Below are 72089 nucleotides of genomic sequence, written 5' to 3' on the forward strand. Positions count from 1 at the left end.
GTGCAGAAGATCTAGGTGCTGCTGTAGGCCCTCCTTGGTTGGTGACAGAAGCACCAGATCATCAGCAAACAGTAGACAATTGACTTCAGATTCTAGTAGGGTGAGGCCGGGTGCTGCAGAATTTTCTAGTGCCCTCGCCAATTTGTTGATATATATGTTGAAGAGGGTGGGGCTTAAGCTGCATCCCTGTCTCACCCCACGGCCCTGTGGGAAGAAATGTGTGTGTGTGTGTGTTTTTTGCCTATTTTAACCGCACACTTGTTGTTTGTGTACATGGATTTTATAATGTCGTTAGTTTTTTCCCCAACACCACTTTGTATCAATTTGTATAGCAGACCCTCATGCCAAATTGAGTCTAAGGCTTTTTTGAAATTTTTTGGCTTGTTTGTTTGTCAATTAGGGTGTGCAGGGTGAATACGTGGTCTGTCGTATGGTAATATTGGTAAAAAGCCAATTTGACATTTGCTCAGTACATTGTTTTTACTGAGGAAATGTACGAGTCTGGGGTTAATGATAATGCAGATGATTTTCCCAAGGTTGCTGTTGACTTATATCCCACGGTAGTTATTGGGGTTAAATTTGTCTTCACTTTTGTGGATTGGTGTGATCAGTCCTTGGTTCCAAATATTGGGGAAGATGCCAGAGCTAAGGATGATGTTAGAGTTTTAGTATAGCCAATTGGATTGTGTTGTCTGTATATTTGATCATTTCATTGAGGGTACCATCATCACCACAGGCCTTTTTGGGTTGGAGGGTTTTTATTTTATCCTGTAGTTCATTCAAGGTAATTGGAGAATCCAGTGGGTTCTGGTAGTCTTTTAATAGTTGATTTTGAGATTTGTATTTGATCATGTATATGTTTTTGCTGTTTGTTCTTTGTTATAGAGACAAAAAGATTGGAAAAGTGGTTCACCCATAAATCTCAATTTTTGGATAGATAAGTGGTTAGAGTCTATGGATTCTTCAATTACATTGAGCTGATTTCTGACATGCTGTTCCTTCTTTTTCCGTAGTGTATTTCTGTATTGTTTTAGTGATTCACCATAGTGAAGGCGTAGACTCAGGTTTTCCGGGTCTCTCTGTTTTTGGTTGGACAGGTTTCTCAATTTCTTTCTAAGATTTTTGCATTCTTCATCAAAACATTTGTCATTGTTGTTCATTTTCTTCGGTTTTCTATTTGAGATTTTTAGATTTCATAGGGAAGCTGAGAGGTCAAATATACTGTTAAGATGTTCTACTGCCAAGTTTACATCTTCACTATTACTGTGGAACGTTTTATCCAGGAAGTTGTCTAAAAGGTATTGAATTTGTTGTTGCCTAATTTTTTTTTGGTAGGTTTCCAAACTACATTCCTTCCATCTATAGAATTTCTTAATTTTACTCAGTTCCTTTGTCTTTGATGCCTCATGATTGAGTATTGCTTTGTTCAAGTAGACTGTGATTTTGCTGTGGTCTGTTAGGGGTGTCAGTGGGCTGACTGTGAATGCTCTGAGAGACTCTTGGTTGAGGTCAGTGATAAAGTAGTCTACAGTGCTACTGCCAAGAGATGAGCTATAGGTGTACCTACCATAGGAGTCCCCTCGAAGCCTACCATTGACTATGTACATACCCAGCGTGTGACAGAGCTGCAGGAGTTGTGACCCGTTTTTGTTGGTTATGTTGTCATAGTTGTGCCTAGGGTGGCATATGGGGGAGGGAATGCTGTCACCTCCAGGCAGGTGTTTGTCCCCCTGTGTGCTGAGGGTGTCAGGTTATTGTCCGGTTCTGGCATTTAGGTCGCCACAGACTAGTACATGTCCCTGGGCCTGGAAATGATTGGTTTCCCCCTCTAGGATGGAGAAGCTGTCTTCATTAAAGTATGGGGATTCTAGTGGGGGGATATAGGTAGAACACAGGAGGATATTTTTCTATGTTAAGATAATTTCCTTTTAAATTTCTAGCCAAATGTAAAAGGTTCCTGTTTTGATTAATTTCATGGAGTGAGTGAGGTCTGCTCTATACCAAATTAGCATACCCCCTGTTTCACACCTGGTAGTTTGGTGGATGGGACTACCAGCTCTCTGTAACCTAGGGGGCAACCAGTGGGTCCGTCTCCTCTGTACCAGGTTTCTTGTAGGATGACTATGTCTGTATTTCCAATTTCTTTGATGAAATTCAGGTTCCTGCTCTTTATGCCATATGCAGATTACCTCAGACCTTGGAAAGTCCAGGATGAGATAGTAAAGGCTTTGTGTTCCATAAAGGGTCCAATGTTGTTTGTCATGTGGTTTGACCTCAGGCCAGTAAGTGTGAGCAGATGAGCATCTGGTACATGCCATTGGCTTGGGCTAGTGTAAGAGTAGGGGTTGGGACTGTTTGCCCGCTCACACCCTGGGCATATGTGTGACTTCCATATTGAGGCCCTCTTTGCAGGGGTCGGGTGCATGGGGTGGGCAAGAGGGGCATAGGTCTGATCTGAGGGGGCCTAAATGGGGTGTGGGCATGGTTGACTTGGGGGGGTGTTGATTGGTTGGGGTGGTGGTGTGTATGTGGCTGGTGGTGTTGTGGTCTGGATGTAGGTCCTCTCGGCGTGGGTCCTCTATGAGTAGGTCCGGGGGGGTCCCGAAGGTCTGGGAGAGTGTCTCGCTGGTCTGGGCGGGGTGTCTATTGATCTGTTGCTCCTGTGTGAAGTGTTGGGGCTGCGTTTGAGAGCGATGTCCTTTAGAGTCCGGGCGAAGGTGGGCACTGCTGCCTTGTATAGGTGGACCTGGTTATAGAGGCTGTTCAAGTCCAGGGTGGAGTGGTGGGCCAGGAAAAACATTTGGTTTTGAGGCACAGTCACGGGAAATACTTGCGTTTACCCACTGTATGGTAGCTGGGTGGAATTATTTTTGTGGTAGCAGGGTGGAGATAACCACTTGTGCATTGGGGAAAGTAGAAGCTTTTTCAATCACTCCCTTCAGTGCTGTGGCCACCCATTCCTGCTGTGTTCTCAGGTTGTTTGTGCCTGTGTGTTATTTTGTGGCTAGGTGAACCTAGTTGGTCCTCAGACAGAAGGTCTAGGGCGTGCTGGGTGTTTGGACACCAGAGTTTAGACACACTGTGTTTGGCAAAGTTTTTTGTCTTGTATATATTTCCCATTTGAGTCCATAAGGAGTACAATCTGTGTCTTGTAAATGTCCTTAGTGGGTGTGTGGGGGTTGCCAGGAGGGCTTTCAGGGTGGCTGACGGGGGGGGGGGGGGGGTGTTCAGAGGGGGTGAGATCCCCTGGGCTTGGGGTTCTTCATTTCTGTTCTGCTGTGATCTCGGTGCTATGGTCAGGTTCTGGTGTGGACTGTTCTGCTGTGGTGTCGAGACCTTTGTCAGGAGCTGAGGTGGACTGTTCTGCTGGCTTCTCTGCCGGGGTGGCCACCTCTCTAGTGGGTTGTTCTCTGTCACATGCCATCCCCCTCACCCTCTCCTCCAGCACTCTGATCCTCTCCTCTAGGGCTCTGTTCTTCTCCTGGTCTTGTTTTTTTATATTGTTGAAGTTGTCTCACCACAGTCCAGAGTGCAGATATGTCTCTCTCCACCTCCAGCTCTCCTGGTCTGGTTAAAGGGGTGTTGTTGTGCTGGACCGTTGTAGCCAGGATTAGCTATTTCAAATCAAATCAAACTTTGTCACATGTGCCGAATACAACAAGTGTCGACCTTACTGTGAAATGCTTACTTACAAGCCCTTAACCAACAGTGCAGTTCAAGAAGAGTTTAAGAAAGTATTTACCAAATAAACTAAAGTTAAAAAAAATTATAATAATAATAATAAAAAGTAACACAATAAAATAACAATACGAGGCCATATACAGGGGGTACTGGTAACGAGTCAGTGTGCGGGGGTACAGGTTAGTTTGTACATGTAGGTAGGGGTGAAGTGACTCTACATAGATAATAAACAGCATTGTACAAAACAAATGTAGCAGCAGCGCATCTCGTCTCCTAATAATTGCATAACGGTGCAAGTTAGACACGTCGTCTTTTGTTTGCATGTTTTTTATATATTTTTTTTATTGAACCTTTATTTAACTAGGCAAGTCAGTTAAGAACAAATTCTTATTTACAATGACGACAAACCCTGACCAGGACGACGCTGGGTCAATTGTGCGCTGCCCTATGGGACTCCCAATCACGGCCGGTTGTGATACAGCCTGGAAACGAACCAGGGTCTGTCGTGATGCCTTGAGCACTGAGATGCAGTGCCTTAGTCCGCTGCGCCACTCAGGAGACCCAAGCATGTCTTTTTTGTTGGTCCTGTCAAATCAAATATTATTTTTCACATACACATGGTTAGCAGATGTTAATGCGAGTGTATCGAAATGCTTGTGCTTCTAGTTCCGACTATGCAGTAATATCTAACAAGTATTCTAACAAATTCACAACTACCTTATACACACAAATGTAAAGGGATGAATAAGAATATGTACATATAAATATATGGATGAGCGATGGCTGTCACGACTCTGTACGAGAGATGGGTGTAGGAGTCAGGCGCAGGAGAGGAGTAAATTTGTAAAAAGGGTTTTTAATAAAGTCCATCCAAAACAAATAGGCACAGGACCATAACACAGTCCAAAAAACACCACTAGAACAAAGTCTAGGGAAAACCCCCGAATGACACAATGAACAAAAATAACGTCACCCAAACATAAAAACAGGGAAAACGAAACAAACCCGCAGGAAACAAAGCGGGTAGGGCGAAAATAAATACCCAAACGAAACAACCTAAACAAGGCACAGGTGCACAATCAAAACAGACAAGACCAAATGAAAAAGAAAAAGGATCAGTGGCAGCTAGTAGACCGGCGATGACGACCGCCGAGCACCACCCGAACAGGGAGAGGAGCCACCGTCGGTGGAAGTCGTGACAATGGCTGTGCGGCATAGGCAAGATGCAGTAGATGGTATAGAATACAGTGTATACATATGAGATGAGTAGTGTAGGATATGTAAACATTATTAAAGTGCCGTTATTTAAAGTGACTAGTGATACCTTTATTAAGTCCATTTATTTAGGTGTCCAGAGATTTGAGTCTGTATGTTGGTGTAGCGTGGTTCGTTCTGCGTTGTGTACTTTTTAATTAGGACACTGCCACAACTGGAGGTCTGCTGGATGAATTATTTTTATTTGCCCTGCACACGAAGAAACAACACACAATATTTTAGCCCTTGGCGCAGTCACAGCTCTCAGGCACCTGCGCAAGCACATGGACACTCACTCAAACACTGTCCCAAGTACTCACAAGTTACAATAGGTACCCTAGTTAGCGAGCTCGGTAAAACTTGTTACCATAAATCTTTATATTGTCCACATTGTAACAAACTTATGGTTGCATAACAGCACATTGTGTAACATTACCACGGTTTTATATTGAACAATTTTGGAGCCAAGGACAACATACCTTGCTAGCCGAAGGTCAGGCAAAAGAGAAGAATAAGGGGGTACGGAAATACAGATAACCCGCGATGGGCCAAACCAAAATATACAAAACTTTTACAATCACGTGTATGTACAATATTGATATGAAAAAGTGTTTGTACACCAAAAAATAACATTAGCTATGCAGCTGTAATTAAATAAAAAAACACACTGAATTATTATTATTATTATCAAATTATTAACATCCCCTCTTGACCTGGCCTATTTTAATTGGTCCTTGTGTGCAACTTGGTGTATAATCTAGGGGAACAACATCACACTGCTACATTGGCAGCAGCCTTTCTATGTTAGTGATGGCTATTTAACAGTTTGATGGCCTTGGGATAGAAGCTGTTTTTCAGTGTCTCGGTCCCAGCTTTGATGCACCTGTTCTGACCTCGCCTTCTGAATGGTAGCGGTGTGAACAGGCAGTGACTCAGGTGGTTGTTGTCTTTGATCTTTTTGGCCTTCCTTTGACATCGAGTGCTGTAGGTGTCCTGGAGGGCAGGTAGTTTGCCTTCAGTTTGTCCATGATGTGTACGCCGAGGAACTTAAAACTTTCCACCTTCTCCACTACTGTCCCGTCGATGTGGATGGGGGCTGCTCCCTCTGCTGTTTCCTGAAGTCCACAATCATCTCCTTTGTTTTGTTGACGTTGAGTGAGAGGTTATTTTCCTGACACCACACTCCGAGGGCCCTCACCTCCTCCCTGTAGGCCGTCTCGTCGTTGTTGGTCATCAGGCCAATGTTGAGTGATCACACATGCCTCATAGGTTACTTTGCCTGCTTGCAAATGTGTACTAAAAAGTGGGAATGTTTCATAGTATTTCTGATTAACTCACCAACACCATTTTTTTTTCTTCACAGATATCCACAGAACCACGACTGGACTATAGGCCTACACTCAGATAAAAATGTGCTATCTACAACCTAATAGGATTCTAAAAAGTTCTCTCCTTTGGTGACAGCCAAAGAACCCTGTTGGAACCCCTTTCTCAAAGAGTGTACTCAACAAGCTTCGCCTATTAAGTTTATACCCTTTCATTCTGCACTCAAATATCTGCCTGCTATTCAAGATAACACGCAACATAACACCACCACCTTTGAAGGTTTTCATCAACCTCTGCTCAGACTTAAATCGCAGTGTTCCAAGAACCTCCACCAGGGGTGACTGTAGTATCCTCAAACGGACAAAAAGGAGACACGAAAGGCACCCCACACTCATTTTAGATGCCAATGGGTCTTTATTTTCATACTGTATGCTCTCACTCTCATCACCATCTCCTTTGCCATCTTATCAAGTCTTTACTTGGAACTCCACACACACACACAATAACATCTTGCTTACATTTCTCACATTTTAGGCATCCAGCTGAGGCCTTGGATGGATCATGTTACACTGAGATGGCACAGGGGCATATGTACAGTCATTTTTAGTGTGGTGGCAAAGTAGTTGAACAGGAGAAGAGGATGTGGCTACTTATGGAGGGAGAACAGTGAGGGGGGGTCGGTTGAGCACCTGCAGTGAAGTTGATTGGTTGCTCTGGCTCATCACGTCTGAATAAAAGAGATTTAGAATGAGTTCAACATTGCCATAGTTCAACAGCTGAAAAGCCGTCATTAACATGCACCCAGAGATAGCAATATATTCAGTATTCACTGAATGAAGTAGCCTACCCATCCCCATTTACAATAGTTTTCATCAATGTAATAAATGATACTATAGCACATTCAATTACATTATTATTGTAGACTATAGACTACTCCTGTAGTAGCAGGACCTTGTACAATAATTGTACAAGGTACATTATTGTACCTTGTACAATAATGTAATCATTGAATGAAATGGCGTACCGATCCACATTTACAATTTAATTGATCAATTCGATAAATAATACTAGCACATACAGTTGCATTGTTGTAGAAAAGACTACTACTGTATCCACACTATATTAGGATACTGTTGTGATATTGTCAGGCGTGATTTTAGGTCTTCCATCGAAGTTGCTTGTTGTACCTCGTTTCCCTTCAGTGAAAAGTAGTTATTTCATTTACAATTGAATTAATCCATTAAATAAATAATACTAGCACATCAAATTACGTTATTGTACACTAGCCTACTCCGCTATCGACACAGTAAATTATATTGCCTACGTGCTTTCGACAATACGTTAACAACAAAGTATTATTTTCAAATAAACCAAATTTGCCTTAACACAGTAGACCTAAATATTTCCTAACTTAAATATAGCCTGCTTACTCCTCAATTGGATCAAGGACATCTTGGTAATTATTTTCTCGAATAAGGAAACTATCTGGGGCACTCACTCGCTACTGCCGCTTGTAAAAAACAAATGAATGTCGTGTCGCCGCCGAGCTTTCAAATACCGTGCCAGTCTCTCACTCTATGAACGGTCACTGCATTCCGGATTCCTTGGGGCGTCCTTACCCTAAACTAACACTAAACCTAACCAATTTACGTTTATACTTGATAGAGGTATGGACATCCTAAAGATCCCGTATAGCACGGACCCTCTGGGAAAGTCTATGAACTGTTATATTCGACTGAAGGGACATCCCAAGGAGTCTGAATAGCAACTATTAACTCCTCGGAAAGCCATGGACACAACTCTTATTGGTTGTCTGATGTGGAACTGGTAACAACACAGTCTGTGATTGGCTAACAACATTTAGATCTGTATACAGCGAGATAAGATAACATACCATGCCATGAGGTGTTGAGGGAAAGACAGATTATCTATAGATCGGGCATAATCTTTTCTTGGCCATTAGCGATAACAGGAAATACACAAGCCGTAGCCTACACTATAGTTCAAGGTGGCTTTGTACTGGAATAAATTGTATGCTTCTAACATTTATGTTTGAGATTTAATTAATATAAATATAAACTACGCACGTTATGACTTTCATTAACACGCGATGCAGGCATCATGCAGAAGTTAGTAAGGCGTTGGTATCATGTCATGTCAGGTGGTACGGTTGCCTAGGCTTATATATGTCCCTTATCACCCCCCATACAGCTGCGCTGTCCAGCCATAGCACCTCTGTGCAGCTTCACCTTTTGCTACTCTCATGCACTAGCGGTTCTGGGGGGCAGTGCCCCTGTGACAACAATTTTGGACCCCCTTGTGGCCCCACTAAATGTTGAGTATGAAATAATTTTTACATATCTCATTTTTGCTATCGTTATTTTTTTACATCCGTTATTAGACAGTGGCAACGATGATGATTATGAACATGGTCTTTTGCCCTGCTAATGCCTGCAATGCAGTGAAGAAAACGATATGACACCAATAACGTCTAATGTAACTGGCCCCTCTAACAGTACAACTGGCCCCTGCTTGCCCCCCCCCCAGTTGAAATGGTCTAGAACCGCCACTGCTCTCATGGCTGATTGGATGCCTGTACAAATAGCGCCAAATTGGATCAGTGAGTGTTGCTCCTAGGAACTCAGTGCAATCATGTTGATATTGGTAACAGCGTAGGACCATCTAGTGTTAATTTCATTACATTGAAAGAATGCCTAGTACAGTAATGTGTAGTGTGTAGCCTATTGGAAATAGGCAGCAATATATTTTATATAATTTTTCTCCCCCAAAAAAGCCTTTTTCATAATTAGAAACTTCAATATTGTTCAGTTGTGTGTTGACTGTGTTTGTTTCTTTCAATGTGTAGTTTCTATTTTAGACCTTCACAGCAATAGGTAGGCCTGGGTATCTATTTAATTTCGGAATGTGGAATTTACATGAAAGGATTTGCTCTCTTGTGTCATCTGGTGGTTGCTGGGGATTGGCTCTCTAGGATGCAGCCCTAATACATGTAGTGAAATATATAATGTGAATAGTAAACCATACAATAACTACAATACAATTCACAAGCGAACAGTCTACATGTTTTCAAATAGCTAGTCCTGTTATAGAAGAGATTCGAATTAAGATTAAAGTTGTTTGATTATACTACAGTGTTTGGGTAGCTATCAAGAAATGTGCATCGATGAAGAAGAATCTAAAAGTAGATTTTAAAAGCAAATTGAACGCGGATGTTATTTTTAGGAAACTTAAATTCCCAATAAGGGATAGCCTACCAGACTAAGAGTTTTAGGACAAAGTCTAACTATTTTGGTTGGAACGGACCTTTTTGATCATCCTCACAGATATATTGTTCATACAGAACATTTACATCTCAATTTAAATCAGACAAACTTAATTTCATTCATCTGAATCACAGAATCTGACAATAAAAACAACAACAATGTATTTAAATGTTTGCCCAAAATGATGTGTAACATCTAAGAATGTTACACGTTTGAACAGCAATTTTTATTAAACACATTTAAAAAAAGTAAATGCACAAATTAACTGCAAATATTTCTTGAAGACTAAATTCATGAAATTCTGCAGAAAAAATTTACATTTCTATGTGAAAATGTTGTAAGTGCCAAAGGTGTAAAAGAGAGAAAGTACAAGAACAAGTTCTGGTGCCGTTTTGGTTATCAACAATTATATATACTGCTCAAAAAAATAAAGGGAACACTTAAACAACACATCCTAGATCTGAATGAAAGAAATAATCTTATTAAATACTTTTTCTTTACATTGTTGAATGTGCTGACAACAAAATCACACAAAAATAATCAATGGAAATTCAATTTATCAACCCATGGAGGTCTGGATTTGGAGTCACACTCAAAATTAAAGTGGAAAACCACACTACAGGCTGATCCAACTTTGACGTAATGTCCTTAAAACAAGTCAAAATGAGGCTCAGCAGTGTGTGTGGCCTCCACGTGCCTGTATGACCTCCCTACAACGCCTGGGCATGCTCCTGATGAGGTGGCGGATGGTCTCCTGAGGGATCTCCTCCCAGACCTGGACTAAAGCATCCGCCAACTCCTGGACAGTCTGTGGTGCAACGTGGCGTTGGTGGATGGAGCGAGACATGATGTCCCAGATGTGCTCAATTGGATTCAGGTCTGGGGAATGGGCGGGCCAGTCCATAGCATCAATGCCTTCCTCTTGCAGGAACTGCTGACACACTCCAGCCACATGAGGTCTAGCATTGTCTTGCATTAGGAGGAACCCAGGGCCAACCGCACCAGCATATGGTCTCACAAGGGGTCTGAGGATCTCATCTCGGTACCTAATGGCAGTCAGGCTACCTCTGGTGAGCACATGGAGGGCTGTGCGGCCCCCCAAAGAAATGCCACCCCACACCATGACTGACCCACCGCCAAACTGGTCATGCTGGAGGATGTTGCAGGCAGCAGAATGTTCTCCACGGCATCTCCAGACTCTGTCACGTCTGTCACATGTTCTCAGTGTGAACCTGCTTTCATCTGTGAAGAGCACAGGGCGCCAGTGGCGAATTTGCCAATCTTGGTGTTCTCTGGCAAATGCCAAAAGTCCTGCACGGTGTTGGGCTGTAAGCACAACCCCCACCTGTGGACGTCGGGCCCTCATACCACCCTCATGGAGTCTGTTTCTGACCGTTTGAGCAGACACATGCCCATTTGTGGCCTGCTGGAGGTCATTTTGCAGGGCTCTGGATGTGCTTCTCCTGCTCCTCCTTGCACAAAGACTGAGGTAGCGGTCCTGCTGCTGGGTTGTTGCCCTCCTACGGCCTCCTCCACGTCTCCTGATGTACTGGCCTGTCTCCTGGTAGCGCCTCCATGCTCTGGACACTACGCTGACAGACACAGCAAACCTTCTTGCCACAGCTCGCATTGATGTGCCATCCTGGATGAGCTGCACTACCTGAGCCACTTGTGTGGGTTGTAGACTCCGTCTCATGCTACCACTAGAGTGAAAGCACCGCCAGCATTCAAAAGTGACCAAAACATCAGCCAGGAAGCATAGGAACTGAGAAGTGGTCTGTGGTCCCCACCTGCAGAACCACTCCTTTATTGGGGGTGTCTTGCTAATTGCCTATAATTTTCACCTGTTGTCTATTCCATTTGCACAACAGCATGTGAAATGTATTGTCAATCAGTGTTGCTTCCTAAGTGGACAGTTTGATTTCACAGAAGTGTGATTGACTTGGAGTTACATTGTTGTTTAAGTGTTCCCTTTATTTTTTTGAGCAGTGTATTAACAAAATATTCTTATTTCAGAGTTTCTAGAAGGAATTTAATTCAACTCCTGGACATAGAATGGAAACATATTTTCTCTCTTTCAGAAACAGTGCTCATTTTGATAAGCCTGAAATAAATATACAATTTCTAATCTTTCCTGTATTAATTCATTACTTAATTGTTTACTTGGTCCTGTTAGTTTTTATGATTTTGTTATTGTTATTTTCTAATAAAATGTTTCCAGTGATGGGAATTGAACAACAGGTTGTTATCAATACACAAATGAATTCAGGGCGGATTATTACTAATTAATAATATCTGACATTTTAGCTCAAAATGTATTACTTTAATTAAAATAAATAGTAACAGAGTGAATTTAATGTTGTAATCCAAATGTTAATTTTCATAATTTATTGTAATGTTTTGGTATCATCTACCTGGTTAATCTTTGGATTTATTATACTACTCATAATGTCTTTCTCTTGGTGCATTTTTTTTTGTTATCACAAAGGTAAATATAAAATGTAATAATGATGAATAAATCTTTCAATTAATCAATGTTTTTTTCTGCTGTTTCCCACACTTTACTTGTCATATAATTTACAAAGAGACATTTCTGGCCTCAGTCCTTATGCTTACACATTTGAAAAAAGCATGCAAATCAGAATTTAATGCAAACAAAGTGTGACGGTATGAGATGCATGACATTTTTAGATGTTTTCACTGATGAGGTGGTTGGGCTACACATGACTGGCACCATAGCTTGGAAGCTCTTTATTGAGAGTCACTGGAGGGTGAAGCATGGTCGCCAACAACGACGAGACGGCCTACAGGGAGGAGGTGAGGGCACTCGGAGTGTGGTGTCAGGAAAACAACCTCTCACTCAACGTCAACAAAACAAAGGAGATGATCGTGGACTTCAGGAAACAGCAGAGGGAGCACCTCCCCATCCACATCGAAGGGACACCAGTGGAGAAGGTGGAAAGTTTTAAGTTCCTGAAATGGTCTGAAATGGTCCACCCACACAGACAGTGTAGTGAAGAAGGTACAACAGCTCCTCTTCAACCTCAGGAGGCTGAAGAAATTTGGCCTGTCACCCAAAACCCTGACTAACTTTTACAGATGCACAATCGAGAGCATCCTGTCGGGCTGTATCACAGCCTGGTACGGCAACTGCACCGCCCTCAACCAAAAGGCTCTCCAGAGGGTGGTGCGGTCTGCACAACACATCACCGTTGGCAAACTACCTGCCCTTCATGACACCCGAGCCACTGCCTGTTCACACCGCTATCATCCTGAAGGCGAGGTCAGTACAGGTGCATCAAAGCTGGGACCGAGAGACTGAAAAACAGCTTCTATCTCAAGGCCATCAGACTGTTAAATAGCCATCACTAACTCAGAGAGGCTGCTGCCTACACTGAGACCCAGTCACTGGACACTTTAATAAATGGATCACTAGTCACTTTAAACAATGCCACTTTAATAATGTTTACGAAACTTACATTACTCATATCACATGTATATACTGCATTTTATATCATCTACTGCATCTTACCTATGCCGCTCGGCCATCGCTCATCCGTATATTTATATGTACATATTTTCATTCACCCCTTTAGATTTGTGTGTATTAGGTAGTTGTTGGGAATTGTTAGATATTACTTGTTAGATATTACTGCACTGTTGGAACTAGATGCACAAGCATTTCACTACACTCGCATTAACGTCTGCTAACCATGTTTATGTGACCAATAAAAATTGATTTGATGATGACTGAATAAATCAATGAATCGTCATAAAATACTATGAACTACACATATTTGACACTGAAAACTACAGTACCCAGACCGCATTGCCATCAGACGTAATGAAAACAGGAAGAATGGGACTTGACACAAGAAATGTTGCTGAATGAATCAGAGGGTAGAGAAAGAAAAAGGGGCAGCCTAATGTACATTTCTCGGCGGCTCGATGGATGACATCGAAGCCAGAAGCACCCTTTTAGCGGAAAAATAATCTTGCTCGAGGCTTTGTATCCTCGGTTTTGTTCCCGATTGTTGGTACACATATGATGGAACGGGCGATGGAGCAACTAAACGTACAGCTGAACAGGCTGACCCGCTCTCTGCGTCGCGCCAGGACTGTCGAGCTCCCGGAAGGTATAGCCTATCGACCAAAGGACATAAATAATCGACAGGGCATAATAGGAGGCTTTAGCTATATGTATATCTATAGCATACTGTATATTCATGCTAATACATATAGTCATTAAATGTTTGAATTACAGTATCATCTTACAGTTTGTCAATAACAAGGCGGAAGCCAGCAACCCTTGAGGCCATTAGACATTTCCCTGTCTACAGACTGTATGCTGGATAGGGTATTATTCTAGCCATTTCATAGTAATAATATGATATGAATCTAGTGAGACCAACTGATACATACTTTGTTTCATGATACAAAAACGAAGGAGTGACTGAAAGATGTCATGGTAATATAAACCTAGTGGTGACATAAAGTAATGGGTTGCATAGGCTGCAGATACAGACAGACCTGTCAGTAAATAGACTATTCAGACTGACTGACTTCACAGACTGAGTTCAGTAGGAAGCATAGCTGTTATGGAAGAGGATCCCCTTCTCCCTCGTTGATTACTGTATTCTGTTACCTTTCTTCTATTGATCCAGAAGGGCATGTTAGTGCATGTCTATTGTCTAACTAGCAACACCATTATATTACCGCTGTACTCGTGTCCATGTCTGACAACAGCAACAACATTACCATTGAGTTGAACTCGAGATCTAATGGAGTAGGAAACAGAAACGTGTTTTGTCTTGTACAGGAAGTGCGTTCTTGAGTCTGATGCGCTACATTGTGCAATCCTTTTTGACAGCCCAGCTGATAGTGTCTGGTTGGAAGGAAGTGCAGTTACTGATAGTGGTTGTACATCAGTAGTTATGACGGCCCTAAGTATGAGTCAGTAGCTTCTACATAGAGAGCTCTAAGAATACTGCGCTCTCGAGAACTAAGAACACTGATTTTAGCAGAGGAAGGTTGTTCTTTAATTTCACAATTATCATTGACGCACCCTCTCCCTGTTGCTCCCCTCACAGACAATGAAACTGCAGTCTACACACTCATGCCAATGGTTATGGCTGACCAGCACAGGTATCTCTCTCTCTCTCTCTCTCTCTCTCTCTCTCTCTCTCTGTCTCTCTGTGTATGTGTGTGCCTTGTGTGTGTGTGTGTGTGTGTGTGTGTGTGTGTGTGTGTGAGAGAGAGAGACAGTGGAAGTTGTCAACATTGGTTCCCGGTTCCCTGTTCCCATTTCCCAAGACATGTCTGTCTTGTACTTGAAGGTCGGTTTCTGAATTACTCCTCAACTCCAAGTTTGATGTGAACTACGCTTTCGGACGAGTCAAGAGAAGTCTACTTCACATTGCTGCCAAGTAAGGAATGTTTTCATTTGTTTCACTGATTGTTCTAATTGTTGCATTGTTTTGTTAGAAACCAACCAGACAGCCTAATCTCTCCAGCATCTGTTTTTATCACAGTGGTGTCTCTGGTGAAACTCGCTATCTGGTGTGATGTGTCTCTGTATGTCTCTGTGGGTCTCTGTGTGTCTCTGTGGGTCTCTGTGTGTCTCTGTGTGTCTCTGTATGTCTCTGTGGGTCTCTGTGTGTCTCTGTGGGTCTCTGTGTGTCTCTGTGTGTCTCTGTGGGTCTCTGTGGGTCTCTGTGGGTCTCTGTGGGTCTCTGTGTGTCTCTGTCTTTCTGTGTCTGTGTCTGTGTGTACGCTACGTCTATTTGTGTATTGCGGTGCTTGTGAACGTGTTGGTTATTGTGTTGTAGCTGTGGATCAGTGGAGTGCCTGGTCCTACTGCTAAAGAGAGGAGCGAACCCTAACTACCAGGACATCTCAGGCTGCACCCCTCTGCACCTGGCTGCCAGAAATGGGTAGGATACTGTACATAGACATTACTGCACACTCACTGTAGTACTCTGCTGCCTCCCTTTGGTAGGGAGGAAGAATACACCTTTTACATGGCAATCACAGATCCCTACCAGCCCAGTGAACATGGTTTAGTGATGTTGATGATAGTGATCATGTTTACAGTATTATATCTGATACTTAATGAATCCCCCTCCTCATCTTTCCTCCCTATAGACAGAAAAAGTGTATGGGAAGACTACTAGAATACAATGCAGACGTGAACATCTGCAACAATGAGGGACTGACAGCTGTGAGTATCACTGTGAAGTCATGTGTATAGACAGACCAGTAGTGCTGTTATATTCTTGTCATATCTCAGGGATGTAGTGCTATTAAAAATGGTGAACGCAGGTCAAGGCTGAGTACAGTAAATGCCATTAAAACAATAAAAAGGTGTGTATACAGGGTTTACTTATGTTAATGAATTACTACAGCTCTCATCCTCTTCCTCCCCTCCTCCTCCTCCTCTAGATCCACTGGTTGGCTGTGAACGGGCGGACTGAGCTGCTTCATGACCTGGTGCAGCATGTGACTAACGTGGATGTGGAGGATGCCATGGGACAGACCGCCCTTCATGTAGCCTGCCAGAACGGACACAAGACTGTGAGTAGATAACACACATATCAACCAAGACCTGTATGGAAATACCAACATTTCCATAAAATGTTCAGTGTTTGTCATAGACACAAGGCTGTGAGTGTACAGAACGGGTGTCATTTTTGATATCTCAGTAGTCGTAAATGGATTGTGTTTATTTGGAACCTTTGCCAGTGTTGTTATATAATCAAGTTTCAAAGTTTATTAATCATAACTTCATGATAAGTTCCATGATGAATACCAGAAGGTATTGTGGATGATGGGTTTGTTTCTCTTCTCACTTTCCCTCTTCCTCATTTGCCTGTGTGTGGTCGATGACGTCATCAGACGGTGCAGTGCCTGCTGGACAGTGGAGCGGACATCAACAGACCTAACTGCTCTGGGGCCACACCCCTCTACTTCGCCTGCAGGTCACTACGTACACTAGTACAGGAATGATGATGCAATACTTCCTCTCATCCTTCTTCCTATTGTCCACTTAGAGTTGTAGATGGAGTATGAACTATTCTGTGTAACACATTGGTTCGGGAATTGAAATGTAAAGGTGTTGTTTTGATTCAGTGTGGCTGTAAACATATATTTCACGGCATTGTACAAGGCTATTAATGGGAGGAGGAGGAAGCTGGGGGATGGAATATGAAGAGACTAAAGAACAGTGATCACAGCCAGACAGCTGTTCAGAGTTATGTCCCAAACTTCAGTAGCACACTCCTATCCCAGTCAGTCCTCTGATGGTCTCTATGCAGCCTGTCTCATTCAGATGATAAGAATAGGCACGAGGAAACTCATCCCTCAGCTTCAGAGAGACGGAGAATAATGAGGTTCCTATTAATTCAGAACATGACAGTGACACCCCAGCCTTCCTTTGAGTGCTGTGTATTAAGCTCTACACACACACACACACACACACACACACACACACACACACACACACACACACACACACGTGCAGAGACACGCGCAGACACACACACACACAGAGGATGAGCAGGGCTGGAGACTGCCGTGATCGTATAATCCTCTGATCTTTTGTTTTGATTATGTTTCACTTGTACATTAGTCAGTTCCCATTAAGGAGTCTCTATCTGAAAAGCACTGTGATTTAGAGCAATTAGTCTGTGAAGAACTGTGGATAAATGCAGTGTTGTTTTACTGTGAACTGACTGCATCACAGAGTATATCAGTATAAATTGGGTGGCTGGCCCACCAGCCAATGTACCTGTCTAGTGAATGAAATAATACACTGGACATCTTCATTTGATACAAGTCCTTCTCAGATCTCCAACTCTGACTCCAGCCTTCTATTGACCACCACTTAACGTTAACCCTTATCTTCTGAATTGTCATTATTTATTGTTATATAGAGTTTAAACCTTAACCAACACTAACTTTTATATTTGTATTTTGTCAGAACTCTGTGTGAGTAAGCTTTAGTCATAGTGGCTAGAGTGTTACAGTTAAGTTTCTAATCATTTGTAAGTACGATGATATACATTGACATTTCTTTAGGATAAGACACAAGCTCAGAAGTAAAAAGGAGTAGAGAGCAATGTTAAAGTCATACAAGAATACATTCAATACATTAAAGCCCTGCTTATATCCTACAGCCACGGTCAAAGGGACACTGCACAGATCCTTCTCTCTCGAGGGGCTAAGTACCTACCTGACAAGAATGGAGTCACCCCTCTGGATCTGTGTGTACAGGTGAGCATTGCCATGACAACACATGGCTAATATAACAAACAAGCACCTGTCACGTTGGTATAAAGGGTCGGGAGACAGTCGCAGGAATGCGTAATACCTTTTTTAATTTTTTTACCCAAATTACAGCGTGCCGTGTACAGGCACGGGGACGAAGACCAAACAAACACGTATACCAAACACAGGGTTGAGACCCAAACAAAAGAGAGAGGAGTACCTCGCATAAATACACAATCGCACAATGATTATCACACAGGACAAGACCCGTTATCATCTGCACAATATACGTGGCACGAAAGCCAAAACAACACAGCACAGGTACTCACAAGACCAACGGACATTGGAACAAAAATTGACTGGACAATGATGAACAAAGGGCACACTTATACAATTACTAATCAAATGGGAATAGGGACCAGGTGTGCGTAATGACAATTCCGGAGGGATCCATGACAGTAACCCCCCCCCCCCCTCACAACAGCAGCGCAACGATACCGGCCTCGAGGGCGATCACAGGAACGTGGGTCGATCAGTGCTGGTCGATCAGGACCCGATGCAGCTGCCGAAGTTGCGTCGGACGGGCCGGTTGGGTCGGACGGGCCAGTTGCAGCTGCTGAAGTTGCGTCGTCGGATGGATCCGTTGTGGCCACGTCGGACGGCCCAAAGTTGCAGCGGCGCCAGACACACCAGTCGCAGCGTCGTCGGACGGGCCATTCCCGTCGTCTCCCTTAATGGTCGATTATTCAAGAAAACAGCATTTGTCGGTCTCTTTTCCACTTTCTGATCCCACTGTGTTGGTGTGTGTGTTGTTCAGGGTGGTTATGGGGAGACTTGTGAGATCCTCATCCAGCACCATGGCAGACTGTTTCAGACACTCATCCAGATGACACAGAATGATGACATCAAAGAGAATATGGTACATAGGTTCATGTACACACACCTCTTTTTCTTTTAGAAAGTGCTTGTAGGCATATTTTAACTGTATGTGTGTGTGTGTAGCTCAGGCAGGTTCTAGAGCATGTTTCCCAGCAGAGTGACAGTCACTACCAGAAGATCCTGACCAGTCTAGCAGAGGTGGCCACTACTAATGGACACAAACTCCTCAGGTAATACACCCTCTGCTAGACTAGGCTCCCAGCCACACCCGAGGCAAATGCATATGGAAGTGCACTTTTATTTAGTTTCTAATTAATTTCTCTGAAGGAAGTTTATTCAGGCATTACAATGCAATAAGTATGTAACAGCAACGCCACTACCTTAAAGCTAGTCATTTAGGGGTAAATATTTATTATCTTCCGTACTCACTGTCAGTCTCCTCTCCAGTCTCTCCAGTAGCTACGAGGCTCAGATGAAGAGTCTGCTGAGAATCATCCGGATCTTCTGCCATGTCTTCCGCCTGGGCCCTTCCTCTCCCAACAACGGGAATGACATGGGATACAATGGGAACAAGACACAGCGTAGCCAGGTCTTTAAGGTCAGTATGGGGTTAGTACTGAGCCTGAATTCAGATACACACAGATGTAGTACATGGTGTGAATCAGAAGAGGGCATTGAGAGATTGTTCACCATCTTCAGATCCCTGATCCATGACTTGTCCTGGTGCATGACTTTGAGTGTGTTTGTGTGTGTGTGTGTTTTTGTGTGTTTTTGTTTGTCAGCATCTACCCCTCTCTTTCTTTCTCTTCCTCTCTCTCTTTCTCTTTCTCTCCCTATTTCCCTCTCTTTCTCTTTCAATATCTGTCTGTCTGTCTCTCTCTCTCGCTCTCTCCATCCCTCTTTCTCTCCCCTCTCCTCTCTCCCCTTCACTCGCTCCCTCTCCTTCACTCACTCAGTCTCTTTCCTTGCCTCCCCCTTTCCTCTCTCTCTCTGATTTCCTCCAGCCGTTGGAGTTGCTGTGGCACTCTCTAGATGAGTGGTTGGTGTTGATCTCTACAGAGCTGGAGAAGAGCCACCAGGACCCTTCCTCCTCCTCAGGGAGCGAGATCGCCTCCCTCCTCCTCAAACAACGTGGCGAGGTCGACGCCGCCTCCACCCCTGCCGTCTTCACGGTGGCACCATCGCTGCCATCCTCCATGCCCCTACCCCCTTTGCCGGACCCAGAGGTTGGCAAGAGGACCCCGGAGGTTGTTATGGAAACGCCGGACGTATATGCGGACGGAGAGGATGTCATCTCTATGACGGCCAATCGGCTCAGCGCGGTGATCCAGGCCTTCTACATGTGCTGTTCCTGTCAGATGCCACAGGGGTGAGAATGACCCCTGACCTCTGACCTCTATCCCAGGGATGAGAAACTCCAGTTCTTGGGAGTCCTGAGTATCTGCTGGTTTTCTCTTTGGCCAGGCTCTGGATTGCACTCAAGTGCACACACCTGATTTTACAGATCTATATTGGCCACTAAATGACAGAGTCAGTGTTCCTCTCATAATCTCCTAGTTTCACATAGATACTTTATGTAACTCTTCCTCCTTCAGATCCCCTTTGTGTGAGTAGGCCTGGGAAATAATGGAGCTTTAATGTCTCCTCTCCACACACACACTCACACACACACACACACACACACAAACACCTTTCCTGGCCCCCTGGCTAGATAATTACATTTTAATTAGATCATTAAACTCTAATTGAACGTTGAATAGGAGCCACTGTTATTGGCCCTATGCTGCTGTAGTAGAAGAAAATGGCTGTGTTTGTCTTTGTGTTTCTCTTTCCCAAGCCTGCTCTTCATTAGCTGATAGCCTGGCTTTTCCCGTCAGTGAAACACTTTCAATAATGCAGATTATTGTGTTTTGGAGAGGGATCAGTTCCACTCATTATAATAGACAGATGCTGCACAAATCAAATCAAATGTATTTATAAAGCCCTTATTACATCAGCTGATATCTCAAAGTGCTGTACAGAAACCCAGCCTAAAACCCCAAACAGCAAGGAATGCAGGTGTAGAAGCACGGTGGCTAGGAAAAACTCCCTAGAAAGGCCAGAACCTAGGAAGAAATCTAGAGAGGAACCAGGCTATGAGGGGTGGCCAGTCCTCTTCTGGCTGTGCCGGGTGGAAATTATAACAGGACATGGCCAAGATGTTCAAATGTTCATAGATGACCAGCAGGGTCAAATAATAATATTCACAGTGGTTGTCAAGGGTGCAACAGGTCAGCACCTCAGGAGTAAATGTCAGTTGGCTTTTCATAGCCGATCATTCAGAGTTTCTCTGCCGTTCCTGCTGTCTCTAGAGAGTTGAAAACAGCAGGTCTGGGACAGGTAGCATGTCCGGTGAACAGGTCAGGGTTCCATAGCCGCAGGCAGAACAGTTGAAACTGGAGCAGCAGCATGGCCAGGTGGACTGGGGACAGCAAGGAGTCATCATGCCAGGTAGTCCTGAGGCATGGTGCTAGGGCTCAGGTCCTCCGAGAGAGAGAGAGAAAGAAAGAAAGAAAGAAAGAAAGAGAGAGAATTAGAGAGAGCATACTTAAATTCACACAGGACACCGGATAAGACAGGAGAAATACTCCAGATATAACAGACTGACCCTGCCCCCCCGACACATATAAACTATTGCAGCATAAATACTGGAGGCTGAGACAGGAGGGGTCGGGAGACATTGTGGCCCCATCCGACGATACCCCTGGACGGGGCCAAACAGGCAGGATATAACTCCACCCACTTTGCCAAACCACAGCACCCACACCACTAGAGGGATATCTTCAACCACCAACTTACCATCTTGAGACAAGGCCGAGTATAGCCCACAAATATCTCCGCCACGGCACAACCCAAGGGGGGCGCCAACCCGGACAGGAAGATCACGTCAGTGACTCAACCCACTCAAGTGACGCACCCCTCCTAGGGACGGCATGGAAGAGCACCAGTAAGCCAGTGACTCAGCCCCTGTAATAGGGTTAGAGGCAGAGAATCCCAGTTGAGAGAGGGGAACAGGCCAGGCAGAGACAGCAAGGGCGGTTCGTTTCTCCAGTGCCTTCCCGTTCACTGTCACAGTCCTGGGCCAGACTACACTCAATCATTGGACCTACTGAAGAGATGAGTCTTCAATAAAGACTTAAAGGTTGAGACCAAGTCTGCGTCTCTCACATGGGTAGGCAGACCATTCCATAAAAATGGAGCTCTATAGTAGAAAGCCCTGCCTCCAGCTGTTTGCTTAGAAATTCTAGGGACTGTTAGGAGGCCTGCGTCTTGTGACCGTAGCGTATGTGTAGGTATGTACGGCAGGACCAAATCTGAAAGATGGGTAGGAGCAAGCCCATGTAATGCTTTGTAGGTTAGCAGTAAAACCTTGAAATCAGCCCTTGCCTTAACAGGAAGCCAGTGTAGAGAGGCTAGCACTGGAGTAATGTGATCACATTTTGGGGTTGTAGTCAAGATTCTAGCAGCTGTGTTTAGCACTAACTGAAGTTTATTTAGTGCTTTATCCGGGTAGCCAGAAAGTAGAGCATTGCAGTAGTCTAACCTAGAAGTGGCAAAAGCATGGATTAGATTTTCTGCATCATTTTTGGACAGAAAGTTTCAGATTTTTGCAGTGTTACGTAGATGGAAAAAAGCTGTCCTTGAAACAGTCTGGATATGTTCGTCAAAAGAGAGATCAGGGTCCAGAGTAACGCCGAGGTCCTTCACAGTTTCATTTGAGACGACTGTGCAACCATCAAGATTAATTGTCAGATTCAACAGAAGATCTCTTTGTTTCTTGGGACCTAGAGCATGCATTTCTGTTTTGTCCGAGTTTAAAAGTAGAACATTTGCAGCCATCCACGTCCTTATGTCTGAAACACAGGCTTCCAGCGAGGGCAATTTTGGGGTTTCACCATTGTTTCATCGAAATGTACAGCTGTGTGTCATCTCCATAGCAGTGAAAGTTAACGTTATGTTTCCGAATGACATCACCAAGAGGTCAAATATATAGTAAAAACAATAGTGGTCCTAAAACAGAACCTTGAGGAACACCAAAATGTACAGTTGATTTGTCAGAGGACAAACCATCCACAGAGACAAACTGATATCTTTCTGACAGATAAGATCTAAACTAGGCCAGAACTTGTCTGTGTAGACCAATTTGGGTTTCCAATCTCTCCAAAAGAATGTGGTGATCGATGGTAACAAAAGCAGCACTAAGGTCTAGGAGCATGAGGACAGATGCAGAGCCTCGGTCTGACGCCATTAAAAGGTCATTTACCACCTTCATAAGTGCAGTCTCAGTGCTATGATGGGGTCTAAAACCAGACTGAAGCGTTTCGTATACATTGTTTGTCTTCAGGAAGGCAGTGAGTTGCTGCGCAACACCTTTTACATTTTTTTTGAGAGGAATGGGAGATTCTATATAGGCCGATAGTTTAAAAAAATATTTTCTGGGTCAAGGTTTGGCTTTTTCAAGAGAGGCTTTATTACTGCCACTTTTAGTGAGTTTGGTACACATCCGGTGGATAGAGAGCCGTTTATTATGTTCAACATAGGAAGGCCAAGCACAGAAAGCAGCTCTTTCAGTAGTTAGTTGGAATAGGGTGCAGTATGCAGCTTGAAGATTTAGAGGCCATGATTATTTTCATCATTGTGTCAAGAGATATAGTATTAAAACACTTGAGTGTCTCCCTTGATCCTAGGTCCTGGCAGAGTTGTGCAGACTCAGGACAACTAAGCTTTGGAGGAATACGCAGATTTAAAGAGGAGTCCGTAATTTCCTTTCTAATGATCATGATCTTTTCCTTAAAGAAGTTCATGAATTTATCACTGCTGAAGTGAAAGCCATCCTCTCTTGTGGGGAATGCTGCTTTTTAGTTAGCTTTGCGACAGTATCACAAATACATTTTGGATTGTTCTTATTTTCCTCAATTAAGTTAAGTAAAATAGGATGATCGAGCAGCAGTGAGGGCTCTTCGGTACTGTCTTTCCAAGCTAGTCGGAAGACTTCCAGTTTGGTGTGGCGCCATTTCTGTTCCAATTTTCTGGAAGCTTGCTTCAGAGCTCGGGTATTTTCTGTATACCTGGGAGCTAGTTTCTTTGTTTTTAGGGGTGCGACTGCATCTAGGGTTTTGCGCAAGGTTAAATTGAGTTCCTCAGTTAGGTGGACTACAGTACTTTTCTCTGTGTTGTGTTTTTCTGAAACATTCTCTTATTCTCTTGCTTTATCTTCTCTTTTTGTCTCCCTCATCCCTCTTTCCTCCTCCATCTTTATCTTGCTCCCTCTGTGTTTCCTTGTCTTTCCTCATCCAGAATGACGTCTCCTCGCTTCATAGAGTTTGTCTGCAAGCATGACGAGGTGCTCAAATGTTTCGTAACCAGGTGAGTCCTTTGATAGGATCTTATGAGGGTTTCTTACCCAGAGACTTCTTATCAATCTCTCCTAACTTAACCTGTCGTTTTTATCTCTCTCTCTCTCCATCTCTCTCGCTCCCTTTCTCCATCTCTCTCGCTCTCTCCATCTCTCTTTCTCCATCCCTCTCTCTCTCGCTCTCAGGAATCCAAAGATCATCTTTAACCATTTCCACTTCCTGTTGGAATGTCCGGAGCTAATGTCCCGCTTCATGCACATAATCAAAGGCCAGGTGAGACCTGTGATTGGCTGGTCTATCAGTCAACTTCCTGGTTGTTTATCTGCTGTAGGCAGGACATACAAGGGCCAAGACAATGTTCCCATGGCCTCATATTTGCAAGCTATGACAGTAGCTTTCTCTACCTCTCTCTCTCTCTCTCTCTCTCTATGTTCCCCGCTCTCTCCCTCTCTTTATGTCCCTCTGTAGTTCTCCCTCTGGGGACTATGTTGCGAGTGACTTTGAAACGCCCGTGTCTTCCAGGCAGGATCATTTAACAACATTATTGCCATGGCGATAACACTTGTCTTAAATTCCTTTTTATATAGCTTCATAAATTTTAACTGCCTGCTCTAAGTTGTGTGTAGTGTTCCACTCTCACTCCTCACTATTCATATTTGAGCGGCGGATGGCGTGGCAAGCCTCGTTACCTCTGGATTATATCCCACCTGGGAATAAGAACCCCTCGTTTTAATTACAGATTTTAACCTGAAGAAGACTATTCCATCTCCACATCTCCCTCTCAGTATGCACAGCAGCCCCAGGGGAAAATCTCTCTCGCGCTCTGTCTCTGTCTCTCACTTTGTCTCTCCCCAGCTCATCTCTCATAGAGAACAAAGACATTCAAATATTATGCAAATATAAATGCCACTCTTCCCTCTCTGCATTCTTCAGACACTATTTCAACACTTGAGGCTTTGGATCCATTGGTTTAGACACCGTCTCAGAGTTGAAAGTGTAGAGAGAGATAATGAGTTTTGGGAAGTCCTGTGGCTGGTATTTAGTTAGGCTTCATAATGTTTTATAATTATCCTATGAAGTCTTGTAATACATTATAACTGCATCATAATGCACTATACCTGCAGGCTGTAAGTAAAGTGTTATTGTTTGTTCCCCTCGCAGCCCTTCAAGGAGCGCTGTGAGTGGTTCTATGAGCACCTATTGGCTGGACAGCCAGACTCAGACATGGTCCATCGACCTGTCAACGAGAACGACATCCTGCTAATCCACAGAGGTACCAAGCCCCCACTGACCCACCCTTCATACAGTATAACCCATCCTTCCTGTACAGCTAACCCCACTGACCACCCTTCATACAGTATAACCCATCCTTCCTGTACAGCTAACCCCACTGACAATCCTTCGTACAGTATAACCATCCTTCCTGTACAGCTAACCCCACTGACCATCCTTCATACAGTATAACCATCCTTCCTGTACAGCTAACCACACTGACCATCCTTCATACAGTATAACCATCCTTCCTGTACAGCTAACCCCACTGACCATCCTTCATACAGTATAACCATCCTTCCTGTACAGCTAACCCCACTGACCATCCTTCATACAGTATAACCATCCTTCCTGTACAGCTAACCCCACTGACCATCCTTCATACAGTATAACCCTTCCTGTACAGCTAACCCCGCTGACCATTCGTTATACAGTATAACCATCCTTCCTGTACAGCTAACCCGAGTGACCATTCTTTATACAGTATAACCATCCTTCCTGTACAGCTAACCCGAGTGACCATTCTTTATACAGTATAACCATCCTTCCTGTACAGCTAACCCCACTGACCATCCTTCATACAGTATAACCATCCTTCCTGTACAGCTAACCCCGCTGACCATTCTTTATACAGTATAACCAATCGTTCCTGTACAGCTAACCCCGCTGACCATTCTTTATACAGTATAACCAATCGTTCCTGTATAGCTAACCCCGCTGACCATTCTTTATACAGTATAACCATCCTTCCTGTACAGCTAACCCCGCTGACCATTCTTTATACAGTATAACCATCCTTCCTGTACAGCTAACCCCGCTGACCATTCTTTATACAGTATAACCATCCTTCCTGTACAGCTAACCCCGCTGACCATTCTTTATACAGTATAACCAATCGTTCCTGTACAGCTAACCACACTGACCATCCTTCATCCCCAAATGTCTTACACTCCACCCAGTAATGTATCAGTGTGTCTCTCTTTCTCAATATGTTTCTTTCTCTTTTCTGTCAGAGTCCATATTTAGCAGTAGCTGTGCGATGGTCTCCAAATCGACCAATGAAAAGCTCAAACAGGGCATCGCCGTACGATTCCATGGAGAGGAAGGAATGGTGGGTATTATCAGCGTCTGTCTGACCTAGGTTCAAATAGTATTTATTTTGCTTTAAAATACTTTAGTTTACAAACTCTTGATTGAACTTGCCTAGGGCAATGGAAACAATGGAATAGTTCCCAAAATGCAAAGGGAATAGGTCACAATCTCAAATGGACTCACGCTTAGTCCTAGAAACACTTTATTAGTGTACTATACAGGAAATAGGTCCCATTTTAGTACATGCTCAGTGACCTGTGACCTTTGTGTTCTAGGGCCAGGGCGTGGTGAGGGAGTGGTTTGACGTCCTGTCCAATGAGATCATCAATGCAGACTACGGCCTCTTCACCCAGTCAGCGGACGGTGAGACCCCCTGTGATTTGTTGATGAGATGTTTGTTTGTGTAAACAGTTTTTTGTAATTTTTTTTTTTTACTCCAATTGAGGGTGTATTTTCTTCCCTCACTGTTTTTTTTTTATGTTGTTACCTTGCATCATGATCCAAATACTTTGTTGGTTAATTATATGTTTGTATGCCTAGCCTAGCTGTGTACTCTGACTGAGGAATGTTTTCCTTTCGCGCATCAGAATCCAAATACTTATTCAAGATAGGTAGGTAAGAAGATCACAGCTTGACTGGTATTTATTTGTTTGTCACTGTGTGTGTGTGTGTGTGTCTCACAGGCACCACGTTCCAGCCCAACAGTAACTCGTCAGTGAACCCTGATCATCTGAACTACTTCCGGTTTGCGGGTCAGATCCTGGGGTTGGCTCTTTACCACCGTCAGCTGGTCAACATCTACTTCACCCGTTCCTTCTACAAACACATACTGGGTACCACACACACACACACACACACACGTTCTACAGTGGGTTGTTAACATGATGTAATGTGCGTTCAGGAATCCCAGTTAACTACCAGGGTGTATCCTCTGCTTGAGCAGGTTTTTACATTTGTAACTGGGTTATAATACAGTTGTTAGTGTTTTTACAGTGATATTACAGTGACGCTACAGGGTTGTAACAGTATGGGTGCTGTCTGTGGGTCCAGGCATCCCAGTGAACTACCAGGACGTGTCGTCCATCGATCCAGAGTATGCCAAGAATCTGCAGTGGATCCTGGACAACGACATCAGCGACCTGGGACTGGAGCTCACCTTCTCTGTGGAAACAGACGTGTTCGGCGCCATGGAGGAGGTGCCACTCAAACCTGGCGGGACTAGCATAATTGTCACCCAGGATAACAAGGTGAGCCAGCCTATCACAGAAGGAGGATCTGAAACTCCTAAACCCTAGCATTTTGTTGTTGCTCTCAACATCAACTAGGTGAGAATAGCAGATGATTGACAGGTCAAGCAGAAGGAAGTTGTGATTGCGCCCCCTGTATTATCTAACACTTATGACCTCATGTGATTAATATGTCATGTGTATATGATGTGTGTGCGTGCTTGCCTCTGTTTGACAAAGTTAATTTGGAATTTGAGTGTGTAGTACCACAGCTGGCCTGCAGGTGGTCATGTTCTGTAAGGAAGAAGCCAGTGAAACGAGACGGCGTTAGAGGGCTGCCCAAAGATCAACCAGATTCTACGTAGTGAATGTTCCCTATATAAACCTCTCTCTCACTCTCTCACTCAGGCGGAGTATGTCCAGTTGGTAACAGAGTTGAGGATGACTCGAGCCATCCAACCCCAGATAAATGCCTTCCTGCACGGGTTCCACACCTTCATTCCCCCCTCCCTCATCCAGCTCTTTGATGAATATGAATTGGTTAGTGTCCTTGCTTTTCCTCCCTTCTCCTTTACCTCTCCTCTCTCTCTTTTTCTCTCTTCCTCTCTACTGTCATCAACTCCCTTCTCCTTCACCTCTCCTCTCTCTCATCTCTCTCTTTCCTCTCTTCTCCTCTCTACTGTCCTCAACTCCCTTCTCCTCACCTCTCTTTCTCTGTTCTCAACCCCTCTTGCCCATTATATTTTATTCTCCTCCTCTGCTCTCGCCTGCTCGCCTAGCGGGATCTGATGTCTGATGCAGGGATTGATTGACCTTGTCTGGCTCGGGGGTGTCAATGGGATGTTGGGGTCACCTTGAGGCCTCTCGCCGTCGCCCGGCTCAGATCAGATTTGTTTCTGTGTGTGTCGGCAAAATCCTTGTCCTCACTAGTCCCTGGATCGATAGGGTACCATGGCGATTATCTGGCCCGCCGTGTGTTATTGGACATGTGTGTGCAGGTACAAGCCTCAGTTACAGCTCGCCTGCTGACAACACTCAGACTCAGTGGGGAGGAGAGTTTAGCTCTGCTCTGTTTACCACTGAACCACCCGTGTTCAATTGTGTTAGAAAAACACCCTTGTGTCTTTGTCAACATGATTTTGAACAGAAGAAGCATTAAGTTATGTTTTATAAGTCTGTTGTATATGGTACATGTGTCCTGACTACTCCATTTAACCTCTCTGTGTGTGGGTGTCTGTCTGTCTGTGTGGGTGTCTGTCTGTGTGGGTGTGTGTGTATCTGTGTGGGTGTGTGTGTAGGAGCTGTTGCTGTCTGGGATGCCAGAGATCGATGTGCAGGACTGGCACAGGAACACAGAATACACCAGTGGCTATGACCTGGAAGAACCTGTCATCCAGGTGAGTTAGCTCTCACCGGGCAGGACTCTTTTTAATGTAACACCACCTCATCAGAGAGGAGGACCCTTTTTTACTGGAACACCTCCAAATCAGAGAGATGTACCACAGGCTTGGCTGATCCTACACAGGTCTTAACACCTCCTCCCAGGCTGGTTTAGTGGTTTAAAGTTGATTCTCTTGTCAGATTCTCTTATCTCACAGTGGTTTTCATTTGGTTTAATGTGGATTCTCTTGTCTTGTAGTGGTTCTGGAAGGTGGTAGAAAGCCTTACCCAAGAGGAGAGGGTCCTACTGTTGCAGTTTGTCACTGGCAGGTGAATTTCTAATAGTCAGTGTATGTGTGTGTGGCAGGTGAGTTTCTCACAGTAATTCCCTCATTAGGACTGTCCTGTCTAATTCCTCTCTCATGTCAGTTCCAGGGTACCTCATGGTGGCTTTGCCTTTCTGATGGGAGGTAGTGGCTTACAGAAGTTCACTATTGCCTCTGTACCATACACATCAAACCTACTGCCTACCTCCAGCACCTGGTAAGGACCACACACACACACACACACACACACACACACACACACACACACACACACACACACACACACACACACAGGTTGTCACTCACACATGAGAGAGCAGCATGCTGACAGAAAAAGCACTAGAGGGCAGTATGGGTCCTCTGACTCCTTTGCCTCTGGAGTCGTGTGTGTGTGTGTGTGTGTTGCTTTAGTGCACTGGTATAGAAGAGAGGGAAAAACAGGGAGGGGTTTCTGCATGTTGGATAGAAAGGACAGGTACTGTAGTTCTCATCGCTGTAGGTCTATACTTTGGCAGGTAGAAATCACCATTGTACTGTATACTACAGCAGCTGGATATGATATGAGACATAATGACATGCCATCAATCTGCAGTGAACCACAAGAAACTACATTGACCATGATGCTCTTCCCACAGCATCAACATGATGAAACTACCAGAATACCCCAGCCAGGAGGTCCTGCGGGACAGGCTGCTGGTCGCACTGCATTGTGGGAGTTATGGGTACACCATGGCGTGACGCTGGCTGCAGCTGCGTCTCAGCGGGACTCCTCTGGCGTGTGTGTGTGTGTGTGTGTGCGCGCATTGGCATGGACACATCAGTGCAGGGAATCCATCCAACACTTCCTAATCCAAACATATTTCACCTATCTATGTGGCATATTTCAACTATCTATGTGGCATATTTCACCTATCTATGTGGCAGTTTGTTTTAGCTGTGTAGATTCTATTCTACAGCCAGAGCTAGCTATGATTTTTATAAGATAAACAAGCTCCCTGTCATTTCAACCCAATTGAAGGCAAAGGAAATGTGATACCCCTGATTTCACTCTGAACTGCCAAAAACATGTTACCATGGTCACAACAACAACTCTAGCCAGACCTCTTATCCACTACAGACTGGCCGCACAGCATCCCTCCCACAGCGTGAAGCCAGTCAGCTGCCTTCCTTTTTGTCTCTCTCCTTTGACATTCTTCTCCTGTAACATGGTAATATGGAATGATCTTGTTGGTGGTTATTTCTGAATTGAAGGGGGAGTCTATAATGATATTACATTAAGGGGGTGTGGCCAGGTGGTTTTACATGTGTTTACCAGGGAGGTAGTTGTAAAAAGGTGGCAAAGATTCTAGCCTGCGAGTAACAAACACTAATGCAAAAAATGCTAATTTGTCCTAGGAATAGGTACATAAATGATTCCCAAAATGAATAGAAGTGTTAACGGTGCTTACAGGCGTTTACCCCCCGCTACAGTACATCCCTGATCTTCACAGCTGCCTAACCACAACTCCCTCACCCTATAAGGTGCATGTCTCGTGGCTCTACTTTGTGAGGTTCTTCAGTTTAGTGTCATTCTGTTGTGTTAGTCTGTCATCTGCAGCTGTATCTCTGTGTCCTTGTAGTGATCATCAGGGCCCAGTTTTTCAAAAGTAATCTATCCGGATTTCGCCTATCGGATAGGATTAAATGCATAGAAATAGAATGAATAGAAAAGACGAATCGTTGACTTCTAGTCATTCTATTTCAATGCATTTAACCCTATCCGGTTAGAAAACTTTTGGAAAACTGGGCCCAGTAGTCAGTCATCCCTTTCTATTGTATCTGACTGGCAGGACTCTCTGGGTGCGTCCCAAATGGATTCCTATATAGATTCCTATACAGTGCACTACTTTTGACCAGAGCCCTATGGGCCCTGATCAAAAGTAGCGCAGTATGAAGGGAATATGGTACCATTTGGGATGCAAGCCTCTGTTTACCATGTTGTATTTCTCCCAGCTCAGTCGACTTAAAGGTTAGAGGAGCACTACAGTATATAGAGCTAAGTGGAAGGTTTGGTCAGCAGTGCCAAAAAGGAGCCAGTTTTATTTTGATAGCTTTTTTGTTTTTATCCTACCTGAACATTATGGTGGAACATGTTCTAAAAAGGGACAGAATCATATCATGACTTGACATATCATGACTTGACATATCATGAATGTAGCTAAGAAATGTTTAATTCTTGATCCTTGATTTAAATGACTCTACTTCTTTACAATGATGTGGGAATGTAAATACTTATATTTCATATTATTTATCACTATTGTTTTAAATGTATGACTTGTTTTGCAATTGTAATCAGATGATGTTGGTGTTTATTGTATACAGAGCCTTTATAGATATTTCTGCAAATTACTCAAAAACAAAGTATGTATTTTACCATAAACATAATACATTGTTTAAACTTTGAGATTGTATCCCCCCCATACACAAACTGTTAGTGAGTGATTGTGGGAGAGCATTGAGCAATACCCAAGCTTGTGTGAGTGAGGGCATGCTGGTAAAGTGCATAGTGGGTGGATTTATTTGTGTGTGTGTGTGTGTGTCTGGATGTATGTACCCTCAGCATGTGCTGTGTTGGGTCACAGGCTAAGATCAGCAGGGCTACCTGTGCTAAACGGTTTCCTCAGCCCTCTCGCTCAAACACAACCTCTGTTCCATCTCTCTCAGACAGACACACTGTGACCAAAGCCACATTCTGAACACACATGTTATGTTCTCCTTAGCAACACAGCATCCTCCATACAATCTGCCCTTCCAAGCTCTACCTTAAACACAGCCTGGCTGGTTCACCATGGCAACGCCAACGTCTGGTTGAGTACACACAGACAGGCAGCACAGCATGGACAGGCCCAGGGCTGGCTGAGATGTGGACGCGGCATATGTCCCCTTGACAACCCAGAGAGAGCAGACAGAGAATGTAAAAGTGGTTGAATATGTGGGTAGACAAAGGGTATCCATCACATTCTACCACATACCTTCGCCACACTAACATGCACTCTCATTCACTTAATTGAATTAGCTAACTATTCATCCTCACCCTCCAGTCTCTCCTCCCTGGACATGTGTGACACATTCAGGCGATAACACAGTACACACACACACACACACTGCTTTAGACACTGTCAGGTGATACCACTACACTATAGAGTAGATTCTTACCTTTGACCTCCAGAGTTCTTCCCCTGGCTGGTTGAGGTTTTTCTGATTGCTCTGTGTCCTTAGACATAGATAAATGTACTCTTCTGACTGGCCTCTGGAGTTATTACCTCTGCATCCGCACATACTGATTACATCTGCTGTGTTCACCCTTTCTTGGTCTCTTATACACACACAACCACTGACTGCGTACATGTCCTCTATTACAGTACAAACTGCACAAAGCAATGAGGCTGAAAATATGGTTGTGTAGATTGTAGAGGTCGACCGATTAATCGGAATGGCCGATTAATTAGGGCCGATTTCAAGTTTTCATAACAATCGTTAATCGGTATTTTTGGACACCGATTTGCCGATTAATAATAAATAAATAAAATGATACACCTTTATTTAACTAGGCAAGTCAGTTAAGAACACATTCTTATTTTCAATGACGGCCTAGGAACGGTGGGTTAACTGCCTTGTTCAGGGGCAGAACGACAGATTTTTACCTTGTCAGCTCGGGGATTCGTTTTTGCAACCTTCCGGTTACTAGTCCAATGCTCTAACCACCTGCCTTACATTGCACTCCACGAGGAGCCTGCATGGCAGGCTGACTACCTGTTACGCGAGGGCAGCAAGAAGCCAAGGTAAGTTGCTAGTTAGCATTAAACTTATGTTATAAAATCTTAACATAATCACTAGTTAACTACACATAGTTGATGATATTACTAGTTTATCTAGCGTGTCCTGCGTTGCATATAATCGATGCGGTGCCTGTTAATTTCTCATTGAATCACAGCCAACTTCGACAAACGGGTGATGATTTAACAAGCGCATTTGCGAAAACAGCATTGTTGTTGCACCAATGTACGTAACCATAAACATCAATGGCTTTCTTTAAAATCAATACACAAGTATATATTTTAAAACCTGCATATTTAGTTCATATTGCCTGCTAACATGAATTTCTTATACAGTGAGGGAAAAAAGTATTTGATCCCCTGCTGATTTTGTACGTTTGCCCACTGACAAAGAAATGACAGTCTATAATTTTAATGGTAGGTTTATTTGAACAGTGAGAGACAGAATAACAACAAAAAATGCAGAAAAAACGCACGTGAAAAATGTTATAAAATGATTTGCATTTTAACGAGGGAAATAAGTATATCACTATAACTAGGGGAATTGTGTCACTTGCATTCTGTGCAAGCAGTCAGGGTATAGGCGGCAGTTTGGGCCGCCTGGCTCATTGCAAACTGTGAAGTCCATTTATTCCTAACAAAGGCCGTAATTAATTATGACATTACATTGAAGGTTGCACAATGTAACAGCAATATTTAGACTTAGGGATGCCATCCGTTAGATAAAATACAGAACTGTTCCGTATTTCACTGAAAGAATAAACATTTTGTTTTCGAAATGATAGTTTCCGGAATCTACCATTTTAATGACCAAACGCTCGTATTTCTGTGTGCTATTATGTTATAATTAAGTCTATGATTTGATAGAGCAGTCTGACTGAGCGATGGTAGGCACCAGCAGGCTCGTAAGCATTCATTCAAACAGCACTTTCGTGCGTTTGCCAGCAGCTCTTCGCAATGCTTCAAGCATTGTGCTGTTTATGACTTCAAGCCTATCAACTCCCGAGATTAGGCTGGTGTAACTGATGTGAAATGGCTAGCTAGTTAGCGGGGTGCGTGCAAATAATGTTTCAAACGTCACTCGCTCTGAGACTTGGAGTAGTTGTTCCCCTCGCTCTGCATGGGTAACGCTGCTTCGAGGGTGGCTGTTGTCGATGTGTTCCTGGTTCGAGCCCAGGTAGGAGCGAGGAGAGGGACGGAAGCTATACTGTTACACTGGCAATACTGAAGTGCTTATAAGAACATCCAATAGTCAAAGGTATATGAAATACAAATCATATAGAGAGAAATAGTCCTATAATAACTACAACCTAAAACTTCTTACCTGGGAATATTGAAGACTCATGTTAAAAGGAACCACCAGCTTTCATATGTTCTCGTTCTGAGCAAGGAACTTAAATGTTAGCTTTTTTACATGGCACATATTGCACTTTTACTTTCTTCTCCAACACTTTGTTTTTGCATTATTTAAACCAAATTGAACATGTTTCATTATTTATTTGAGGCTAAATTGATTTTATTGATGTATTACATTAAGTTAAAATAAGTGTTCATTCAGTATTGTTGTAATTGTCATTATTACAAATTAAAAAAAAGAAATTGGCCTATTAATCAGTATCGGCTTTTTTGGGTCCTCCAATAATCGGTATCGGCGTTGAAAAATCATAATCGGTCGACCTCTAGTAGATTGTCACTCCCCTTCAGCTTGTTCCAGTGCAGACACGGGCATATTTCACCAAGGCAATGACTTGCAGGCAGAGCGCTACAGAGAACTATCTTCATGTGGACAGATTTTGGGGTGGAATCAGCCCTCTCGCTTCACCTGTTCCTCTGCTATAGTGTACAGTGCCTTCAGAAATTTAAAATGGATTCAATTGAGATTTCTTTGTCACTGGCCTACACCCAGTACTCCATAATGTCAAAGTTGGGCGATGTTTTTAGAATGTTCTTCACATAATAAGTTGCATTGACTCAGACTGTGTGCAATAATAGTGTTTAACATTTTTCAATGACTACCTCATCTCTGTACCCCACACATACAATTATCTGTAAGGACCCTAAATTGAGCAGTGAATTTCAAACACAGATTAAACCACAAAGACCAGGGGGGTTTTCCAAATACTCACAAAGAAGGACACCTACTGTATTGGTAGATGGGTGAAAAGAAAAGCAGACATTTATTATCCCTTGGAGCATGGTGAAGTTATTAATTACACTTTGGATGGTGTATCAATACACCCAGTCACTATAAAAATACAGACATCCTTCCTAACTCAGTTGCCATAGAGGAAGGAAACTGCTCAGGGATTTCATTGTGAGGCCAATGGTGACTTTAAAACCGTTACATAGTTTAATGGCTGTGATAGGAGAAAATTGAGGATGGATCAACAACATTTTAGGTACTCCATAATACTAACCTAATTGACAGTGAAAAGAAGGAAGCTTATAGAATAAAGAATACAAATATTCCAAAACATGCATCCTGTTTGCAACCAGGCACTAAAGTAATACTGCAAAGAAATGTGGTAAAGCAATTAACTTTTTGTCCTGAATACAAAATGTTATGTTTGGGGCAAATCCAATACAACACATTACTGAATACCACTCTCCATATCTTCAAGCATAGCGGTGGCTGCATCATGTTATGGGTACGCTTGTAATCGTTAAGGACTGGGGAGTTTTTCAGGATAAAAAGAAAAGGAATGAAGCTAAGCACAGACAAAACCCTAGTGCAAAACTTGGCTCAGTCTGCTTTCCACCATACTCTGAGATTAATTCACCTTTCAGCAGGACAATAACCAAAAACAAGGCCTAATCTACAATGGAGTTGCGTACCAAAAAGACATTAAATGTTCCTGAGTGGCCGAGTTACAGTTTTGACTTAAATCTGCTTGAAAATCTATGGCAAGACCTTAAAATGTTTGTCTAGCAATGGTCAACAACCAATTTGACAGAGCTTGAAGAATTTTTAAAAGGATAATGGGAACATTTTGCACAATCTAGGTGTGGAAAGCTCTTAGAGACTTAGACTCATAAAGACTCACAGCTGTAATCACTGCCAAAGGTGCTTCTACAAAGTATTGACTCGGGGATGTGGATACTTATGTAAATGAGATATTTCTGCATTACATTTTCAATATATTTGCAAACATTTCTAAAACATTATGGGGTATTGTGTGTATGAAGAAAATGCAGGCTGTAACATAACAAAATGTGGAATAAGTCAAAGAGTATGAATACTTTCTGAAGGCCCTGTTTGTTTTATCAGGAGCTAAAATGGCTGACATGTTGGTTAATGACATCACAAGCAGCTCTCACCATGTCACCCTAACTAACTGTCCCTCTGATTGGTGCTGGAGAATATATTATTGTTAAGCCTCACCTTGTCCCTGCGGTCCCTCTTATTCAATTCTAGGTGAAAGTCGAGAGGGTGTGTGTTGTCGGTATACTCGCCGGAGCTTAGTAAGCATTTAAAAGGCAAAGACGTAATGTACTGTACTTAGACAGTCAGCAGTATATCTCCAGCTGATTTATATCGACATGCATGGCTCGCCTGGGCGATGTAATTTATCCTGGGTAGAGCATCTGGGCTACACATGTCTTTGTTACATTTGATGAACTGTGTGTTATGTGCTTACAACTAACAGCAATATGCAGTGACATTATTGATTCAGTTTCCTGATGTTTATATGCAGTACATGTTTGCTAGCATACAGCCTTTCTGTACAGTAGGGCAACTCTGAATGAGATACAGTAGGTTGCCTTTGAATGAAGGAGATGTGTATGCGGTGGCAGCAACTGTTACATCCCACTGGGCAAAAACTGGCTGAAATAACGTTCTTTCCATGTCATTTCAACCCAAAAAATGTAATGTGATGTGAAGCAATGTGGAAAACGACTTGGATTTGCAAAAAGTCATCAACGTGAGGGCATTTCATCTTTTTTTCATCCAACTTTTAACCTAAATCCAATGACTTGGTGAAATGTTTTGTTGATTTTACGTTGAATTCACGTTAGTTGACAACTCAACCAAATGTAAATCAAAAACTAGACGTTGAACTGATGTCTGTGCCCAGTGGGATAAGATTGAGGTACTATCTTCATTGTCTTGACAAACAGACATGTTTTCCTTAAGACATCGAAGACATTCATCCTCCTCTTCCAATTCTTTCCTCGGCTACTCTGAAGCATGTTGAATAGGCAGTGTTGGCAAAGGAGGTACTGTGTAGTATGTGCAGTAAGGCTATCTGCGCCTCTGCACCCTCCTCTCCCTCCTCTTCCTCCCTCCCCTTTCTTCCTCTCCGGACCCCAGTCCCCTGCTGTGTGCCTCATTGAAGCAGACTGCAGCTCTCACGGCCGTTTACTGAGATTGGGCGGCAGCCCTAACGTGCTCTGGCACCCTCGTTACAGGAGCTGCTTTCACTCGTTAATTCACTCAGCGCTTCGCCAACAAGCCAACGGAGAGGCGGGGGGAGGAGTGTGTGTGTAAGAAAGAGAGTGTTGTGAGAGAAAGTGTGTGTGTGAGTGTGTGTGTGTGTGTGTGAATAGAGCTTGTCATTCTGCATGCTGTATGGAGTGCATGTTTACCCAGAGTGTCTCCTGTTGGCCAGGAGCTCACATTATCTCACTGGTGTTTTAACTTATACACAATGAGGAGCAGACCTATAATATTTTGGTCTCTATGAATGGAATTAGTCCACTGCTCCACCAGGATGGAGCAAGCATGCCATGTTTTTTTACACATTCAAAGCTGTTCCTTTTAGTCTATTCAAACAGACTGCCTTTCAAAGGAAACAAGCACTCTTTAACATCAGGTGTGGCCAATTAGTGGGTGCGGAACACTCACCTGAACACACTTAATAAGATAGAGGATAGAGAGTGTTTTGTTGATGCTGAGAACGTAATGTTTATGCTTTTAAATAACATTCTAAGAATGTTCTCGAACGTTACTAAAGTGTTCTTGTGGGAAGGTTGTACGCAAAATAACCATTGGACCACCATGCTCTCACCAAGCTCTAAGAAACATATGGTTCTTAGAACGTTATGTGCTAGCTGGGGTGTAACTAAGAATATTTTTGAAAGGTGATATAAACTGTGATATGTGTCAGTCACTCACAAAGCAGCAGATTTCTGTCTAACCAAAAGTGAGTGGCCACGTCTGTGGCCAGAGAATAGTTATGCAGTGCTGAAGCAGGTAGGTAGTGACCTCAAGGTTGGGGGGATTATGTGAACACCGGAGGGCAGAGAGAGGCAGGGGAGGTGACGCCTGGGGCTGTTTTTCTATTCATTTCTCTCTCCATCTCTCTCCCTCCCTCCCTCATGACTGTGGCCTCAAAAGAGAGGTCAGGGATATGGTCAGGGTTGGAGTCAGTGCTTTTTCTGCCTGAGAGCACCATGAAAGGGGCACCCTATCAAACAGCAGCTAAACTACTGCATAATATATGTGTGTGTGTGTGCCTGTATTATTGTGAAGCGTGTGTATGTGTGTTTGCTATTCACATTCTCCCACATTTTGGCCTTCCTCTCCTTATTTACGCATTCATGAATACACATCAATGCCTGGGCTGAGTTGGCGGGTCAAGAGGCCAAAACGCTAAACGTGTTTCTGCGTTTGAACTCCCTACACCTCTGTTTGACTTTGGCTCTGATGTTGGCAGTTGTGAGCGCGCTCAGTGTGTTTCATGCTCCAACGCACAACCTCCCCTTCATAGCGGCGGTGCTCTGGGGTCCTCTCAGAAAGGTTCTGGAACACTGACATACAATATTGATCTGTCCATCCCATCCTTCAAATTCCTTGTCAAACAATCACAGAGACTTCTGAGGTCCTCCAGAATTTTTTTCCAGAGTTCTGTTGGGTTTTTTCTTTGCTGTCTGTACTGTAATTGGCTTTAGTTCAGCTTGCTTTGGTGTTTGGTTCTTTTTCTTTCAGTTGTGGGTCATACAGTTGAAGTTGTTAGTTTACATACACTTAGGTTGGAGTCATTAAAACTCGTTTTTCAACCACTCCACACAACTGTACATGGGGACAAAGATCATACTTTTTGGAGAAATGTCCTCTGGTCTGATGAAACAAAAATATAACTGTTTGGCCATAATGACCATCGTTATGTTTGGAGGAAAAAGGAGGAGGCTTGCAAGCCAAAGAACACCATCCCAACCGTAAAGCACGGGGGTGGCAGCATCATGTTGTGGGGGTGCTTTGCTGCAGGAGGGACTGGTGCACTTCACAAAATAGATGGCATCATGGGGAAGGGAAATTATGTGGTTATATTGAAGCAACATCTCAAGACATCAGTCAGGAAGGTAAAGCTTGGTCGCAAATGGGTCTTCCAAATGGACAATGACTCCAAGCATACTTCCAAAGTTGTGGCAAAATGGCTTAAGGACAACAAAGTCCAGGTATTGGAGTGACCATCACAAAGCCCTGACCTAAATCCTATAGAAAATTTGTGGGCAGAACTGAAAAAGCGTATGCGAGCAAGGAGGCCTACAAACATGACTCAGTTACACCAGCTCTGTCAGGAGGAATGGGCCAAAATTCAACCAACTTATTGTAGGAAGCTTGTGGAAGGCTACCCGAAACGTTTGACCCAAGTCAAACAATTTAAAGGCAATGTTACCAAATACTAATTGAGTGTATGTAAACTTCTGACCCACTGGGAATGTGATAAAAGAAATAAAAGCTGAAATAAATCATTCTCTCTACTATTATTCTGACATTTCACATTCTTAAAATAAAGTGGTGATCCTAACTGACCTAAGACAGGGAATTTTTTACTCAGATTAAATGTCAGGAATTGTGGAAAACTGAGTTTAAATGTATTTGGCTAAGGTGTATGTAAACTTCCGACTTCAACTGTACATATTTTATGTTTAGAACTCTCTTTAGTGTGTTATGATCTTGCCTAACTGTGGCATTTCTTTGCCTTTGCTGCACTTTTTTCAGGTTTACGATTCCTGATTTTTCTAAATCAGTGAACCCCACACATTGTCTTTTGACAAACTCTCTTATCTCAGAGAGAAGAGAAGAAGTTAACCTGTCTAGGAATGTGGGACGCTTGCCACATTGTCCCACCCTAGCCAACAGCCAGTGGACTCGCGTCGCGCGAAATACATATACCTCATAAATGCTATAACTTCAATTTCTCAAACATATGACTATTTTACACCATTTTATAGATACACTTCTCCTAAATCGAACCACATTGTCCGATTTCAAAAAGGCTTTACAGCAAAAGCAAAACATTAGATTATGTTAGGAGAGTACCCTGCCCAAAAAAAAACGCACTGCCATTTTCAAAGCAACTAGCATGCATCACAAATACCCAAAACACAGCTAAATGCAGCACTAACCTTTGACAATCTTCATCAGATGACACTCCTAGGACATCATGTTACACAATACATGCATTTTTTGTTCGATAAAGTTCATATTTATATATAAAAACAGCATTTTACATCGGCGCGTGACGTTCAGAAAATATTTTCCCTGAAATGCTTCCGGTGAATTAGCGCTACAATTGACAAAATTACTATTCGAAAACATTGTTAAAATGTAATATTGTCATTCAAAGAATTATAGATTAACATCTCGTGAATGCAACCGCATTGCCAGATTTAAAAATAACTTTACTGGGAAATCACACTTTGCAATAAACGACGTGGTATGCTCAGAAAAATAGGCTAGGCGATACATGTTAGCGCCATCTTGGAACCATCGAAAATCAAATATACTATTGGAAATATTCCCTTACCTTTGATTGTCTTCATAAGAAGGCACTTCCAGGAATCCCAGGTCCACAACAAATGTAGTTTTGTTCGAAAAAGTTAATAATTTATGTCCCAATAGTTCCTTCTTGTTAGCGCGTTCCGAAGGCTACTCATAATGTACGAGGCGCGCTGGACTTGTCGTCACGAATGTGCAAAAAATATATATTTACGTTCGTTCAAACATGTCAAACGTTGTATAACATAAATCTTTAGGGCCTTTTTCAACCAGAGCTTCAATAATATTCAAGGCGGACGATTGCATTGTCTTACTAAACGTTTCGGAACAAAAGGGTTCCCATGGGCGCCCGCGTCATAGTAGTAATGGCCCTCCCCCTGTGACCAACATTCCAAGCCTCTCTTTGGGTCAGTTTCTACCATAGAAGACTCAAACCACTTTGTAAAGACTGTTGACATCTAGTGGAAGCCTTAGGAAGTGCTAAATGATTAATAAGTCCCTGTGTGTTTCAATGGCAAAGGCTTGAAAGTGATTCCACACATCAGATTTCCACTTCCTGTTAGGATTTGTCTCAGGGTTTTGACTGCCATATGAGTTCTGTTATACTCACAGACACCATTCAAACAGTTTTAGAAACTTTAGAGTGTTTTCTACCCAAATCTACTAATTATATGCATATTCTAGTTACTGGGCAGGAGTAGTAGCCAGATTAAATTGGGTACGTTTTTTATCCGGCCGTGCGAATACTGCCCCCTATCCCCAACAGGTTTTTAAAGGGAGCAAGTGAGAGAAAGAGAGAGAAAGAGGAAGGGAGAAGGGGGTGAGGTAAGGACAGGGGTTTATCATTAGCATATCTATGGAGAAGGTAGAAGAAAGGGATGGAACATCCTATTTTGCACTTTGACAGATAACAGTCTAAAGCCCTGTCTTGTTTCCAAGCAATAACAAATATATACCCCTCCCTTCTTCTTTCCCACCTCTCTTGTTTTCCTGGGAGAAATATGCTTACTCCTGGCGAACAGGGGGAACAGGGGAAACATATTGTCCCGTGAGGAGCCGTGAAGAGCTCTTTGATACATTGAGATTATTACAGGGCTCTGACAGATTTTCCTGCTTGTGTGTGTGTGTGCGTGCGTGTGTGCGCGCGTGCGTGCTCGCAGAGCCAACTTCAGGCAGAAGAGACATAAACAGTCGCTTAGGGACTCTGGCCGCAAGGGGGCCCCGACCAGGAACCCAGTCAGAGTCTCAACGTAATATTGAGAGTAAGAATAGTAGAATATAGAAGGTGCCATTTAAACATTTGGTTGTGCATCAGCAGGTTTTCTATTGTTATGTCAATCACTAACAGTCACTCAATGAGCCATGTCAGCTAACAATTTTTAGATGGTAGGTTAGTCTAGCCAGCTATCTAAACTTGTAGTAATCATACCCACCGGGCATGCAGGGCACGTGCCCAGGGGCCCTGACCCCATTGATTTTGTTAGTTACTTTCATTCACATATTATATTAACATGGCATAAGTCATGGCAAAATGTGTAGAATTGCAGGAAATTTGCTTTAAAACGGCAAACATTTCTCTCGACCCCATGGCAAAATGTGTAGAATTGCAGGAAACTTGCTTCAATTAAAACTGCACCATTTCCTCTTTGCACCATGGCAAAATGTCTAGAATTGCAGGAAATGTACATTAAAACGTAAATGTTTCTCTCTGCCGTCAAGAGGTGGGCCGCTAAAATGCTTGCCATCCATTTGTTGGAGACTTCCTCGTCGTCAGTCATTCTGAGGGGACTGAGTGTGGAAAGCTAAAAGAAATGCTGATGAGATTTTGGAGGTCCGACTCCTCCAAGTTTTTGGCAGTCTCAGGGAGTTTGCTCCGATCGTTCACCACGTGAAGTGATTATGCTGCAAATGGCCCTTTTGTTATCTTGGGGAGGCAGTCAGTTGTAAATAGCTGCAGAGTTATCTGGGCAGCACAGTCAGTCGGAGAGGAGACGAGTAATTGGATAATTAATTTAGTCTTGGACAGGTCAAACGGATTTTCCTCATCTGCTTTTCCTTTCCGGCACTCGCTCTGTGGCAAGGTCTCCAGGACACGTAATTGATGTGTGTGTGTGTGTGTGTGTGTGTGTCAGTGTCTGTGTGTGTGTGATTGATGTGTGCCATGGACGTATAATTACAGCGCATTCATCTCCCCTCACCCCCTCTCCCTTTCACCCTCTAGACATGTAGGATGGGTAATGATGATGACATGAGAGGTTGTTTCAAATGACATGTTGTTGTTTCAAACACACACTATACCATATTTAAAGGGATAGTTTACTCAGAACACAAACTAACATGATTTTCAACCTTCCTTGGCTGCAGTTGATTCAAGAAGGCAGTTTTGGGATATTTAGTTTCCTTTCAACACTTAATAGCATATTTGGTTACTGTTAGCAATCTCAGTAACACTTAATATTAAACTGTTCTTGTGCCTGTGTAATAATCTGTAATTACTTTTGGAGCAACATGTTATGAGCATGTTGTTACATAATGCTTTGGTAATTGCATTTGAATTGCATAGCAATGCGCTGAGAGTTTTTGTAACTACTAGGGGAATAGCGACTGTTCATTATTCCACTTCTGTAGTAACTCCATTATTATGCAATTATAAAGCAATTTCTAAAATCCTATCTAACACCAATGTTGCTATTGTAATAATCAGATGTCATGATATGACGAAATCAAATGAAAATGTTGCTCTTACTTTTTTTCACGTGTATTTTTTTGTGATTTCACATAAGTTTTGTTTTGGAGCGTCACTGAGTGGATTCACAGGAGCATTGCCGATAATCACTGGAGTGTAACAACGGGAGGAACCGGAGCACCTCACAGCACAATTGGCACACCGCCCCTTGTGAGAATGCAGGTACAATCATTCAGATGTATTCCCATTGGTTCACTGCATATTGAAGCCTGTATTTAAAGCCTTGCAAGAAGCAGCATCGGGGCAGAACTGCGTGGGGCGTTGATGAGGAAGGAGCTCAGACGAACAGTGAAGTAACAGGGAAGTGCATTGTTTTGAACTATTTTCCACTGGACTGGGTGATTTTTAAAGAATGGATTTTGGATTTTAAGGAGTAGACTGGTTTATTGTAAATATATATATTCAAAGACAATTGTGTGGCATTTTACTGCTCAATATTTCTTTGTGCCTCAGGCCTAACTCAGAGGTGGATCAGGAGTGGACAGAGCAGAAGGAAAACCATGAAAGGACTTCCCCACCCCTCAAAATTCAACACTAGCCAATTAGTGTGTGGCCTTGTTACGTTCCCTAGTTTCTGTGTTGTGGGTTTGTATGTGTGTGTATTTCAGGAAATGCCTTCCTGGATTCTAAGCAGCTGATTGGTCGGCCCCATTGCAGATTGGAGCTCTGACCCCTCCCTCTCGTCAGGGGATACAGCTGTCTCTGCAATTACCAACTCCTTCTCCAGCTTGATAAAAGCCAGTGTTCCTTCCCCAGGGAAGAGAGCTTCTTTTTATGTCCTGTGTTGATTGTTGTGGCGGTCTGTAAAAGTTTTGTGGATATTATTTTGTAGCCGCTCCTTCCTAGGTATGGGTATGCCAATAGGACTTAGTGTTTTTGGTTAATTGAAATTGTTCATGTAAATTTATTGGTGAATAATTCTGTTTCATTTGTTCCAGGGGGGAAGGGCAACGCACCTTAGGCAAGAGGCCTGCGGGCATACATAGCCCGTAGTATTTAAACTGTCTATGCACACTAGGTAAGACCTGGGCGGACCACCCCCTGTATTTTGGTTAGCGCGCCAGGTGGTGCTAAAGGTTAGGTAAGAGAGGGGACTCTTTTTAACTTTTACTTTCTTTGCTTTGGTTCCGTCCAGCCCCTTTTCCCCACCTTACCGTGTTTAGGGAATAATACATTCCCTGTAAACAGTATTTTTCTCTGCCTCTGTTGTCTTTCCCCGCACCTACGATCACATACTTTTTTCACTCCACGGGGAGTGCCTAAATGTTTACCTATTTATTTCTGTTCAAAATAAATGTCCATACTTTTGCTGAAATCTTGCCTCCTTATGCTTTATGCTTACTGTGATTCCCACCCAACTGGTCACTAGAACTCAAACTTTATACAGTGAGACATAATGTAATACAGTAACATCAAGTTCTTATATGGGCAGTTGTCATAAAACCCTGACTACGCCACCTGGTGGAGATTTGGAGCACCAGGACTCCCTCACGCATTATGAAAATATATTTGTTAGTTATTTTGATGCTGCAAAAGTGGTCTACTCTAATGTTGAGGGGATTCCATGTCCCTCATGTATTTAATTATAGGCTATGTTAAGATTCATATCTAAGAGCCCTCCAAACCATTATATTTACACTAATTCACCAACAGTTGTAGTTTTTGGTTCTTCATAAAATACTCGGCAGCTATCAAATATTTTTTTTATTTTCAAATAACTTCAAATATTATTTGGTTTTCTGAGGTATTCAAAATACTTAAATTATTTGGTTTAATGAGACGTGTATTTGAATATCAAAGAAAATAGCCTCTTAGTTTAAAATCTATATAAACTCTATTCGACTACATAAAGCAGTGTTTACCAACCTTTTTATAGTCCCGTACCTCTTCAAACATTCAACCTCCAGCTGCGTACCCTGTCTAGCACCAGGGTCAGCGCACTCTCAGATGTTTTTGTTGTTGTTGTTGCCATCATTGTAAGCCTGCCACACACACACTATATGATACATTTATTAAACATAAGAATGAGTAAGGTTTTGTCACAACCCGGCTCGTGGGAAGTGACAAAGAGCTCTTTAGGACCAGGGCAAAAATAACAATGAATAATTTTGCTATTTATTTAACCATCTTACATATAAAACCTTCTTTGTTGATCGAAAATTGTGAATAACTCACCACAGGTTAATGAGAAGGGTGTGCTTGAAAGGATGCACATAACTGCAATTGTGGGTTGTATTGGAGAGAGTCTGTCTTAAATCATTTTCCACACACAGTCTGTGCCTGTATTTAGTTTTCATGCTAGTGAGGGCCGAGAATCCACTCTCACATAGGCACGTGGTTGTAAAGGGCATCGGTGTCTTAACAGCGCGATTTGCCAAGGCAGGATAGTCTGAGCTCAGCCCAATCCAGAAATCTGCCAGTGGCTTCTGATTAAATTCAATTTTCACAGAACCGCTTGTTGCAATTTTGATGAGGCTCTCTTGTTCAGATATTGGTAAGTGGACTGGAGACAGGGCATGAAAGGGATAACAAATCCAGTTGTTTGTGTCATCCGTTTCGGGAAAGTACCTTTGTAATTGCACACCCAACTCACTCAGGTGCTTCGCTATATCACATTTGACATTGTCCGTAAGCTTGAGTTCATTTGCACACAAAAAATCATACAATGATGGAAAGACCTGTGTTGTCCTTGTTAATGCAGACAGAGAAGAGCTCCAACTTCTTAATCATAGCTTAAATTTTGTCCTGCACGTTGAATACAGTTGCGGAGAGTTCCTGTAATCCTAGATTCAGATCTTAAGGTGAGAAAAAACATCACCCGGATAGGCCAGTCGTGTGAGAAACTCGTCATCATGCAAGCGGTCAGACAAGTGAAAATTATGGCCAGTAAAGAAAACTTTAAGGTCGTCTCTCAATTCAAAAAAATGTGTCAATACTTTGCCCCTTGATAACCAGCACGTTTCTCTATGTTGTAAAAGCATTGCATGGTCACTGCCCATATCATATCATCAGAAAATACACGAGAGTTCAGAGGCCTTGCTTTAACAAAGTTAACCATTTTCACTATAGTGTCCAAAACGTCTTTCAAGCTGTCAGGTATTCCTTTCGCAGCAAGAGCCTCTCGGTGGATCCTGCAGTGTACCCAAGTGGTGTCGGGAGCAACTGCTTGCAGGTGCGTTACCACTCCACTATGTCTCCCTGTCATGGCTTTTGCGTCATCAGTACAGATACCAACATGAGCAACAGCTACGTTTGGCTACATACGGCTACCTGTATTTGACATTGTGTTGTTATTTTGTTGAACACTAGATGGTTTAATTTAATTTTTGACAGTGAAACGAGGCTACTCAGGTGAGAAAATGTTTTACCCAAATGTATGGAAAATCTAAATGGACTTTTTGAAAATGTTAACATTTTTTTTAAACCAAAACCAAAAACGTAAAAAAAAAAGATTTGGCGTACCCACGACGGCACTGCGCATACTCCAGTTTGGGAATACCTGACCTAGAGTATTTGAAACTTTCTACCCAGGTCTGTAATGAGATCCAGAACATCAACGGGATCCCTTGTTGCCTCTAAAGAGAGCTCATTACAGTGATTATTATCCTGATTAGTCCTCAATAAGATCCTGTGGAGAGAATGAGTACATGCTCCCCCATCTACCACTGATTGACATCTAACTGTCACCCCCCCATGGTTTACACAGAACAGAAATCATATCTGCCCTACTACTGTTTTATCCCTGCACTGCTTTCTGGGAAATTAGCTAACGAGAGGAGGCCAGTAATTAAATCCATCTATTCAAGGGCTGAGCCCACTCCTTTATTAGTGCCTTGTCTTGTGTCATGGTGGGCTAGCTACTCAAATCATCATCAACCTCATCATCTCAAGGGTTCATTATAACTGATGGTCTATTGATGAGTCCATCCACTCAGATCAGAGAGGAGGACTAGATGGAGATAACTCTTGAAGCCTCGTCTCCCAGTGCCCTCTCTATGTGGAGAACCGAAGCAGGGAGAAAGGCTACTTATCATTATCTGTGATTATGTCTCATAGTGGTTAGTTGTTGGCATGGGCTCAACGGAACCCTCTCCTGTTTCCATTGGGTGTCTTTTAGCGAATATGTGTGCGTTTTAGTGAATATGTGTTTGTGTGTACACATGCATGCATGAGTGTGTGCTTGTTCTATGAGGGCGTGCTTGTTCTATGAGGGCGTGCTTGTTCTATGAGGGCGTGCTTGTTCTATGAGGGCGTGCTTGTTCTATGAGGGCGTGCTTGTTCTATGAGGGCGTGCTTGTTCTATGAGGGCGTGCTTGTTCTATGAGGGCGTGCTTGTTCTATGAGGGTGTGCTTGTTCTATGGGGGCCTGCGTGCCGTACGTCCCTGCTTTATAATAGGGCTGAAATTGCCTTTCTTGGGGTACAGCAGTTGCTTTGAAGTGGAACAGCGGTTAGAAGCTTTTAGTCTTTTGTGTGTTGGTCAGACTTAGGAGAATAAGAATGGGGCAGGTAAGTGAACCGAGGTAGAGCAGAGTAGAACTGTGGAGATGGAGAGAGAGCTCTGACGGCTGGGGCTTTTAATCTCCATTAGCCCTGCATAATACCTCCTTTCAGGGTTGATTTGATTTGACGGGCGTTGCTCTGGAGTCCGCGCCACCCATCCTGCCCACGCCCCAGCCCCATGCAGCGTGAGTGCTGACATTACCCCCCTACCACCGCCTACCACCTCCTTATGACTAATATAAATCTGCTCTAATAACTTTCTATTGTTCAAGCCCATTGGGGGTCAGAGAGAAGGGTACTTACGCAAGTTTGAGGGAATTCTGACAGGAAAACTACCACGTATTTTACACAGAAAAAGTGATAAAAAAAATGTGGCGGTCATTTTGCTCCTCTAGCTAAATGTGGTGTTGAGGTTTTAGGAAAAGAGTCCCTGTATACCTGGCCGAGTCACTACATATAATTCATAACTGTGTTTAATATTTGTCAGATGTCAACTCAGTTCCTTTCCAGATAATGGCAGCTTCTGTTCTTGAGTACTATTATAATGTAAATCCTGTAGAAGGATGTTGTCAGGTATAAGTGGAATGCAGCCTGATAGAAGTCTTTGAAGTGTTATTTCCTGCATAATGCACTGCTCTAGTTGGTACAGTGAGGGACTGTGAGAGGAGAAGTACTGAACTGGCCTTGTTAACAATGAAACTGAAGATGAGGTAGAGCTGGGCGATATGGACAAACATCCATATCAAGATAAATTGCCAAAATGTATGCGATAACGATAAATATAACGATAACTTTATAACATTAATGTGCACCACAGTTTTCAAAAATAATCCTTTAAACTACTAGTTTGATGGTTGTACTGTAGCCATCAATTGTCTTGTTAACAATCACCCATATTAGCAAACTTATTTCACTTCAAACATTTCTCTAGTACAGTCTACTTATTGTAATCAACAATATAAGCAAAATGCCTGCGATAAGTGATCAGTATGGTCGGTGTCGATCGTTTTCAGTTCATCGTCCCAGCTCTAAGATGAGGTACAGCAGAAAACATACACATACCCCTGCTGTGGTGCACTGAGATTTGAGGGAGAGAGAGAGAGAGAAAGAGAGGCACTGAGTGAGAGAGAGTATGAGGTAGACAGTAAGAGAGAGAAGGGGGTGATGAGGAGGAAGAGAAGACAGGTTCTTGTCCTTGAGAGGAAAACAACAGGATCCTGCAACAATTGGCTGTTGAGACTGTTCTGTTATTTTATTGTTGTTCGTGTAAATGCACTACAAAGCTGTAACAGAGTAATATTCCCGGGTAAACAGACAAGGACTTTGAATAAAGAACATGTTCTACTGCTGGATACTGAAAGAGAGAGACAGAGTGGGAAAAGAAAGATGGAGGGAGGATGGGGGCGGAGGGGGGTAGTTGTGGTGGGTCTTTGCATATGGAGTTATTTTTCCATTGTCCAGTTTAGTCTTTTAGCGGACGCTCTTATCCAGAGCCAGGTCCAGTTCTTAACCTCTCTAGGATATGTGGGACGAAATCGTCCCACCTACGTAACAGCCAGTGGAATCCTGTGGCGCGTTATTCAAATACCTTAGAAATGCTATTACTTCAATTTCTCAAACATATGACTATTTTACACCATTTTAAAGACAAGACTCTCGTTAATCTAACCACACTGTCCGATTTCAAAAAGGCTTTACAACGAAAGCAAAACATTAGATTATGTCAGCAGAGTACCCAGCCAGAAATAATCAGACACCCATTTTTCAAGCTAGCATATAATGTCACAAAAAACAAAACCACAGCTAAATGCAGCACTAACCTTTGATGATCTTCATCAGATGACACCCCTAGGACATTATGTTATACAATACATGCATGTTTTGTTCAATCAAGTTCATATTTATATCAAAAAACAGCTTTTTACATTAGCATGTGACGTTCAGAACTAGCATACCCCCCGCAAACTTCCGGTGAATTTACTAAATTACTCACGATAAACGTTCACAAAAAACATAACAATTATTTTAAGAATTATAGATACAGAACTCCTCTATGCACTCGCTATGTCCGATTTTAAAATAGCTTTTCGGTGAAAGCACATTTTGCAATATTCTAAGTAGATAGCCCAGCCATCACGGCTAGCTATTTACACACCCACCAAGTTTAGCCCTAACCAAAGTCAGATTTACTATAAGAAAAATGTTATTACCTTTGCTGTTCTTCGTCAGAATGCACTCCCAGGACTTCTACTTCAATAACAAATGTTGGTTTGGTAAATAAGGGTTACGCGCCCGACGCGTTTCGTGACAAAAAAATTCTAAATATTCCATTACCGTACTTCGAAGCATGTCAACCGCTGTTTAAAATCAATTTTTATGCCATTTTTCTCGTAAAAAAGCGATAATATTCCGACCGGGAAAGCGTGTATAAAAACATGGGATCCCCTCGTGCACGAGCCTCAGTCTGATGGCCCTCTGATCGACCACCATCCAAACGCGCTAAAGTTTTTCAGCCAGCGGCTGGAATTACATCATTCAGCTTTTTCCCGGGTTCTGAGAGCCTATGGGAGCCGTAGGAAGTGTCACGTAACAGCAAAGATCCTACATTTTCTTTAAACAGAGCCAAGAAGCCCAAGGAATGGTCAGAGAGGGTACTTCCTGTTTGGAATCTTCTCAGGTTTTTGCCTGCCATACGAGTTCTGTTATACTCACAGACACCATTCAAACAGTTTTAGAAACTTTAGGGTGTTTTCTATCCAAAGCCAATAATTATATGCATATTCTAGTTTCTGGGCAGTAGTAATAACCAGATTAAATCGGGTACGTTTTTTATCCGGCCGTGTAAATACTGCCCCCTAGCCCTAACAGGTTTTAAAGCCCTACAGTGATATCAACACAGGCCAAAAGGAAATGGAAATCTACCCCGGGTCTGATAAGAGTGGTCTTGAAGATAAATGTGTATATGTATTATAGGCATGCCATTATGACCAGTGCTCCCTACCACCACTACTACCACTGTTCCACGCTATATCTCCATGTGATGGGGGAAGAATGAAGGGCCCATGGTGTTTGCCTAGCCCTTTAGTTGAACTCTCGTGGTGCAGCTTGAGCACTATGTGCAGCCAAGCAGATGAACGATCCTTTGACAAATCACCTCGACCTGCTCCCTTTATCAACCCCCAGCCCCCACCTGCCTCAACCCACCTCAATCACCATTATCTTTGTGCCTAGGCACCACTGGAGGTCACATTCAATGACTAGTGCAAAAATTGATTCCTCTCTTCTTTTATCTTTCTCTCTCTCCATATCTGTTTCTTTTCACCCCCCATCCCCCCTCTCTCTCATGCTCTCTCCTTCCCCCTCTATCTACCTCTCCATCTTTCCTCCCTCACTCTCTTTATGGCTGTAGGGCCGTGTTCAGTGTAATTTTAACATGCTCTGTACATACAGTACCAGTCAAAGGTTTGGACACACCTACATTGTAGAATAATAGTGAAGACATCAAAACTATGAAATAACAAATATGGAATCATGTAGTAACCAAAAAAGGTTTAAACAAATCAGCAATATTTTATATCTGATATTCTTCAAAGTAGCCACCCTTTGCCTTGATGACAGCTTTGCATACTCTTGGCATTTTCTCAACCAGCTTCATTAGGTAGTCAGTCACCTGGAACAGGTGTGCCTTGGTAAAAGTTAATTTGTGGAATTTCTTTCTTTCTAAATGCGTTTGAGCCAATCAGTTGTGTTGTGACAAGGCAGGGGTGGGGTGGTATACAGAAGATAGTCCTATTTGGTAAAAGACCAAGTCCATATTATGGCAAGAACAGCTCAAATAAGCAAACGAAGGTCAGTCAATACGGAACATTTCAAGAACTTTGAGTCGCAAAAACCATCAAGCGCTATGATGAAACTGGCTCTCATGAGGACCGCCACAGGAAAGGAAGACCCAGAGTTACCTCTGCTGCAGAGGATGAGTTCATTAGAATTACCAGCCTCAGAAATTGCAGCTCAAATAAATGCTTCACAGAGTTCATGTAACAGACACATCTCAACATCAATCAATCAACTGTATTTATAAAGCCCTTTTTACATCAGTCAATGTCACAAAGTGCGGTACAGAAACCCAGCCTAAAACCCCAAACAGCAAGCAATGCAGATGTAGATGCACAGTGGCTAGGAAAAACTCCCTAGAAAGGCCAGAACCTAGGAAGAAACCTAGAGAGGAACCAGGCTCTGAGGGGTGGCCAGTCCTCTTCCGGCTGTGCTGGGTGGAAATTATAACAGAATATGGCCAAGATGTTAAAACGTTCATAAAGATGTTAAACGTTCACCTGCAGGGTCAGATTATAATAATCACAGTGGTTGTAGAGGGTGCAACAGGTCAGCACCTCAGGAGTAAATGTCAGTTGGCTTTTCATAGCCAATCATTCAGAGTTAGAGACAGCAGGTGCGGTAGAGAGAGGGTCCAAAACAGCACGTCCAGTGAACAGGTCAGGGTTCCATAGCCGAAGGCAGAAAGTTGAAACTGGAGAAGCAGCATGACCAGGTGGACTGGGGACAGCAAGGAGTCATCAGGCCAAGTAGTCCTGAGGCAAGGTCCTAGGGCTCAGGTCCTCTGAGAGAAGTGAGAGAGAAAGAAAGAGAGACAAAGAAAGAAAATGAGAGAGAGAGAGAGCGAGAGAGAGAGAGAGAGGGGGGAGAGAGATAGATAGAGAGAGAAAGAGAGAAAGAGAGAAAGAGAGAAAAAGAGAGAGAATTAGAGCGAGCATACTTAAATTCACACAGGACACCAGATGAGACAGGAGAAATACTCCAGATATAACGGACTGACCCTAGTCCCCCTGACACATAAACGATTGCAGCATAAATACTGGAGGCTGAGACAGGAGGGGTCAGGAGACACTGTGGCCTTGTCCGACGATACCCCTGGACAGGGCCAAACAGGCAGGATATAATCCCACCCACTTTGCCAAAGTACAGCTCCCACACCACTAGTGGGATATCTTCAACCACCAACCTACTACCCTGAGACAAGGTTGAGTATAGCCCACGAAGATGTCCCCCACGGCACGAACCCCACGGCACGAACCCAACCCGGACAGGAAGATCACGTCAGTGACTCAACCTACTCAAGTGACGCACCCCTCCTAGGGACGGCATGGAAGAGCACCAGTAAGCCAGTGACTCAGCCCCCGTAATAGGGTTAGAGGCAGAGAATCCCAGTGGAGAGGGGAACTGGCCAGGCATAGACAGCAAGGGCAGTTCCTCGCTCCAGTACCTTTCCGTTCACCTTCACACCCCTGGGCCAGACTATACTCAATCATAGGACCTACTCAAGAGATTAGTCTTCAATAAAGACTTAAAGGTTTAGACAGAGTCTACGTCTCTCACATGGATAGGCAGACCATTACATAAAATGGAGCTCTATAGGAGAAAGCCCTGGCTCCAGCTGTTTGCTTAGAAATTCTAGGGACAGTAAGGAGGCCTGCGTCTTGTGACCGTAGCGTACGTGTAGGTATATACAGCAGGACCAAATTGGAATAGGTAGGATCAAGCCCATGTAATGCTTTGTAGGTTAGCAGTAAAACCTTGAAATCAGCCCTAGCCTTAACAGTAGGCTAGTGTAGAGAGGCTAGCACTGGAGTAATATGGTCACATTTTTTGGTTCTAGTTAAGATTCTAGCAGCTGTGTTTCGCACTAACTGAAGTTTATTTAGTGCTTTACAGTAGTCTAACCTAGAAGTGACAAAAGCATGGATACATTTTTCTGCGTCATTTTGGACAGAAGGTTTCAGATTCTTTCAATGTTACGAAGATGGAAAAAAGCTGTCCTTGAAAGATGTTTTTATTTTTTTATTTCACCTTTATTTAACCAGGTAGGCCAGTTGAGAACAAGTTCTCATTTACAACTGCGACCTGGCCAAGATAAAGCAAAGTTACACATGGGATAAACAAACGTACAGTCAATAACACAATCGAAAAATCAATGTACAGTGTGTGCAAATGTAGTAAGATTAGGGAGGTAAAGGCAATAAATAGGCCATAGTGGCGAAATAATTACAATACAGCATTAACATTGGAGTGATAGATGTGCAGGTGATGATGTGCAAGTAGAGATACTAGGGTGCAAAAGAGCAACAACAAAAAAATAACAATATGAGGATGAGGTAGTTGGATGGGCTATTTACAGATGCGTTGTGTACAGTTGCAGTGATAGGTAAGCTGCTCTGACAGCTGCTGCTTAAAGTTAGTGATGGAGTCTCCAGCTTCAGTGATTTTTGCAATTCGTTCCAGTCATTGGCAGCAGAGAACTGGAAGGAAAGGTGGCCAAAGAGGTGTTGGCTTTGGGGATGACCAGTGAAAAATACCTGCTGGAGCGAGTGCTACGGTTGGGTGTTGCTATGATGACCAGTGATCTGAGATAAGAGGGGCTTTACCAAGCAAAGACTTATAGATGACCTGGAGCCAGTGGGTTTGGCGACGAATATGAAGTGAGGGCCAGCCAATGAGAGCATACAGGTCACAGTGGTGGGTAGTATATGGGGCTTTGGTGACAAAACAGATGGCACTGTGATAGACTGCATCCAATTTGCTGAGTAGAGTGTTGGAGGATATTTTGTAAATGACATCGCCAAAGTCAAGGATCGGTAGGATAGTCAGTTTTACGAGGGTATGTTTTGCAGCATTAGTGAAGGATGCTTTGTTGCGAAATAGAAAGCCAATTCTAGATTTAATTTTAGATTGGAGATGCTTAATGTGAGTCTGGAAGGAGAGTTTACAGACTAAGCAGACACCTAGGTATTTGTAGTTGTCCACATATTCTAAGTCAGAACCGTCCAGAGTAGTGATGCTAGTCGGGCGGGCAGGTGCGGGCTGCAATCGGTTGAAGAGTATGCATTTAGTTTTACAAGCATTTAAGAGCAGTTGGAGGCCACGGAAGGAGTGTTGAATGGCATTTAAACTCGTTTGGAGGTTTGTTAACACAGTGTCCAAAGAAAGGCCAGATGTATACAGAATGGTGTCGTCTGCGTAGAGGTGGATCAGAGAATCACCAGCAGCAAGAGCGACATCCTTGATGTATACAGAGAAAAGAGTCTGCCTGAGAATTGAACCCTGTGGCACCCCCATAGAGACTGCCAGAGGTCCGGACAACAGGCCCTCCGATTTGACACCCTGAGTTCTATCTGAGAAGTAGTTGGTGAACCAGGCGAGGCAGTCATTTGAGAAACCAAGGCTGTTGAGTCTGCCGATAAGAATCGATATAGGCCGATAGGTTTGGCTTTTTCAAGAGAGGCTGTATTACTGCCACTTTTGCTGAGTTTGGTACACATCCGGTGGATAGGGAGCTGTTTATTGTGTTCAACATAGGAGGGCCAAGCACAGGAAGCAGCTCTTTCAGTAATTTTGTTGGAATAGGGTCCAGTATGCAGCTTGAAGGTTTCGAGGCCAAGACTATTTTCATCAATGTGTCAAGAGATACAGAGAGGGAAAAAAGTATTTGATCCCCTGCTGATTTTGTACGTTTGCCCACTGACAAAGAAATGATCAGTCTATAATTTTAATGGTAGGTTTATTTGAACAGTGAGAGACAGAATAACAACAAACAAATCCAGAAAAACGCATGTCAAAAATGTTATAAATTGATTTGCATTTTAATGAGGGAAATAAGTATTTGACCCCTCTGCAAAACATGACTTAGTACTTGGCGGCAAAACCGTTGTTGGCAATCACAGAGGTCAGACCTTTCTTGTAGTTGGCCACCAGGTTTGCACACATCTCAGGAGCCACTCCAGGACCTTAATGTGCTTCTTCTTGAGCCACTCCTTTGTTGCCTTGGCCGTGTATTTTGGGTCATTGTCATGCTGGAATACCCATCCACGACCCATTTTCAATGCCCTGGCTGAGGGAAGGAGGTTCTCACCCAAGATTTGATGATACATGGCCCCGTCCATCGTCCCTTTTATGCGGTGAAGTTGTCCTGTCCCCTTAGCAGAAAAACACCCCCAAAGCATAATGTTTCCACCTCCATGTTTGACGGTGGGGATGGTTTTCTTGGGGTCATAGGCAGCATTCCTCCTCCTCCAAACACGGTGAGTTGAGTTGATGCCAAAGAGCTCCATATTGGTCTCATCTGACCACAACACTTTCACCCAGTTATCCTCTGAATCATTCAGATGTTCATTGACAAACTTCAGATGGGCATGTGTATGTGCTTTCTTGAGCAGGGGAGACCTTGCGGGCGCTGCAGGATTTCAGTCCTTCACGGCGTAGTGTGTTACCAATTGTTTTCTTGGTGACTATGGTCCCAGCTGCCTTGAGATCATTGACAAGATCCTCCCGTGTAGTTCTGGGCTGATTCCTCACCATTCTCATGATCATTGCAACACCACGAGGTGAGATCTTGCATGGAGCCCCAGGCCGAGGGAGATTGACAGTTATTTTGTGTTTCTTCCATTTGTGAATAATCGCACCAACTGTTGTCACCTTCTCACCAATCTGCTTGGCGATGGTCTTGTAGCCCATTCCAGCCTTGTGTAGGTCTACAGTCTTGTCCCTGACATCCTTGGAGAGCTCTTTGGTCTTGGCCATGGTGGAGAGTTTGGAATCTTATTGATTGATTGCTTCTGTGGACAGGTGTCTTTTTTTACAGGTAACAAGCTGAGATTAGGAGCACTCCCTTTAACCTCTCTGGGACATGTGGGACACTAGTGTCCCACCCGCGGTACACACTATTCAACAGCCAGTGAAATAGCAGGGTGGCAAATTCACAACAACAAAAATCTCATAATTCAAATTTCTCAAACATACAACTGTTATATCCCATTTTAAAGATAATCTACTCATTAATCCAACCACATTGTCCGATTTCAAAAAGGCTTTACGGCGAAAGCATAACATTAGATTATGTTAGGACAGCGCCTAAACAAGAAAAAACACACAGCCATTTTCCAAGCAAGGAGCTAAAATTAATCACTAATCTTTGGTGATCTTCATCAGATGACACTCCCAGGACTCGATAAAGTTATTATTTATATCCATAAACCCCAATTCACATTGGTGCGTGATGTTCAGAAAATGTATTGCCTCCAAAACCTCCGATGAATGAGCACATCAATTTACAAAAATACTCATCATAAACGTCGATAAAATTTACAACAGTTATTGAAAGAATTATAGATACACTTCTCCTTAATGCAACCGCTCAAAATAGCTTTACGGCGAAAGCACATTGTTCAATATTCTGAGTACAGAGCTCAGCCATCAAAGCAAGCTATACATTTACCCGCCAAGTTCTGGAGTCAACTAAACTCAGAAATAGTATTATAAATCTTCACTTACCTTTGCTGATCTTCGTCGGAATGCACTCCCAGGACTCCCACTTCCACAAGAAATGTTCGTTTTGTTCAATAAACTCCATATTTATGTCCAAATACCTCCGTTTTGTTCGCGCGTTCAGATCACTAATCCAAAGGCATAATGCATGAGCGCAAAACCCGAGACGAAAAGTCAAATAGTTCCATTACCGTTCATAGAAACATGTAAACAATGTTTACAATCAATCTTTAGGGTCTTTTTAACATAAATCTTTGATAATATTCCAACCGGACAATAGCGTATTCATTACAGAGGAAAAGAAGGAGCGGCGCGCCTGTGTGAGTGCACAGTAAACAACTCACTGGTCCCAGGCTTGAGACAGCTCTTATTCTCTGCCCAGTAACAGTAGAAGCACGAAACAAGGTTCTAAAGACTGTTGACATCTAGTGGAAGCCTTAGGAAGTGCAAAATGACCCCACAGACACTGTAGTTTGGAAAGACAATCAGTTGAAAAACTACAACCCACTTCCTGGTTGGATTTTTTCTCAGGTTTTTGCCTGCCATATGAGTTCTGTTTTACTCACAGACATCATTCAAACAGTTTTAGAAACGTCAGAGCGTTGTCTATCCAAATCTACTAATATATATGCGTATCCTACCTTCTGGGCCCGAGTAGCAGGCAGTTTCATTTGGGCACATTATTCATCTGAATTTCCGAATACTGCCCCCTGTCACCAAGAAGTTTAAGAGTGTGCTCCTAATCTCAGCTCGTTACCTGTATAAAAGACACCTGGGAGCCAGCAATCTTTCTGATTGAGAGGGGGTCAAATACTTATTTCCCTCATTAAAATGCAAATCAATTTATACCATTTTTGACATGCGTTTTTCTGGATTTTTTGTTGTTATTCTGTCTCTCACTGTTCAAATAAACCTACCATTAAAATGATAGACTGATCATTTCTTTGTCAGTGGGCAAACGTACAAAATCAGCAGGGGATCAAATACTTTTTTCCCTCACTGTATAATATTAAAAAACGTGTGTGTCTCCCTTGATCTTAGGTCCTGGCAGTGTTGTGCAGACTCAGGACAACTGAGCTTTAAAGAGGAGTCAATAATTTGCTTTGTAATGATCATGATCTTTCGTCAAAGAAGTTAATGAATTTATCACTGCTGAAGTGAAAGTCAAATCCTCTCTTTGGGAATGCTGCTGTTTAGTTAGCTTTGCAACAGTATCAAAAATACCTTTTGGATAGTTCTTATTCTCCTCAATTAAGTTGGAAAAATAGGATGATCGAGCAGCAGTGAGGGCTCTTTGATACGGCACGGTACTGTTTTTCCAAGCCAGTCGGAAGACTTCCAGTTTGGTGTAGCGCCATTTTGAAAATCTTCCTCTGATTTGCCATCCAAAGGGTCCCAGCTACAACATGCATGGTCATTTTGTTAGATAAAATCCTTCTTTATCTCCCAAAAAGTCTATTTAGTTGGTGCCATCGATTTGAGTAATCCACTCGTTCAACATGCAGAGAAAGGAATCCAAAAAGCTACCGCTAAACTTTGTTAAAACAAGTTCAAATATTTTTCTATTTAATCCTCAGGTACCCTAAAATGTAATTACAATATACTATTTAATACGGAAAGAAGTATGTTCAATAGGAAAGCAAAATAAGCAAGTTTATGTCTTCTTCGTCGCGCGTGCACAGACTGATTTCCAACTCTGACTCCCAGTACCAAAACTCTAAATTATTCCTTGTTTGGGAAGAAACAAGCCTGAAACCTTGAACAAAGACTGTTGACATCTAGTGGAAGCCATAGGAATTGCAATCTGGGAGCTGGAATTGCATATGACCCATAGCTTTCCATTGGAAGAGCATGGGCTCTCAAAAGAAATTCTGGTAGTTTTTTTTGTGGATTTTCTCCTAACATATCAATTGTGTTATAGTCTAATACATTATCTTTAACATTTCTACAAATTTCGAAGTGTTTTCTATCCAATGGTACCAATTATATGCATATCCTGGCTTCTGGGCATGAGTAATAGGCAGTTTGCTTTGGACACGTCAGTCAGACAGGACGTGGAGAAAAATAGACCCTAGCCTGAAGAAGTTTTTAACACAGTAAATTCATCAGGCTTAAGCCATGTTTCAGTCAGGTAAATCACATCAAGATTATGATCAGTGACTAGTTCATTGACTATAACTGCCTTGGAAGTGAGGGATCTAACTTTAAGTAGCCCTATTTTGAGATATGAGATATCACAATCTCTTTCAGTAATGACGGGAATGGAGGAGGTCTTTATTCCAGTGAGATTACTAAAGTGAGCATCGCCATGTTTAGTTTTGCCCAACCTAGATCGAGGCACAGACAAGGTCTCAATGGGGATAACTGAGCTGACTACGCTGACTATGCTAGTGGCAGACTCCACTAAGCTGGCAGGGTGGCTAACAGCCTGCTGCCTGACCTGTACCCTATCTCATTGTGGAGCTAGAGGAGTTAGAGTCCTGTCTATGTTCATAGATAAGATGAGAGCACCCCTCCAGCTAGGATGGAGTCTGTCACTCCTCAGCAGGCCAGGCTTGGTCCTGTTTGTGGGTGAGTCCCAGGTGGGCCAATTATCTACAAATTCTATATTTTGGGATGGGCAGAAAACAGTTTTCAACCAGCGATTGTGTTGTGAGACTCTGCTGTAGAGCTCATCACTCCCCCTACCTGGTAGGGTGCCAGAGACAATTACTCGATGCCAACACATCTTTCTAGCTGATTTACACGCTGAAACTATGTTGCGCTTGGTGACCTCTGACTGTTTCATCCTAACATTGTTGGTGCCGACGTGGATAACAATTTCCCTATACTCTCTACACTCGCCAGTTTTAGCCTTAGCCAGCACCATCTTCAGATTAGCCTTATCGTCGGTAGCGCTGCCCCCTGGTAAACAGTGTATGATCGCTGGATGATTATTTTTAAGTCTAATACTACGGGTAATGGAGTCGTCAATGACTAGGGTCTTCAATTTGTCAGAGCTAATGGTGGGAGGCTTCAACGTCTCAGACCCCGTAACGGGTGGAGGAGAGGCCAGAGAAAACTCTGACTCTGACTCCAACTCGTAGCTTAATGGGGAGAACCTGCTGAAAGTTTCTGTCACCTGAATCAGCGACACCGGTTGAGTATTCCTACAGCATTTCCTCCCAGAAGCCATGAGAAAATTGTCCGGCTGCGGGGACTGTGACTCTGTTTCATCTTTTCCTACACTTAAATTACCCTTGCCTAACGATTGCGTCTGAAGCTGGGCTTGCAGCATGACTATCCTCACCATAAGGTGATCATTCTCCTGTATTTTATGAGTACAGTGACTACAATTAGAAGGCATAATGTTAATGTTACTACTTAGCTTCAGCTGGTGGTGGTCGTGTAGAACCATGTCCAGATAAAGCGTCTGGGGTAAAAAAGTTGAATGAAAAAAGTTGAGGGAGGGAAAAATAAAAAATATAAAGTGGTAATTAAAACCTCTTACATCTACACGTTCCGCTAGCGGAACGTCTGCTCCAATATCCAATGATGGGCGGGGCGCGAAATTCAAACTCCTCTAAATCCGAAAACTTACACTTTTCAAACATATGACTATGTTACAGCTATTTAAAGACAAGACTCTCCTTTATCTAACCAAACTGTCCGATTTCAAAAAGGCTTTACAGCGAAAGCAAAACATTAGATTATGTCAGCAGAGTACCCAGCCAGGAATAATCACACAGCCATTTTTCAAGCTAGCATATCATGTCACATAAACCCAAACCATATCTAAATGCAGCACTAACCTTTGATGATCTTCATCAGATGACACACCTAGGACATTGTGTTATACAATACATGCATGTCTGTTCAATCAAGTTCATATTTATATCAAAAACCAGCTTTTTACATTAGCATGTGACGTTCAGAACTAGCATTCCCACCGAACACTTCCGGTGATTTTACTAAATTACTCACGATAAACGTTCACAAAAAGCATAACAATTATTTTAAGAATTATAGATACAGAACTCCTCTATGCACTCGATATGTCCGATTTTAAAATAGCTTTTCGGATGAAGCACATTTTGCAATAATGTAAGTACATAGCCCGGCGTTACAGGGCTAGCTATTTAGACACCCACCCAGTGTAGCCTTCACCAAAATCACATTTCCTATAAGAAAAATGTTCTTACCTTGCTTGTTCTTCATCAGAATACACTGCCAGGACTTCTACTTCAATAACAAATGTAGGTTTGGTCCCAAATAATCCATCGTTATATCCAAACAGCGACGTTTTGTTCGTGCGTTCTAGACACTATCCCAACGCTAAATCTCGGCCACGAGCATGACGCAAAATATGACAAAAAATTTCGAAATATTCCATTACCGTACTTCGAAGCATGTCAACCGCTGTTTAAAACCAATATTTATGCAATTTATCTCGTAGAGAAGCGATAATATTCCGACCGGGAATCTGCCTGTCTGTAAACTGAGGAAAAAACCGAAAGCCGGGGGCGGGGCGTGTCACGCGCCTAAGGCTTAGTCCATTGACTGACCACTCAGCATTTGCTCTCGTGTGCTTCAGCCAGGGCTTTGAATGACATCATTCCTGTTTTTCCCGGGCTGTGAGACTCCATTGTTGACGTGAGAAGTGTCACGTAAGAGCAGAGATCCTTTGTAAACGACAGAGATAATAAAGAAGGGCAAGAAATGTTCAGACAGGGTACTTCCTGAACAGAAGCATCTCAGGTTTTTGCCTGCCATAGGAGTTCTGTTATACTCACAGACACCATTCAAACAGTTTCAGAAACTTTGGAGTGTTTTCTCTCCAAAGCTAATAATTATATGCATATTCCAGTTTCTGGGCAGGACTAATAATCAGATTAAATCGGGTACGTTTTTTATCCAGCCGTGAAATTACTGCCCCCTAGATGTAACAGGTTAAAGCGTAAAGTTGGCAGGTAGCAAAGAAACGTTAGCAACAAACAGCACAGCAGCACGAAAACAAGTCTACAAATTGTGACAAATTGTGATCAACTGTTCAGAGGAGACTGAGTGAATGGTCGAATTGCTGCAAAGAAACCACTACTAAAGAACAGCAATAAGAATTAGAGACTTGCTTGTGCCAAGAAACATGAGCAACAGACCGGTGGAAATCTGTCCTTTGGTCAGATGAGTCCAAATTGGAGATTTTTGGTTCCAACTGCCGTGTATTTGAGATGCGGAGTAGGTGAACGGATGATCTCCCACCGTGAAGCATGGAGGAGGAGGTGTGATGGTGTGGGGGTGTTTTGCTGGTGACACTATCAGTGATTTATTTAGAATTCAAGGCACACTAAACCAGCATGGCTACCACAGCATTTTGGAGTGATACGCCTTCCCATCGGGTTTGCACCATTTGGTGGAACTATCATTTGCTTTTCAACAGCACAATGACCCAACACACCTCCAGGCTGTGTAAGGGCTATTTGACCAAGAAGGAGAGGGATGGAATGTTGCATCAGATGACTTGGCCTCCACAATAACCAGACCTCAAGAGATGGTTTGGGATGAGTTGGACCTCAGAGTGAAGGAAAAGCAGCCAACTAGTGCTCAGCATATGTTGGAACTCCTTCAAGATGGTTGGAATAAGCATTCCAGGTAAAGTTGGTTTGGAGAATGCCAAGAGTGTGCAAAGCTGTCATCAAGGCAAAGGGTGGCTACTTTGAAGAATCTAAAATCTATTTCGATTTGTTTAACACTTTTTTTGGTTACTACATGATTCCATATTTGTGATTTCATAGTTTTGATGTCTTCACTATTAATCTACAATGTAGAAAATGGTAAAAATGAAGAAAAACCCTTGAATGAGTAGGTGTCCAAACTTTCGAATGGTACACGAGTAGTGGGCAGTGTTAAATGTTTCTGGGTGGCAGAAAAGAGGAGGAGGAGAAGGAGGATGAGGAGAGGCAAGTTGCTGTGTGTGGACCCATTGTTAAGAGCTACACATTTATGTGCAAATGCATTGTGTTTGCCAGTGTAAATTCCCCAGCGTGGTGATGTTATTCATGGAATATGGAATCCTCTGAGAGTTGTGTCGGCTGTCGTCAGCGCCTACCTTCTGAGTTATTCATAGCCCTTTAAAAAGCACAGCACTATAAAAAAACGCTTGTTCATAACTTTCAACCAACATCAAATAGCTCCCTTCATCCTACCACCAAGGTGTGGATTACGGGGGAGCCAGGGGTGCTCAGCTCCCCTGAATGAGACATTAGCTCCCCTAAATACAATGATCTAATTCAATTGTTAAATGCTTTGTTTATGATAAATAACACTGTCATTAATGTAAGGAAAGAAATGTAGTGTTTTATGTCACACGATATGTGAAGACTCCAAGTATTAACGCATAAATTATGGACAATTCATGATCTAGGATGTAAAACATGTTTTGATTCAACTCATGTATTATGTTGAATGTAGGCTACCTCTTCTGCATGTGTTCATGTGTGTAAAATGTTCTTGGCTGAGAGGGTAAGCTACCGGCAGTGATGTAGGCCTAGTGGAGGGTAAACGTCGGTAAATGCTGTTTACCCATCTTTTTCTGAAAAATGTATTGAAAGTATGGAAAGCGTTATTATATATTTTTTTTACTCGACCGGCAAAGTTTACCCACCTATTTTTTACCACTACATCTCTGGCTACCGGTTGGCTTATTTAAAGTTCATGGTAATACACGTTGTAGTCTAGTAAGTTGACCGTGTGTGTTAGGGTGACCATCCCGTGTAAAGACTTATCAGGCTACAAAAATGCATCAATTAATGTTGGCAATCACTGAATGTCATTAAGCACAGTTTTTGGTGTTTTGTAACAGATGTCTATTTCCATTTATCAAATGGCGCGAGTATACATGCAATTTGGATGCTGAAATTCTTTTGGAGTGGACGAACATCTTACTTTTTGAAGTGATTTGTTTGACTATCAAATGAAAATATCATGACTGGTTGTAATCATGCCACATTAAATTGTAATTCATTATTATCATTTAAATGATGGCTTTATTATTAGGCCCATCATTTTTATATTTCATTAGAGACACCCCCGACCATCTCTCTCTCTCTCTCTCTCTCTCTCTCTCTCATTCTCTCCCTCCCTCTCTCCCTCTCACTTTCCTTCTCCCTCTCTGCCCCTCTTACTGCAGCTCTTGAAGCTTAGGGAATCTGTCGATACACGACCTCATAGAGCAATTAATGTGAATAGTTTAACCTTTCATTTGAACTTCCTAGAGAAATCATTGTGACTTCATAACACCGGGTCATCAATAAAGCCTCAGCTCCATGGGCCATTTCAAAAAGGTTAATAAGTATAACCCAGCTTCCTTCCCCTTTTCACCCCGGCCTTCACCGTATGTCCTGATCCACCATCCAATCCATGTCTCCACACTACAGTGTGTTTCCCCCACCAACCCCTCTCGTCTGTCCGTCTGCAACTATTTGTTTTTTCATTAATGACATCTTTATGAGCCCTGTTGGAGCCGCTGCTGATCGTACAAAGTGATCGATCAACATTTACATTTTAGTCATTTAGCAGACGCTCTTATCCAGAGCAACTTACAGTAGTGAATGCATACATTTCATACATTTTTTACATTTGTTTTTATTTTTCTTCATACTGGTCCCCCGTGGGAATCAAACCCACAACCCTGGCGTTGCAAACACCATGCCAACCAACTGAGCCACACGGGACCAGCAACTAATCAGGTCGTTTGCTGAGGGGTTTGCGATTGGATCAGGCAATGGGGGGATTGTGGGGGACAGGGGAAGGCCATCGGAAGTCCTCTGAAGGGTCATTGAAAGGTTTTTCTTCAGTATGATGTACTGTAAGCCACTATTTGAGTGCTGCCATAAGTCACGACCAATATGGAACGTGCATGGACATTGATAATGGTCTATGTGAATGTTGAGTTAATATGGGTACATGCTGGTAGTGGGGTATATTTAGGTGTTCCAGCCAATCCATTGCCTTACAGAAGAACAAATGTACAGTCATCTATAGTCTCATTATTAATTAAAACACTCTTTAGTGATCATAGGAATGAATCTGTCTCATCTTTAAATGAGACATCATTACATATTCAATCAAGGGCAATTCCTACATAATTTGCTTAACAGAGCTTACAGAGCAGCTAATGAAAACAGTTGATGGTAACACAGACAGTGGAAGACTGAAAGTCCACCTTTTGGCAGGTAGATGAACCTGTTATTTCCCTTAATAAGTATGCATTCCACTGGTGTGCCGCACCTCAAGGCCTTAACAGGGTAATATATGGCTTTTGCAGAGCAAATGTGTGTGTGTGCGCGTGTGTGTGTGTGTACGCAGTGTACTGTAACACGCTGCACGACAGCTAGCTGATCATCATTCATCTTTGTACGAGTTCTCCAACTCTGTCCCCACAGATTGCAGATACAGATACAGGCTGCTTCATTTTGCTGAGCTTTCAACTTAAGTGGAGCAAAGCAGAAAGATTAATCCTGTGAAAACAACGATTTTTTTGGAAATTAAATGACAAGATGCAATTTTCCACCCCGCTGGCCTGGTACCATGGAGTTGGAGGCAGACGGCTGGGTGGGAGGTTGGGAGTGTGTGTGTGTGTGCATGGGATATATGAATAGGGTGGAGGGGAGAGGGGGGGGGGGTCTGCTGGGAGAGAGCGGAGTGATTACTCTCATTCCCCAGTGGTAGCGGTATAAGTGGGGTGGGGGGGAGAGAACCCTCTGAGCTCTCAGCTCCCCTCTCAGTGCACCATCTGATTATTTCTCTACACAGCTAAGCTCTCAACACACACACACACACACACACACACACACACACACACACACACACACACACACACACACACACACACACACACACACACATTCCAGCAGCCAGCAGTATGTAGGAACAACATTACAAAAAACAACATAACAGAACACGAGACAAAACTACATCAACATAACAGCCTGAGGACAGACTACGTACACCATTTCAACACTCATCACTCAGAAACTGCACATAAACTGCACATAACATAACACACCATCCCAATCCCAGCACACACAGAGTATGTGTGTGTGTGACTGTGTTTGAGTGTTGGTGTGTGTGTTTGGTGAAAGGCCACACCTTGCAGTGTGCACTTCTATAATGAGGACCCCCTCTGATGAATCAGCCCAGCCTTGTTCAGGTTAGACTGCCTCCCCAAATACCCCCTGTCTTCTTCAGAGAAGACTTCTGACCTCTAACCTTTGACCTGGGTGTCTGGGAAATGGGTGGGAAAAGAGTATAGGTAGTGGAAATGTTGAGGAGTGCAGAGAACTGGGGCAGGAGAGGAGAGGAATGTTTCTGACTGACCAAAATCAGTGGAGCGTTTTTTGTGACAGGTTCCTGACATTCTGTGTTCTTTCCCAGAGGTTTTTCTGTCTCCCCGATAAAACTTGATTGAACTGAATGGAGCAGAACTCACAAATCACAGTGATCTTTTTTATCTTCTTGAAAGATGTGTTGCAGGTAGCTAGCTGTTAACACATGCACCAATTACTCTAATCTCTCTCTCTCTCTTACTCTTTCTCTTCTTCATCCCTTCATGGTGTAAAAAGTAAAACACCACGGCCTGCAGAACAAAACAGACAGGGAAATTGGTCCCTTGGAGGCCCTCTTGGCCTCGTTACTGCCTCACTCAGAGCCAGACACACACACCTCGAACCTCAAACAAATGACCGGATTTATGCTACTCCGCTTCAGGAGTTGTTGCCAGATTTGTCTCAGGTTTGTTCCCATTACCGAGGGAACAATGTCTCCCCCTGTCTCCCTCCCTGTGCCCAGAACACTGCCAGCTCACACTGTTGCCAAGGTGATGACTGGATATGGTGTGTGTGTGTGCATACGTGCGAGAGTGCATGCATGTGTGTGTGTTGCTGCCAAGGTCATGACTGTATATGGTTGTTCATGAGGACCAGACTGGCAGAAGAAAGGCAGTATTGACTGCTAGGCTCTGTCTAGTCCACTATGTTCCACTCAGCCCAGGAACTGGTCCTGATGATGTACTGTACACTATACACTATGGTCTGGGGAATTGACTGTGGACGTTATTAGAGGGTGTGCAGAGATTGGTGGGAGACCGGTGAGCACACAGACTAGAGCAGACCATATAGAGATGAATCAACAATACAGTAGATGATCAGTGTGTGTGTGTGTGTGTGTGTGTGTGTGACTCCACTCCCCCATCCCGCTACCACCATTATGAGAGAACCGCCACTTCAGTTCTAAAAACACGACAGAGGGATATGATAACTAGCCGGACTGTGGAAAGTGTGTATTGTAGCCTATTGTCCTCGTGCATGGTCTTTTAAAGACTGTCTTTAAGACTCTTTTAGAGTTGTCTCTCTGTTTCATTTTATAGTGTATCCCTATCTACTGCCTCTTACAATGTTACTGGAGCAATAACGGACAAATGCATTGCTAAACTGCACTGCAATGCATAGATTCATAGAATCTGAAATACGTGGCAGTTTGTGTGCTTGGTATACAGGCCTATTTGTTGAAGTATGAATAATAATGGAATTAAGTGTGTGTGTGTCTGAACGTTCATCATAAAGCAACTGCATGAGAGTGCTCACCCAAGCAGCCTTATGAAAAATGCAACAGCACAGAGTGGAAAAATCAGTGTTTCTTTACGATGTCCCATTGAGACTGTCTCTCTGTGTAGCTTCAAATGACTGTTAGTTCAATCTTCCTCCACAGGTTCTGCCTGCTCTTCTCTTCTGTGATCTCTATCCAGGGTTGGATAGGTTACTTTCTAAATGTAATCTGTTACAGTTGCTACTTACCTGTCCAAAATTGTAATCAGTATCGTAACTATTGGACTACCCAAACTCAGGAACGTAATCTGATTATTTTCAATTACTTTCCACTTAAAAGGCATTAGAAGAAGACAATTGCATTTGGTGAGTCATCATAGTGGTTTCTGACTTGTGGTCAGACTCATTCAGGTGGATTGTTTTTTAAACTGGTGCCTCTTTTCAATGCTGAATTGAATGTCATTGAGAAAACAGAAAGGTGTCATTATGTTTTTTTTGTGTTTAAAGTAATCCAATATATAATTATCTAGTTTCTCAAAAGTATCTGTAATCTGATTACAATATTTTTGATGGTAACGTAATTGATTACAGTTAAAAAAAAAATGTAATTGGATTACATGTATCCAACATGTCTATCTATAATGATGAGTGTTTCCCTTCCCCCTACCCTCCTGCAAATACCACCACCTCTCTCCCTGAATCCCAAATCAACGCCCAGCCCCTGCCCCCTAGCCACAGAGTAGATACGAGAATATTGGATAGGTATAAGCAATATAATGATTGCTCCATCTTGCTTTCTAATAGGCCAGTTGGAATTATCTCCATAATTCTTTTACCAATGCAATCCTCTCTCAGATCTAGACAACAGAAGGAGTTACGTTTGGATATGTTCACAGTCTCTCTCCCGTTACCCCGCCTCGCGGGAAGGTCTTCTTCATATCAAAGCCTGTCATTATGGTCTGGCCAGGGAAAGGAAGATCAGCAAACTCTGTATAATTAGGTCGAAGCCGGAGGTTCCCCTGCAGCCTCCTATGTCTTTGACAAAAATAACATATATAAAAGAATGCATGATGAGAGAGGTAGAGGGATGGAGAAAGAGAGAGAGAGAGAGAGAGAGAGAGACATGGCGACAGTGACAGCCTAGCTGTGGCCATAAGCAGGTTGGAGAAGAACAGGGGTTATGAAAGCCATGAAAGACACTGGCAGCAGCAATTACATGCATGTCAATACCTGAACCCTGCAAGGTAAACAATGACTCTTAACTAGTTTTAATTAAGATGATACTGCACGAATGATGGTCCCTGACAGTGATGATGGAGTCTGTGGTCTGATTACAGCAGCCAGCCACAGAAACACCTTGTAACACCGACATTAACTAGCCTGGAGGGAGGTGCTCACTAACGACATGACCTCGCTGTTCACAGGGGTGGATGGGTTAGGGAGGGGCTGAGGGGAAGGAGTGGGAGGGAGGGAAGGGTAGTGTGCGACGGGGGGGGGGGGGTCTTTAACATACACTCATCTAATTTGACTGTCCTTCCCAATACAGCCATGAGATCACACACAGAGACGATGTGTCATAGATAGCAGGAATCAAGTTAGGATCAAACAGGTGCACACTTCCTGAAGGCCCCCCGTGATGACAGCCTTTTCTTTTTGAGTAGAAGAGTGTATTGCAGATGTAGCAGAGGTGTGTGTCTGTGTGTATTTACATACTTCATCCAGTTAAATTGTTTTAGTGAGTCACAGGGAACCAACGTGCGACAGTCTCCCTTCCTGTAGCCTTCAAGTTCAAGTTTCAGTGCTATCAAAGCGCTTGCAGGGCTTGTGTGTGAATACGGCTGAGTTTACAGTTTTACACCTATTATCTGCTTCAGTGGGAACACAATTATAAACAGGAGCAGGGAGGATAGACTGTAGGGAAAACAAGACAGATGGAACAGTAAACACTAGCACATAGATTCTACTCCTGACTGACACATCCCATTGGGCACAGACCTCACTTCAACGTCTATTCCATGTTTGATCAACGTAATTTCACTAAAATGGACAATTCTATTGAAGTACCCAGTGGGATTGAACTCAACAAAACAGCATTGGCTCTGGGTATTCTATAGAATATAGAATTAGTATTGCATTCTATAGAATACACAGCAACAATGCTGTTTTGTTGTGTTCAACGAGAGTCAGTCAGTAGTAAGGCCCTGTTCCATTATACAGTTCTGCTTTATCAAACAGCTAGAGTCAAAGTTATTTCACTTGATGCAGAATGTAATGGTAACAATTCCTTCCACAACTCTGATAACAATCCCAGAGATACAGTGCATTCGGAAAGTATTCAGACCCCTTGACTTTTTCCACATTTTGTTATGTTACAGCCTAATTCTAAAATTGATAAAATAGTTTTTTTCCCCCTCATCAATCTACACACAGTACCCCATAATGACAACGCAAAAACAGGTTTTTAGAAATTTTTGCAAATTTATACAAACATTAAACTGAAATATCACATTTACATAACTATTCAGACCTATTACTCAGTACTTTGTTGAAGCCCCTTTGTCAGTGATTACAGCCTAGAGTCTTCTTGGGTATGACGCTACAAGCTTGGCACACCTGTATTTGGGGAGTTCCTCCCATTCTTCTCTGCAGATCCTCTCAAGCTCTGTCAGGTTGGATGGGGAGTGTCGCTGCCCCAGCTATTTTCAGGTCTCTCCAGAGATGTTCGATTGGGTTCAAGTCCGGGCTCTGGCTGGGCCACTCAAGGACATTCAGAGACTTGTCCCGAAGCCCCTCTTGCCTTATTTTGTAAGGTGAACCTTCGCCCCCAGTCTGAGGTCCTGAGCGCTCTGGAGCAGGTTTTCATCATGGATCTCTCTGTACTTTGCTCTGTTCATCTTTCCCTCAATGCTGACTAGTCTCCCAGTCCCTGCTGCTGAAAAACATTCCCACAGCAAGATGCTGCCACCACCATGCTTTATTTTAGGGATGGTGCCAGGTTTCCTCCAGACGTGACGCTTGGCATTCAGGCCAAAGTGTTCAATCTTGGTTTCATCATACCAGAGGATCTTGTTTCTCATGGTCTGAGAGTCTGTTAGGTGCCTTTTGGCAAACTCCAAGCAGGCTGTCATGTGCCTTTTACTGAGGAGTGGCTTCTGTCTGGTCACTCTACCATAAAGGCTTGGTTGGTGGAGTGCTGCAGAGATGGTTGTCCTTCTGGAAGGTTCTCCCATCTCCACAGAGGAACTCTGGAGCTCTGTCAGAGTGACCATACGGTTCTTGGTCACCTCCCTGACCAAGGCCCCTTTCCCCTGGTTGCTCAGTTTGGCTGGGCAACCAGCTCTAGGAAGAGTCTGGGTGGTTCCAAACTTCTTCCATTTAAGAATGATGGAGGCCGCTGTGTTCTTGGGGACCTTCAATGCTGCAGAAATGTTTTGGTACCCTTGCCCCGATCTGTTTCTCTGCACAATCCTGTCTCGGAGCTCTACGGACAATTCCTTCGACCTCATGGCTTGGTTTTTGCTGACATGCACTGTCAACTGTGGGACCTTATATAGACAGGTGTGTATCTTTCCAAATCATGTCTAATCTATTTAATTGACCACAGGTGGACTCCAATGAAGTTGTAGAAACATTTCAAGGATGATCAATGGAACAGGATAAACCTGAGCTCAATTTCGAGTTTCGTAGCGAAGGATCTGAATTAGAGGTCGACCGATTAATCAGCAATTTAATCAGCCAATTTCAAGTTTTCATTACAGTCGCCTTTTTGGATGCCGGTTATGGCCGATTACATTGCAATCCACGAGGAAACTGCGTGGCAGGCTGACTACCTGTTACGCGAGTGCAGCAAGGAGCCAAGGTAAGTTGCTAGCTAGCATTAAACTTATAAAAAACAATCAATCTTCACATAATCACTAGTTAACTACACATGGTTGATGATATTACTAGGTTAACTAGCTTGTCCTGCGTTGCATATAATCATTGCGGTGCCTGTTAATTTATC

The 72089-nt window shown here is 43.0% G+C and overlaps 1 protein-coding gene across 2 annotated transcripts; it reads left to right on the forward strand.

The window, feature by feature from the left end:
- Positions 1–13377: 13377 nt before the first annotated feature.
- Positions 13378–31824, forward strand: hace1 (HECT domain and ankyrin repeat containing E3 ubiquitin protein ligase 1). Of its 2 annotated transcripts, none has more exons than XM_029736512.1 (24): positions 13378–13681; positions 14636–14690; positions 14882–14971; positions 15374–15478; positions 15690–15765; positions 15987–16118; positions 16440–16522; positions 17720–17816; positions 18628–18729; positions 18813–18919; positions 19137–19287; positions 19646–20058; positions 24027–24095; positions 24271–24358; positions 25247–25358; positions 26371–26468; positions 26725–26812; positions 27133–27282; positions 27500–27696; positions 28084–28215; positions 28974–29072; positions 29315–29385; positions 29485–29598; positions 30017–31824. In XM_029736512.1, the coding sequence occupies exons 1-24, from the start codon at positions 13591–13593 to the stop codon at positions 30117–30119; spliced, it is 2823 nt and encodes a 940-aa protein (XP_029592372.1). In that variant the 5' UTR covers positions 13378–13590; the 3' UTR covers positions 30120–31824. The 2 variants fall into 2 exon arrangements, with proteins under 2 accessions (XP_029592372.1, XP_029592373.1); XM_029736513.1 differs by having other exon boundaries at positions 19694–20058.
- The last annotated feature ends 40265 nt before the right edge of the window (positions 31825–72089 follow it).

This window comes from Salmo trutta, chromosome 37, assembly GCF_901001165.1.
Source record: "Salmo trutta chromosome 37, fSalTru1.1, whole genome shotgun sequence".
Taxonomy (NCBI): Eukaryota; Metazoa; Chordata; class Actinopteri; order Salmoniformes; family Salmonidae; genus Salmo; species Salmo trutta.

What these genes read in the sequence shown, in the direction of transcription:
- hace1 (XM_029736512.1), top strand. Translation starts at nt 13,591, where the DNA reads ATGATGGAACGGGCGATGGAGCAACTAAACGTACAGCTGAACAGGCTG. An exon ending in GACTGTCGAGCTCCCGGAAG is followed by an intron (nt 13,682 to 14,635) that starts GTATAGCCTATC and finishes CTCCCCTCACAG; the next exon opens with ACAATGAAACTGCAGTCTAC. An exon ending in CATCCTGCTAATCCACAGAG is followed by an intron (nt 25,359 to 26,370) that starts GTACCAAGCCCC and finishes CTTTTCTGTCAG; the next exon opens with AGTCCATATTTAGCAGTAGC.